Consider the following 66,162-nt stretch of genomic DNA (forward strand, 5'->3'; position numbering starts at 1 on the left):
ACCCTGATGTTGGGAAAGATGGAGGGCACAAGGAGAAGGGGACGACAGAGGACGAGATGGTTGGATAGTGTTCTTGAAGCTACCAGCATGAGTTTGACCAAACTGCGGGAGGCAGTGGAAGACAGAAGTGCCTGGTGTGCTCTGGTCCATGGGGTCACGAAGAGTCGAACACGACTAAAAGACTAAACAACAACAAAAGGACCCCTGGACGGTTAAGTCCAGTCAAAAGCGACTATGGGGTTGTGGCACTCATCTCGCTTTCAGGCTGAGGGAGCCAGCATTTGTCCACAGACAGCTTTCCGTGTCATGTGGCCAGCATGACTAAACAGAACAACAGAACACTGTGATGGAAAACAGACCCCACGGAAACACTGTTTCCCTTCCCGCCACAGCGGTACCTGTTTATTTGCACTGATGTGCTTTTGACCTGCTAGGTTGGCAGGAGCTGGGACAGAGCAATGGGAGCTCTCTCCATCATGCAGATTCAAACCACCAACCTTGGCAAGCCCAAGAGGCTCGGTGGTTTAGACCACAGAGCTACCCACGTCCACCCTACCACCAAGAGCCTTATCCTCCATGAATTTGGCTCATCCTCTGTTAAGGCTATCCCAGGTGCCCTATCCGTGTCACTGATTTATGCCTCCAGCCTGCTTTCCCAATTCTCTTAATTCTTATTCAGAAATTACAGTATTAATTGTGTGGAGGCGTCAACTGAACAGTCTTAGAATTATCCCTTGAGATTTCCCACTCAACTTGGGAAGGCTGGGAATGGAACCACTGAAAGATGGAATGGGGGTGAAGGTGAATTGAAGAAGAGAAGAAGCAGAATAGAAGAGCAAAGGAGCTTCAGAAACAGTGGTGAGACTCAACCTTAGTCGTTGCATGAAGTGGAAAAGGGAAGCTCTAGGGGAGAAAGGCAGAGAGAGCAGGGGCCTAGCCATAGCTGTTAACTTTTCCCTTTTCTTGCGAGGAATCCTATTCGGAATAAGGGAATTTCCCATTAAAAAATGGGAAACGTTGACAGCTATGGGCCTAGTCTCTAGTAATGATAACAATAATATTCTTGAAATTATTATTCTTGAAATGCATCTCTCTAAACTGGGTGATGGCTGCACTGCTTTCCAGCACAGGGCTCAACATAAAACAAGAATTCTCTCTCTTTTTTTAAGTGCCCCCTCCTTCCAAACTATTTTGAAAAGGCTAATTTGAGAACAGGAAAGGATTCGTTTTAGTCCCCAACGAATCCCTTTTGGCATTTGAATCCAGCAGCTCAAGCACTTCCTCTAATTAAGTCCCCAAAAATACTTATTTGGGGCTTAAATAAATCCCTTTAGAGTTGTCACTGAATGCTAAGTTCTTTGGACACGGGAATGGGGGTGGTGAGGCTCAGTGATTTCTCTTAAATGGCTCATTACTCATTAGCCTGCAAAAGCAGATTTATTTTGAAAACTTGTAATGCGATATTGGGTGGCTGTGTGGGTGCCTTTGGAGAATATTGCACAGAATCCAGCAGGAAATCCCCTTGTATAATCCAGAATGAAATCCAGTAAGAATCCAACTTCTTTCCTGACATCGTAACAAGTAAGCTATCGTTAAGTGATGTTCTGGCAGGCAGAGGATGGTGGAGTTAATTTATTTTAAGAGAACCCTTTCCTAACCCTACTTCTGAGATTCTGCTGTCCCCAAAGTGTCTAATTACTGGTTGAAAAGTCTATTCACAGCCCAGGTGTTACAAGTACCAGCTTCTATATAAAGAAGTAGTTCTGCAGGGTAAAAGCTTGCCAGTGGAAATTCTCTTGAATGCTACATGGCCTTGGTTCACAATCTCTCCAAATTTGACTTTCCCCTCTATGTGGCCCATAAGAAATCCCAGTTGCGTGTCTTTGTTTGCTCTTCTTATTACTTATTTCTTTACTTCATTGGTTACAGGGAAACTGCCGACCTATAATAAAGATAGTCTCAGCTGGAGAGAGATGAAGCAATGTATCTTGGACGCGGGTCAATCACTTTCAGGTTTTTAATTCACGGAGGCATGTTCAGACAAAGATGATGAAGATTATTCTAAACAGGAAATGCATTTCTTCAGCAATATACTTCATACCTGACTCACAGTCACAGTGGTCACTTGGAGGCAATGTCTTTCAAATATTCCTTTTTCTCTTTTTTCACATCTCTTCACTGATAGGATAACATTGAGAGAGAGGAGACTGCTGCTGATATAAACACACATTCAGAAGCAGAGGAACAATGGGGTTTTCTGGGGCTTAGAAATAATAATAATAATAATAATAATAATAATAATAATAATAATAATAATAATAATAATAATTTTTATTTATTTATACCCCACCCTCCCCAGCCAAGGCCGGGCTCAGGGCAGCTAACAAGCAATAAAAAAACAAGTTGAATGATTACAACTTAAAGCAAAATTAAAGTACAACATTAAAATATTGAGACATTAAAATATTAAAATGCCTCATTAAAATGCCTCATCACATTTTATTTTATTATTATTTTATTATTGTTGTTGACAAAATAATGCTGTTTTGTCATATTAGCTAGGGCTGCCATAAGTCCGAATCAGTGCCAGATTTATGCTAAACAAGCTATAGCTTAGGGCCCCACTCTCATGGGGGCCCCAGAAAAATTAAAAGAAAAAAACCTGGATGTACATGTCCAAAATATAAGATAAAAAACAAATGACATAAAATACATATTTTGTTATGCAAAAATGGCTTTAGATACCTATTAGTTCCATAAATTACCATATAGCATATATTCAACACAAAAAACAGAGACAATTTGTTGTTGAGAAAGGACAGCTGGAAATATAAAGGGCCCCATTACCTTCAGTAGCTTAGGGCCTCATCAAACCCGAATGCAGCCCTGATCCGCATTTTCCCAGACACATCCAGGAATTGGGCAGCAGAATGTTGTCCAGGTGGATTTTCCCACTGGACTTCCACTTTTGGAAATATGGCAACCCTGTGTTAGCTGACTGAAACTGACTGAAGTGAAGACTTGCATTTCATACTTCTTCCTGGCCTGGACAACGACCAGCTTTGTGTTTACATGACCTCCCTGTTGACTTGCTCCTGGCCTGGACAACCACCAGCTTCGACTGTGTTTGCATGACCTCTTGCTCAGGCTTAGGAATGGGGAACAATAGGGGAAATTGCTTCAGGCCTCACAAACAATGGGGACCCCACCAATACTGAAAACAGTGCAATCCAGCCTAGAAAAATGTGACTGACACCAGCGGCTCTGAGGGTCATCCTATAGACCTACACCAATTTTACTTAGAGGCAAGCCCCTTTGAACTCAGTGGGACTGATTTTGGGTTAGAGATATATAAGATTGCACTATCAAAAAAACCACACCATGGGCTTCCCTATATTGCCCAACTATTTCCACACCCACCTATGATGTCCTTGAGGTCCCATTCTCAGAAACTCACATCTTCTGCTTCCTTCCTAAGAACCGTTTCACCGTAAGGCTGTTAAGATATGGCTTAATTGAATATATGAGCTACAGGGCTTCATTATCGTCCATGACAGGACTTCTAGAATGGGCAAATATTCTCACCAATGCCTAGAAGTTTGCTAAATATAACTGCAACCATTAAAAAAATTAAAAAGAGACTCAAGAGACTCAAGAAAGGGAGTCATTAGTGGGTAGATGTTGTAAATTGGTCACTGTTTACCCTAAGGAGTTTAATATGCTTCAGTTATTATGTTATTATAAATTTAATTACTGTTTATTCTGTTTTCTTTTTTATGTTGTTCTCCTCCTAAGGAACTGTTTATGTAGAAATATGGGAAACAAATTTCAATAACAATGACTTCTGCCACTGCTAACTTTTTCCTCAAAATGTGCCCCTCTCCTAATAACTTAGTCTTAGTTATATATACCGTATTTTTCGCTCTATAACACGCACCCGACCGAAACACGCACGTAGTTTTTAGGGGAGGAAAATCCGTAGGCATGCCACCCGTAGGCATTTCCTCCATAACAGGCACAGACATTTCCCCTTACTTTCTAGGAGGAAAAAAGTGAGTGTTATGGTGCAAAAAATACGGTATGTTTCGTAGTGTCATGATCTGAAAAGCCAGATTTTAATCTGTCATGTTGCATCGTGACTCTTCTGGCCCTGACGCCATCTCTAACTCCAAACTGGTTCCATTGAAAGGAGGAGGAGGAGGAGGAAGAAGAAGACATTGCCTTCTGTTCTGTCCAACATTTGTCACATGCAACACTGTTTCCCTTCTATTGCAGGCCGGCTTCCAAAAAAATATTATTTGTTTCACTGTCTGCTGAAGTGGAAATTAGATAATTAGATATGTAATTAATGACATTGTAGTTACGTTATTCCACACTGTTCATTTCAATGCAAAGGATATATAATTGCTGGGGGGGGGGAGGGCACCATCAATTACATGTTGTTTCTGGACTGAAAAGAACAACAACAGCAAATACCAATTGTATTCTCTGGATTAATTTCCATTCCGGACATAGGATGAATATGCAAACATTGGCAATTTCCATCAGAATTCTCCAGTATCCTCTGTGTGTGTATGTTTCTGTGTGTGAGGACATTTAAACATCACCTTTCTTATTTCATACAGAACAATTCACACAGGAAAAAGCCCAAATTCATCTAGTCCCAAAGAAGACGAAGGGTGAATACTAAATATTAGTGCTTCTATGTTTACTGCGTCTCTCCACTTCTCGTTTATGTTGCTGACTTTACGTTTCTTTTCGTTCTTCTTCTTTTCTTTCTCCTTGCATTCCCAGGCTTCCACTTCCTGTGTGTGGAGCAGCTCTTCCAAATGCATTATCTCCCAAACTCCCTTGATAATAGCGAATCACTTTTGCAGTTCCTGGGGAAAGCTGCTGACATGATATGCTATTATCTCTTTTATTCTTTCCTCCTCCTCCATCCTCCCTGAGGGAGGAAAACATCTGTGCATCCATCACCAAATGAATGAGTAGTTCTGTTTCACTGCCCTTGCAGACCTCTGCTTTCCGCCCTGACGGTTCCTGTACAAGGGGGTGCGTTGGGATTCCCAGCACATGCTGTATAATTGTGAGTGACTACTTTACAGGCCATCACTGACTACTAAAGTCAATCTTATGTATCTGTTTGTCTCCCCACAGCAGAGTCCAAGACTCCACGCAGGTCATCAATACTGTTCCCCACTATTGGTAAACAGGGTATTGATTACCATACATTAAGCTAAGATTAATTTCGCTGGCTTGCAAATTTTTGCCATAAGGTAATTCTTTCCGTTGCTTGAGTTACAACAACTTTCAGCTAGCATATCCATTACCTCCCGCATCTGAGAAACAGTTTGCAATGGATCTAAATGTTAGACGATTAGTCTAGGGCTCTACATATATAATGTGATTGCTACATAATGGTTTTTGAAAAGTGTTACTTGGTTTTAAGTATCAGAGCGAGCTCTTCTCTTAACCCTCAACTTCCAGTTGTTATTTCTTATGTAATCTACCTCTTTTTTATTATTTAAATATTTACAAAGGGTGTTACAGATGTTATTCTGAGTGAATTTTTTAATTTTGCATCAAATTCATATGTAAAATATAAATGGCCTTAAATCCATAGAATACAAAGGTGTAGAAATATGTGTCAGTCCAAAAAGCTTAAAAATAGATAAACTCAATGCTTGTAAAGCTTAAAAATAGATAAACTCAATGCTTGTAAAACCCTATATGCATCCCAATAAGCAAATAAAGAGGCAGACACAAAAGCTGGGGTTGAACTGGCCCAATTTTCTTAAATTAAAATCATCAGCGGGGGGGATGGCTATGGGGCAAGGACTAACTTAACTGGGTACCTATAGCCATTGGGTAAACCACCTTTGCCTAAGGAATTAGGGCATAGCTCCCTAGCCCGCCCGATTGCAGGGCCACACCCTGAACGTGAAAAGGGAGGCCTTGCTTCGTCACACGCTCATCCAGGACCACAGAACCCCAGGTGGATGAGGGAGTTTGGCCTCAAAAGGGGCCCCTATCTCAGCCCCTGAACCACAGAGTCTGCAAAGTGAGCTTTGAGGACAACCCATCACCAAAGCACCTAAAGGGCATTGCCAGGCTAAACTAATGGGACCTTAAGCAAGCACAGCTTAAAGGTAAAGGGACCCCTGACCATTAGGTCCAGTCATGGATGACTCTGGGGTTGCAGCGCTCATCTCGCTTTATTGGCCGAGGGAGCCGGTGTACAGCTTCCGGGTCATGTGGCCAGCATGACAAAGCCGCTTCTGGTGAGCCAGAGCAGCACACAGAAATGCTGTTTACCTTCCCGCTGGAGCAGTACCTATTTATCTACTTGCACTTTGTGGTGCTTTTGAACTGCTAGGTTGGCAGGAGCAGGGACCAAGCAACGGGAGCTCACCCCGTCGCGGGGTTCGAACTGCCGATTTTCTGAACGGCAAGTCCTAGGCTCTGTGGTTTAACGCGCGTCCCTTTAAGCACAGCTTACGTCATGCCAAAAGAAGATATCTGAGCACTCCAAATCATTTGTCTATACAGTCATACCTCGGGTTGCAAATGTGATCCATGCGAGAGGCACGTTTGTAACCCTCAGCATTCGCAGCCTGAAGCGCTGTGTCTGCACACGCGCACGACGCGATTCGGCGCTTCTGCTCATGCACATGATGTCATTTTGTGCTTTTGCACATGATTGAGCACTGAAACCTGGAAGTAACCAGTTCCAATACTTCCGGGTTCGGCGCAGTCTTCAACCCGAAAACGCACAACCCGAAGCATTCATAACCCGAGGTATGACTATATACAGTAGGTGCACAGAAATTAGTAGCTCTAGCTGAAAGGAGATCTGCGTTGTTGCAATGCATCCCTATTTATAATTATTGCATAATTATAAAATTGATACATAATGTTAGAAGGCTTTCTAATCTTAGAAGGGGGTGGGGGTGTTGGGGGTATTATTATTATTCATGTCATTTCTATACTGCTTTATATTTTTAAGGTGGGCGGAATCTCAAAACAGTTTACAACCTACATTAAAACAGCAAATGAAACAATCCAGAATAAAAACTTACTGAAGAAAGTTGAATATAAAGTACACATTTAAATACAATTAACATTCATTCAAACATTCATTAACAGGAAACTAAAATATTATCCTAAACATTTTTTTTAAAGAAACACTACAGAGGAGGTCAACTGCAGAATGCACGTTTAGTAGAGCAAAGTTAACAAAAGAATTATCTTCAACCTTTCAAAGGAATGCATTACTAAGTGAAGTCAAATATAAAAGGCATCTTTGAAACAGCCTAACTAGCAAAAGAAGGGACACAGGTGGTGCTGTGGTCTAAACCACAGAGCCTAGGGCTTGCCGATTGGAAGGTCGGCGGTTTGAATCCCTGCGACGGGGTGAGCTCCCGTTGCTCGGTCCCTGCTCCTGTCCACCTAGCAGTTCAAAAGCACATCAAAGTGTAAGTAAATAAATAGGTACCACTCCAGCGGGAAGGTATACGGCATTTCCATGTGCTGCTCTGGTTCGCCAGGAGTGGCTTAGTCATGCTGGCCACATGACCCAGAAGCTGTCTGCAGACAAAAACCGGCTCCCTCGGCCTATAGAGCGAGATGAGCGCTGCAACCCCAGAGTCGTCCATGACTGGACCTAATGGTCAGCTGTACCTTTACCTTTTAACTAGCAAAAGAATAAAATATTCTCATAAGCATGGGTAGGCAAACTAAGGTCTGGGGGCCGGATCCGGCCCAATCGCCTTCCAAATCCAGTCTGTGAGCAGTCTGGGAATCAGCGTGTTTTTACATGAGTAGAATGTGTCCTTTTATTTTAAATGCATTTCTGGGTTATCTGTGTGGCATAGGAATTCATTCATTTTTTCCCTTCAAAATATAGCCTGGCCCCCACTAAGTCTGAGGGACAGTGGAAAGTTTGCTGACCCCTGCTCATAAGCATAGAACATATCTGCTGCTGTAGCTGCAAATCCTGCGAATGGTGGCTCATGGCAGGGGCTGTGGATCCTCAGAGCTCAATGAGCTGGGTCTGCACAGAAAGACAGCCAAGAGAGTCTCTGGCCTCTTCAGCAGCCTCAGCTTTTGTAGCTGGAGTCAGTCGGGGCCCTGCCCTCCCAGGCTAGGTAGAAAAGGGCCTTCCACGACTCATAGCCAACTTAGATGACCAGAAGCACTTTCCAGGCAAAGCCATCATTGGATACAACCATTGTATCCCATGCAAGGGTGCTGGCTCCTCGTGGCTGAAGCTCTGTGGGATCCCCTGATCTTTATTTTTTTCAAGGGGAGAGGGCCCCCCTCCCCCCAATGTCAGTATAGTATAGCTGTGATGGGACCCTGTGCTTCTGAATTTGAAATGCCAGGAACTGAACCTGGTACCTTTTTCATGTAAGATAGATGGTCTACCACTGACCTATGAGCCTTCCCTGAAAATAAATATGTTTAGGAGTATGGCATAATTTAAAAACACAGACTGGCTCTCTTTACACACAAACAGGGTTGCCAGATGTTGTGGTGTATAAGACTCCTGTACATATTTAATCATTGTGTAGAAAATGGAAATCTCAGTTGGATCAGATATGCTCATCCCTCTATAACGAACTGTACCTGCTATATTGCTCTTCAATATAATTATAGATTGATTGATTGATTGATTGATTATTGATTGATGATAGATATATATAATTATGAAAATGTCACTGCTCTGTCCTGCTTTAGATCTGGTTGCCCTTTATCCAAATATGGATAGATTAGGCATTGATTTTTGGATAAAGATATAGCTCATTGCTGAAGATGTAAACATTTGTTGCAAATAGCATTATTTCATAGAAGGACAGGTAATGCAATGAGTAGCACTTTTGTTCCCAGTTATGGCGATAATAGTCCTTGAATCACGGGAATAAAAGGGCATGTCTCTGAAATTTAATTGCATGTTTTAAAGTGAAATACATTGCTAGAACACTTCCCTGAAAATTATATATATAATCATTCATAGAAGAAGTAGTAGACAAGTGAATGGATTTTAAGTGGTTCCATTTGTATTGATTTTAATGTTAAGTGTTTTAAGAGCAGGAAGATGGGGAAAATATTAAATATCTGACGCTTTTTCTGAACTGCCAGACATTAATCTGGCCCATTGTGTGACTCATTCTGAAAGTAAGAAGGGAAGGTGAACCAGTAAGAATGGCGGAAACTATCATTTAGGTCAGGGACAGCAAATCGCTGACCCTTTAGATGTTGTCAAACATCAGCCCTGACCGTTGGCCATGTTGGGTAGCGGCAGCTGAGAGTGGGAGTCTGACAACCACTGGAAGACCACTGGTTTCCCATCCCTGGTTTAGACAATTGGTCTTCAACTGGTGGCTCACAATGTACAGCAGGACTGCAAGTTTCCCTAAGGAAGGTTGCTCCACAGCTATCTTTCAGAATGAGAAAAGGAGAACGAAAACACATGGAACAAAATAGATCAGACCCTCCAAGTGTCCCTACTTTCCAGGGACAGTCCAGGATTTAGAGAAGCCGTCCCAGTTTCTGATTTGATCCTGGAATGTGCTGCTTTTCTTAGGACATCCTTATTTCCATCAGAGAAATGCTGGAGGGTATGGTAGACATCCCTGTTTTCAACAGAGAAATGTTGGAGGTTATGGTAGAATGTCCCTATTTTCACCAGAGAACAGTTGGGATGTCCCTATTTTCATCGGAGAAATGTTGGAGGGTATGAATAGATTGGTCGTATATGAGTCATGACCCTAGTTATAAACAATTTCCATTAGGTTTAACTGATTTTTTTCTGGATGGATGGGTATAGCAGCATAATATATAAGAAAACAGCAAGAGAACCTCTATTTCAGATTCAGGTTAACAGTAGACCCTGGGTTTGAAAATGTCAAAGGCTTCATAAGCCTCTAAATTTAGAAATCAGATACTATTAGGGACTTACTATAATCTCAGTGGCTGAGGCTCATTAGATTGCACCACCATCTTTTAGCATATTGCAGCAGTGTGTTACTGGACATACAAATCCTTTTGACAGCAAGGAATCTATTTTTTTCCAGTAGATTTTATTAAATCTAGACCAGTATTCCATTACTCAAAGTGGACAGCCAGATGCGTCTTGGAAGCTGACTATGGAAGGTCCCTCCCCTATGGCTTATCCCCAGAATTATCTGTGGAACACAGACATTCCACTTAGCGATCATAGCAAATAGAAATTAATAAGATGTCTCCCATAAATCTGTCTAATCTGCTTAATGAGCTGTATTTTCATAACAGCAATCTACATGGATTCCAAGTAACTTTCCTAAGAGGATCAAGCTGCATTTGTTATTGACAAAGGACACATCTGTCAACTCCATGTTGACAGCAATTGCTGTTTAAGGACACAGTTGCCTTTGGGATCCGATTCACAAAACATATAAACCTAGAGTTCGAAGATTCACACATTTGGTTCTGCATACCCCAGGGGATTTAGGACCTGTGCTTCTTTCATCAGCATCCCACCTCAGTCATGCTGAAACAATTTTGCAATCAGTTTTTTTAAATAGGAAAACATCTGCTGTCCCTAGGTGCACAGAAGATCATGGTAACATCTAAAGTAATCCTTTGGCTCTCTGCTTTAGGAAAGCACCATTAATATTACTGCTACTAATATTGAAACACCAGTAAGTATAAAATATATTTGTTATTATATGTGGAAGACCCATAAACAGATGAAAGGTGACAGTGAGATCTAGTATGGGTTAACAGTACTTCCACTTATTTGAAAAAGACATGGTTTCTCCACTCTTTGTAGACAGTACATTTTCAATTTCTATTTGGAGAGCTATTATATTCATATAAAATCCTGCAGAACTCTTAAACCCACTGGCAGTCCCAGTGGCAGTACTTCGCTTGGCCTTGGTCTCCATTCTAGGGCTGTTGAGGACTTAAAGAGTACCTTTTGTTCTGAACAGTGTTTGCACATATGTTACAAAGCAGAGTCAAACGCTACTCAGATTACAGCAGAAGTTTGTGGCAAAGTCTGACCTGCTAGCTCCTTCATTCCGATGAGTTTCTATCAATGCAAACCAATGGCTTTACGAAGATGCAGCGTTTTACATCTACCTCAAAAGACAACAACAACAACAACAATAATAGTAATTTATACCTACCTCACCAGCCAGAGCCAAGCTCAGGGCGGCTAACACTAGTAAAATTACAATAAAAACATAATTTGGGGGGGGGGGACCAATTTGAAAGATGGGTTAAAATACAATTTAAAATGCAGCTCATTTTAATAGTAGCCCATAGATCAAAACCATAAGGGGAGGGAAACATAAGGGTCAGACTGAGTCCAAACCAAAGGCCAGGCGGAACAGTTCTGTCTTGCAGGTCCTGTGGAAAGATGTCAGGTCCCACAGGGCCCTAGTCTCTTGTGACAGAGTGTTCCACCAAGTCGGGGCCAGTACTGAAAAGGCCCTGGCCCTAGTTGAGACCAACCTAACCACCTTACAACATGGGACCTCCAAAGTGTTGTCATTTGTGGACCTTAAGGTCCTCCACGGGGCATACCAGGAGAGGCGATCCCATAGAGGCACTCTTTCAAATGCCATTAGACACCCACTGCCCTGCACCTTCAGCCCAAATATTATACCCTTTTCCTGCATCCCCGTGAATTGTAAACCATCACTGACCAACCATGTGGCAGACTTGAGGGAGAAAGCAGGAAGCTTCAGAGCAGAGTGTCCTAGTATCTTACTTCACAGAGAACAGTTTTCTATTTGAAGCATCTTCTCTTAAAAAGGGCTGTTTTAAAGCTTAAAGTAACCAGGGGACTTGAAACTGCCCAGCAGCAGTTAGCATCTGGCAGCAAAGTGAAGAGGAACACAGGACTCAGCTACACTCAGTCAGTTATATTGTTGTAACTCCATTGCACAGATGCAACACCAGATGGCACTGTAGAGCACAAAATTTGTCTACGCAATTTTACACAGGGTTTTTTCCCCCTTTTGTTATAACAATCTAATTTATGACTTATTTATAGTGGGTTTTTCCCCTGTGTGTAGATCCAGCCACAGTCACAGTCTTCCACAGCAAGATTAGCCGAGGAAACCTTGGCTGGATCTACATTGACCTGTTTAACGTTATTAGAACAATATTAGAGATATCATTCTAAAACGTAACAGGGCATAAATAAATAATTTTATTATTATTATTATTTAGCTTTGTTTCTTTTGTCATAACGCTGTTTCCCTCCTGCCGGTTGCTGATTTCTCTGCCGTGCCCTCTAGTGTCACATTTTAATAACACATTATGAATGTTAAAAGTAATCGCATGTTCATATAGTTATCAAAACCATTCCTTAACCCTTCCTTAACGTTAAAAACCATGAGTGCAGATCCACCCCTTAAAATTGAGGCATTGTGATCCAGCAAAAAGGAACATATCTGATGCAGATGTAGGCTTTGAATGGGTTCCTACTGACCTTCATGGATGTATTTCAGGAGAGTGTCTGTGTTACCTTTTTACAAGCCAAGCTGGATCATGGTTTGTAAAAAGGTGCCCCCAAAACGATGAATTAATCAGGAAGGCTTCTGGTGTTATGATGAACTAAATCATCACTATCCAGACTAATACCAGCAACATTAAAGAGCATGCCGTGAGAAGTTAGCTGAGATGATCATTAACTTCCAAGTTATTTTTACATTTCACTTCTTAAGACTATGGTGGTTTGAAAACAATTTGGATTAAAGGATTCTGCTCCAGGCCATTAGAAACTGACTCACTGCAGAGAGATGCCCAATGGGACTTTGTGAATCTACCTTGGTAATATCTGCAGGAACAATTTCCAAGTACTGGCTAAAGTGCATTCCTGTGTATTTCCACTTAAACCATCTGCCAATCTTAATGCTTATTCCTGAGGGAGGAAACCTTCCAGAGCTGTTTTTCATTTAATTTACAAGGACATCCTGTTTAGGTACTTATCAAAAGAACAGAAGAAATGATGCCAAATACCACAGCCTCAAAAACTTAAAAAAAAAACTTAATGGGTTAGGCTGAAGTAGTAACCTACATTTCAAGGGAGTTGCAACATCCCAGCTTTTTCCTCATTAAATCCAAAATACTTTTTTTTTTTACTTCACTTGGTAATAATTGTGCATTGTTGAGATAATTCTGTCACTAAGGAGTGTTTGTGTCTCTACAAACATGGGAATTAAGCATTGTGAAGTATTTAAGTGAAGGCTCACGCAACACTCTCTGGTGCTAGATCTAAACCACATTGGTTGGGAAAAGGCATCCTGTGGCTTTTGGGTCAAAATGGCATATAAGATCACTGCAGACAGACAGACAGACAGACAGACAGACAGACAGACAGATGAGGTGCAATGGAGCAGATTTTGAGTATGGCCCAGGAAGACACTCATCCATGAAGCTCTTTGAGTGGCTTTGACCAAACTTTCCACCAATTTCTGTTTCTCTCTTTCATTTTTCAAATGCTAAATGAAGCCATTGGTTTGAGTCCTGCCCTTCAGAGCAGGAGAAAACAACATTGAGATATTTGAGGTTGGCTATTATATCTCCCTGTTGTCTTTGTCCATGGAGAAAGCTAGAGAGTTCCAGAAAGACATCTACTTCTGCTTCATTGACTATGCAAAAGCCTTTGACTGTGTCGGCCACAGCAAATTATGGCAAGTTCTTAAAGAAATGGGAGTGCCTGGTCACCTCATCTGTCTCCTGAGAAATCTCTATGTGGGACAAGAAGCTACAGTTAGAACTGGATATGGAACAACTGATTGGTTCAAAATTGGGAAAGGAGTACGGCAAGGCTGTATATTGTCTCCCTGCTTATTTAACTTATATGCAGAATTCATCATGCGGAAGGCTGAACTGGATGAATCCCTAGCCAAAATTAAGATCGCCGGAAGAAATATCAACAATCTCAGATATGCAGATGACACAACCTTGATGGCAGAAAGTGAGGAGGAATTAAAGAACCTTTTAATGAGGGTGAAAGAGGAGAGCGCAAAATATGGTCTGAAGCTCAACATCAAAAAAAAAAGAAGATCATGGCCACTGGTCCCATCACCTCCTGGCAAATAGAAGGGGAATAAATGGAGGCAGTGAGAGATTTTACTTTCTTGGGCTCCATGATCACTGCAGATGGTGACAGCAGTCACGAAATTAAAAGACGCCTGCTCCTTGGGAGAAAGGCAATGGCAAACCTAGACAGAATCTTAAAAAGCAGAGACATCACCTTGCCAACAAAGGTCCGTATAGTTAAAGCCATGGTTTTCCCAGTAGTGACGTATGGAAGTGAGAGCTGGACCATAAAGAAGGCTGATCGCCGAAGAATTGATGCTTTTGAATTATGGTGCTGGAGGAGACTCTTGAGAGTCCCATGGACTGCAAGAAGATCAAACCTATCCATTCTTAAGGAAATCAGCCCTGAGTGCTCACTGGAAGGACAGATCCTGAAGCTGAGGCTCCAATATTTTGGCCACCTCATGAGAAGACTCCCTGGAAAAGACCCTGATGTCTGGAAAGATTGAGGGCACAAGGAGAAGGGGACGATAGAGGACGAGATGGTTGGACAGTGTTGTTGAAGCTACAAACATGAGTCTGACCACACTGCGGGAGGCAGTGGAAGACAGGAGTACCTGGCGTGCTCTGGTCCATGGGGTCACGAAGAGTCGGACACGACTAAATGACTAAACAACAACAACAACAGCAACAACAACAACAACAACAACAACAACAACAACAACAACAACATTATATCTCCGCTCAGTCTCCTCTTTTTCAGGCTAAATATACCCAGCTCCTTCAGCTGTTCCTCATAAGGTTTAGTTTCCAGATCATCTTGATTGCCCTCCTCTGCACACGTTCCAGCTCACCAGCATCCTCCTTTAATTGTGGTGCCAAGGATTGGACATTGTATTCCAGGTGTGGTCTGACCAAGGTAGAAGAGAATGGTACTATTATTTCCCTTGATCTGGACACTACACTTGTGTTGATGTAGCCTAGAATAGCATTTGTCGTTTATAAAGACGTTGAACAACAATGGGCCCAGGACAGAACCCGGAAGCAGTTACTGTCTGTACGGAGCAATAGCATCTCTCCTAAATTTCAGGTCAAAGTCTCTCTTATCCCTACGTGGAGTTGCCAGAGAAGGAGTTTTGCATGCAGAGTCTGTGCTCTTCCCCTGACCTACAGTCCCAACAGTCCTGTTCATATGGGTGGTCAACTTACCCCCTTTTTTCTGTTTCTGCTAGAACTATTATACCCTTAAGAATGACACTGTAATTGTGGATGCATTCCTCTGCATTCTGAAGCTTGCGCCTGTCAATTGGCCCTTTATGGCACTCAGTAGAAGCCGGATGTTTTCTGTGGATGGCAGCTGTTGTTCAATATCCAGCGAACAGCTGATAGACTGGCCGTGTTACATGGTGGCAGGGGGGGGAGTGCAAGTCAGAGCCTGGGAAAGGTCCTATTGCTGAATGCTCTTGACTCTGACTAGTAATTAGCTGACTACATGCAAGATTATGAAAAAGACCAGAGCTGGAGAAACCGCTTTTCAGAAGTCATTCGGAATTAGAAACGGCCATTCCATCACACGCACACGAAACACTGCAAAAGAATTTATGAATGGCTTTCCTTTCCTAAAAGGGAGGGGATGGATCATGCCAGACAAAGTCTGAAAATGTCATAACTAACGGCGCTAATCATACTCTTTCAATTTCTGTGGAAGGGAATCGGAGAACTATACTATCAAGTACTTTTCCACGTTGTCCTGCCGAGATTCAGCCATTGCCAAATCAAAACCTTGTTTTCTTGTGGCGGAGAATTAAGCTACAAGCTAAAACGAGATAATTTTTATTGAAAGGGCTGCTTCTTTTCTGTTCCTATCCTCCCTTCTTCAGAACAGCACTCTTCATGTTCATGTTTACAGCAAAATCGACAAACTTCACACCTACTTCTCCCCCGCAAATAATGTATTTAATAATCTACTTATTGCCCTTTCGGTGGTGAAAAAATACTTTGGGCTTGGCCAGTTTCAGTCTGGAAGTGTTGTAAACTGAGGGGTCTACTTCCTCAGCAAAATTAAAGGGAATGACCCGTGTCTCAACAGGAGGGGGAACAAAAACAACCAATAATGGTGACATTAGATGCTATAGCAAATGTTTGCCTACTGCAAGTATGTAGTTGTCTTCCCTGGAGCAGCTGGAAACGATGCATGCAGCATAAGAGTATTGGGAATATTTTTCAGACAGAGGGCATTATTCATTTTTTTGGCAACTTTACGAGGGTCAGATGACAGAAGGAAAAGTGGGTGAAGCGAGGAGCCCGTAGTTCACCTTTGTGCTCTCGCGCATTCCTTTCTATCTTCCGTTCAGATGAGCCAGAAACATTATCAGAGGTCAAGAATACATTCCAGCCAGTCAAAATAAAATAAAATAAAATAAAACCTCAATGAAAATATAAAGCAGGACTAGCAGGGGTGTGGCTTGAGGAGAGTGCCATGCGCCAAATAGAGAAACCTGGAGGACAGCCAATGAATTATAGGAAGGCAAACCTGACAGTACAATGTCAGTTTGTGCTTTGAGTCCCCCTAGATGTTTGCAGGGGAAAGACGACAGCGATAGAAGGGGCAACAGATTTTCATCTGCCATAATATTTAGCTCTAGCTGTTTCCAGCACTTCGTAACCGGAGACAAAATAAAATGGCAAGTGATACTGAGTTCTCTTCTGTTTTTCTATTTTGACTGAAATGGCAATTTTTTTATTTTATTTTATCCTCATAACTTTTTTAACAAATGTTCTATTTCTTGCCTTGAGGATTATCTGGTGGAAAAAGGTACAGGCTCGCATACGATAAATGAAGGAGTGTGTGTTCCCTTTTGTGCCTTTCCTTGTACTTTTATGTGCACTTAGTAGCTGCAGATTAACATCTTATCTAACATCTGCATGGGGAAGATGGAAACAGGCACAACTGCTCAACACCTACTTTTCCTCTATCTTCACCCAGAAGAAAAGCAGTGCCCAAACTGGTGATAACAGAGAAAAAGAAAGAGGGGAAGCAAAAGACCCTACCAAACGCCCCTATTTTCAAGTCCTGGATTTACAGAAGCCATCTTGGTTTCTGATTTGATCCCGGAATGTCCCGCTTTTCCTTAGGACATCTCTATTTTCATTGGATAAATGTTGTAGTGTATGGAGTTATGCAACTCCCAAGCCAAGATACAACTTTTAGAAGACATCTACAGTATACAGGCAGCCCTGTATAGGGAAGGTTTTTTTGTTTAAGTGCTTAATCTTTTACAGTGGTACCTCAGGTTACATACGCTTCAGGTTACACACGCTTCAGGTTACACACTCCGCTAACCCAGAAACAGTGCTTCGGGTTAAGAACTTTGCTTCAGGATAAGAACAGAAATCGGGCTCCAGCAGCATGGCAGCAGCAGGAGGCCCCATTAGCTAAAGTGGTGCTTCAGGTTAAGAACAGTTTCAGGATAAGAAAGGACCTCTGGAACGAATTAAGTACTTAACCTGAGGTACCACTGAACTATGCTTTTATATATATTGGAAGCCACCCAGAGTGGCTGGGGCAGCACAGTCAGATGGGCAGGGCATAAATAATAAAATTATTCTTTTTCTTAGTCTTATAGAATAGGAACGCCCTAGTTTCATTGGATAAATGTTGGAGGGTATGACAGAAGCCTTTAAAATCGTGTTCTATGACAGAGGACGAATGGTGGAGACCACTTCCCTAGCCAGGCCCTTCCAGAGAAGAAGAAGACAGTTTAGAATTACAACAAGGGTCTGAGGGAGGTCACAGCTCAGAGGAAGATGAGGGGGAAAGCTGGGAAATAATGGGAGAGGAGGAGCAGTCAGAGCTGTAGCAGGTGGCTGACACGTTATCACTGGAAAGCATTCAGACCCACCATCTCCCAGAACCCAGCTTGCCTTAAAAGTAGGTGAGCAAAGAACTCAAAGACAGAAGGCATGTAGCAGCAACCATAGAGGTGGTGGTGCTGTTGATGATTGAAGCGGGGGGGGGGGGTATAAATTTACTCAGGACGCCATTATTCGAAGAGGCTGCATTTCCAAGCCTCTCTCTGTGAATATTGAATAAAAAGCAGATGGTAAGGACCTTTCCTTGTCTTATCCGTTCCTGGCAACCTGCCTTGGGGAATGGTTCCTCTGCCACCTGACAGGTTGCCAGGTCATGTGACAAAGCTGAAAGGGCTTAGGATCAAGCCTAAGCCCCACCCCACCCTGGTCCTCATCTCACAATGCACATTTTTGAAGACTTACACTGGCTTTGGCTTAGCCAGCATCTATGCAGCCAGCTAAGCTGGCATATATGCAGCTGAACAGGAGTTGGGGACCTAACACCTGCTAAACTGGGAATCAACCAACTGAGCCAGAAATCCTCTGCTTCCTAAACTGCTTATCCCAGCAGATCTTGCCGTCGGTTTGCCCCCTTATGGTGGAATTTATATTGCTGCTTAGAGCAAATGTACTTCCTACCCATTCTTAACAACTGTACAATTATTTATATTGCTTTCTACTATCTACAGGAAATCGCCATCAGTTTTATTACAGTCAACAGACCAGAAATGCAACAGACAATAAAGCCAATCAGAGGCCATTTTGGTAAAGCGTGTTCTCCAATAAATGAGAGCACGTGTTGCGGTGTGGGCCGCCGGGCCAGGCCTCTTGTTGCCAGGCAGGTTAAGAGTTGTTGCCTGGCATTATGATTAGGTAACCGGATTGCTGGGGCAAATTGTATGTTGCAAATTGGGTGGGTGGGACCATAGTCTTTAAATATTGGTGCACACTGGTTTCTCTTTCTCTTTGCAGAGTGCATCGGATCACCCGCCCGCCCTCTTTTCCGGTTGACCTTGCTTTGCCTGTCATGGGGTCGTCTGCTTTGGAGCAGGGGCCAAGTAGGAATTTTGCCATTTGGTGATTGGCTGTGCCATTTGGTTTTTGCCTACTACTCAGCAGTTCGTCACAACTTGTAAGGTTGCAGTTAGGCATTGGTTATAATATGCTGGTGGTGGAGGGGTCAGGATAGGCTGTGCCTGCCCCTCCTATTGCGCTGAAGGGAATTCCGTTAAAGGAATCCTGGGGCTTGCCACGATTTCATCCAATCTCTGTCATGGGAATCCCTGTCATGGGACCAGGGCCGGCAAGCTTTCGGGGAGCTGCTGGGGTGAGCGGCGTGGGTCTGACGCTTAGCTCAAATGACCCCCAAGTTTGACTTTCCCTTCTACTGGCTACCGATCGGACCTCAGGATGTCAGTTCTGTCCCAGGCGGGGGGACAGATAGTCATAACCAATGTCTAAACAACCACTCACTGATTTTGTATTTTAATAAAGTTGTGGCCAAAATAGTGCCCAAAAACCAAAACTAAAATTACGTGTTATGTGTGAAGTTATTTGAGGGGTGGCCTGGGGACCTACACACACAATACCAAAACCTCAATTAAGCACAGTGGAGTGATTAGCTGAGCAAAAGCATCATCTGGAAATATTAGAAAGCCATGAGAAAAATGAACTAGCAGGGTGGCTGAATCCACTATCAAAATCTACAGCATACACATTCATTTTCTTTGGTTGGGCATTTTAAATGTGTAAAATGAAGAAGGAACAAAATTAAGGCAGTTCTAGGAATAGGTAATCTTCCTAAGACTTATATGGTTTGATAAAACGTGTTCTCCCTAGCAGAGAGTGCGTGTTGCGGTGGGGGATACAAGCCACCCCATTGTTGCTGGGCAGATTTGTGGAGGGACCCAGGCAGTGTATTGGTTAATCGGGTTGCTGGGTAGAACTGCTTGTTGCCAATTTTGAAGGAGGGGTTTTAAATACTGGTCGCCCAACTTTCAGTGTTCTCTTGGCTGCTTGCACCGGATCACCCGCCCACCCTCCCTGTATTGGGGGGGTTTGTTCGCTTGACCTTGCTACGCGTGTCATAGGGTCGTCTGCCTTTGGTGCAGGGGCCTGGTAGGAATCTGTCTGATTGGCTGGTGCCATTTGGTTTTGCCTACTGCGTAGCAAATCATCACAACTTGTAAGGTTGGCGGTTAGGCATTGGTTCAAATTGGTTGGTGGAGGGGTAAATGCCTACCCCTCCAATGGTGGTGCGGAAAGGGAATTCCATTAAAGGAATTCAGGGGCTTGCCATCCCTTTCGTCCTAGTCCCTGGCATCGGACTTGGGCCGTGCAAGCCACCAGGAACATGAGGGTGAGAAGTGAGGGACTGAGGCCCAGCTTCATTTTCTCCCCAAAAGTTGTTTCCCTTACTGACTTTCGCTGGAATCCAGAAGTCAGTTCTGTCCCCTGGGCAAGGACAGATAGTCAGAACCAATGCCTAAGCAACCACTCACTTGGATGTATTTAAGTAAAGTTGTGGTCAAAATAGTGCCAAAAACCCAAACCAAAATTGATGTGTGATGTGTGAGTTATTGGTGGGGGGGTGGTTTGGGGACATTGACATGCAAGAGCTCTTTAGAAGAAACAATGTTGATATATATTTTGTGTTCAAAAATATTATTGGTGTGAAAAGAGCAGCTCTCAACATTCTGCTGAATAAAGGATAATGTAACAGTTGATAGTGATCTTTTTTTAAGCCAGAAAGATGATTTCAGATACGTCTTGAACTGGGGTTGCATTCTTATGGACTGAAATATGCCTCTGCGTGGACCTGGGGAATTCTATTTTCAACTATTTCTCTTGGATTCTTTGGAAACTGTTGGTGTACAATGCTTATGGGACGGTTATATAATGTGGACTGTTGAACTTGGTCATCCAATTATTTCAGAGTATTCACTCCATTAAAATTCAGTTTTGCTTACAAATAATGACAGTTGATAATGGAGTAAATTTGTTTCTGGAGTAGATGGCTTTTCAAACTAGTTGCAGACATCTTATGACAGACTTTTGGGGGTGCGGGGAGCCTGACAGCGTTTTTCACAATAATGAACCTGATTCTTGCTCTCTCGGCTATAGCTATTCATTTAGGATTCCAACTCAACAAATTATTATTACTACAACAACTGTATGACCACGTTCAGAACATATATTCTAGGGTTGCCATTTCCCCCAAGTGAAAATCCAGTTGCTGAGCTTTTGGCGGGAACATCTCACCCCAAAATTTAAGTTTTGGGTCTTTGGGGGGAATTTTGAAGCTTTTTAAAATTATTTAATTGCCCTATTTGCTATATGCCTAGGTTTTCAGCAAAAATCCGCCTGGACACCAGTTTGCAGCCTGATTCCCGGAAGTGTCCACGAAAACCCAGACATATGGCTTCCCCAAAAAATCTTGGTATCTGTAGTTTAAGGGTGCTAAGTGTTGCTAAAAGGTAAAGGGTAAAGGGACCCCTGACCATTAGGTCCAGTGATGACTGACTCTGGGGTTGCGGGGACTTCCGGGTTGGTGCCTCTGGCAATGGCGGATTTCCTCTGATCGGGAGGAATCTGCTCTGTGGAAATTTGGGTCTGGCCGCCACAGCGAAGGCGGAGACCCGTATAAATCACAGGCGGGAGAAGCCTGTGAACGTGGGATTCGGCGGGCACCTTTTGCGCCTCCCCTTCTCGCGGGGAAACCTGGTTTCGGGGATCCGGAGCGACGTGGTGCTTTGAATTGTCTGCTTCTTCCATGGAGTGAAGCCGCATAGCTGTTGCTGGAGAGCATTGACTTTTTCCTGTGGACAATTTGACTCCAAAGTAATTACCCGTGAGTAGAGCTGAGACGGGAGAATTGGATTTTAAACGTTTAATTTGGCATCGAAACAGGGAGGTTCAAAACAGGAAGTCCGCCTTCCATATTTGTAAACAGACTGAGGCAAGGAGGCTGTAGGCTGAAGTCTTGGAAAGCCTTTTGTAAAAGCCTAAATTTCCATCGGTAAAGAGCATAAAACCCCCTTGGAGGCAGGAGAAGAGGGGGGGAAGTTGTGGACTGAGTATGCCTGCAGGAGAGAGTGAAGGGAGTTAAAATACCGCCACTCTGACCCTGGAAACGGGCTGCCAGTAGGACTGACGTTTTGGAATGTTCATTGACAGCACTTAGAACGTTCCTTGACAGCTAGCAAAGTAAGAGGAATACATTGTTTCTATTGTCTCCGGCTGCTTCTAAAAAGGAGTAAAAAGTAACTGAAATCTGAAATTAACTTTGGATTGTATGAGTTGCATTTAAAGGGGACATGGTTGACTATTATAAATAGAAACTGTTTCCCCCTAGTGGAAGTCTCTTAAATTGGTTACTTTATAAGAGCTGGGCTAGGGGGACTTCCAGCTGCAAGATAAAAACTGTGAGACTCTGAGATTGACCTTGAATCTCTCAAGTGTTATGGTAAATGGAAAGGAAAAAAACAGATGAAATGTCAACAGAAGAGGCCTTAGTGGTCGCATTAGTGAAAATAAACGATTCGCTGGAACAGCTTCACAGGAAAACAGACAGTCTGGGACAAAAGGTGAACACCAACACAGAAACCATTCAGAGATTGATACAGGAATTTACCTTGACACGGCAAACTGCGGATGAAGTCAGGGAGAAAACCCTTGCTGCTGAATGTAAAACAATACAACTGGAGTGTGAAAGAGCCCCATCCATTCAAAGGCAACTCGATGTGACATCTGTTATGATGGAACTTAAAGAAAAACAGATGAATTTGAGGACCAGAGCCCTACCTGAATTGGGAAAGGAAAGCTTGACAGAGTTTCAGGAGGAGACAGGACTAACATCGGTTGAGAAAGAGAGGCTTTTGGGGGTCAGTATGACCGCCAAAAATGTGAATTTATTTAAGGGTAACTGTGAAGGACGTTGGATTGAAGAGAAGGGGGATTGGGAAATATGGACAAATCTGAAGTTGCTATTGTTGGGCCGAGCTGTTGTGGTGGGGATGAGGGTTGCTGTGTTGCCGGGATGTTGCTTTTGTTCCAAATAGTGCAAGTTTTGGATGGGATTGATTGTTTCAGGAGGTGGCAGTGGGATGTTTTTGGATTAGTTTGGCAGGGCAGGAAGCCTCGAGTAAAACTTAAGATATTGATGGATGCTAAAGAAGGAGGTGGACCTGCCCTGCCAGACCCCTAAACTTTGTTGTGAACCATCTGCTTTTTGCTGGCTGAGAGAATGGTTGTTTATGGTTGTTTCTTGGAAGCACTGAAGTGTTGGATAATGGCAGATGAAGTTGATAGACTAGATGGAATTGGCGGGAAAGACTGGCAAGATCCAAGACCAGGGAGAAGAGTCGGTGGAAGAAGACTGGGGAAAGTTTAAAGATTATTTATAGAAATGTTGTAAAATTAATGAATGTTAGAAGAATGTTGGAATGAAGTTATATGCCTTCAATAGAAATGTTATAAGGAATTAAGTATAAATAGATTAATAAAAATAAGGTTAAAATGTGTTAAGATAATTATAGGATAGAAAACAGGGGAAGATGGAAAGGAATTGGAATTAAGTATAAATAGATTAATAGAGCTTTAAAAGGAAAAAAATGGTTAGAATGTGTTAAGACAATTATAGGATAGAAAACAGAGGAAGATGGAAAGGAATTGCTGAAACAATTAACAGAAGTGGAATACAAAAAGGGAGGTGTGAGGAGATCGAGGAAATAAGGGAAAGAAAGATAAGATGTTGAAATTGGATTGTGTTTTAAATAGTTTTTGTTTTGTTTTGTTTTGTTTGTTTCTTTTCTTTTGTATTGTATTGTATTGTATTGTATTGTATTGTATGTTTTTTCTTTTTTGGTTTTTTGTAGTGTTGTGTTTAATTTGTTGGAAATTTAATAATTTTTTTGTTGTTTTTTTTAAAAGACTCTGGGGTTGTGGTGCTCATCTCGCTTTATTGGCCGAGGGAGCCAGTGTACAGCTTCTGGGTCACGTGGCCAGCATGACTAAGCCACTTCTGGCAAACCAGAGCAGAGCACGGAAACGCCGTTTACCTTCTCACTGGAGCGGTACCTATTTATCTACTTGCACTTTGATGTGCTTTCGAACTGCTAGGTTGGCAGGAGCAGGGACCGAGCAATGGGAGCTCACCCCGTCACTGGGATTTGAACTGCCAACCTTCTGATCGGCAAGTCCAAGGCTCTGTGATTTAACCCACAGCGCCACCCACGTCCCTGCTAAGTGTTGCTAGTAGACCCCTATTCCTGTCCCAGCGCTGCAGCTCCCAGATTGGTTGAACAGTTCATCCTTCTTTACAGGGAACTCTGGGAATGGTAGTTCTGTGACAACTAAGAAACCTACAGGGATACTAAATCACTAGCAAAATGGCAATGATTCCATTACTGTATAAAAATTGCCAGGTATTCTGCCATTTTGAGCAAGCCTCATCAGTTGCCTTTGCAGGTCACAGCCTGCCATCTGCTGGAACTGCCCAAGGTGGTTACATACCCCATATATTGGTCATCCGACATTCTGTGTGTGGGATACAGAGCATCTAGTGCCAGCCTCAAAGCGTCTCTCATTACTACTCCCAAGGTCTTTATTAATACAAAGTTAAAGAGAGTGATATACATCATATGCACTATTTTGAAATGTGGCTTGAGTTAACTTCATTCTAGTCCCAAACACTGCAGATTATTTTTCTTTTAAAAGCTCTATTTGTAGGAAAGGCATTTTTTCAATAATCTCATATATCCATTTTAAATGTTTGCAGATTTCCTGTTTCCATTAATTCTTCCCAGAGGAAAGTGAGGGAGGGCGAGATAAATCTGGTCCAAGTGTTTGGAGAGAGCGCTTCACATTGTGCGTGCAAACACACTTTCAGGTTATCTCGACCCCTCGATCAATGCAGAATGACCCAACACTGACAAATGGGACAGGAAGAATATAAACATTATCTTGATGAATGGGAGAACTTGGCTCTTGTGTAAAAGCGAAACTGAATAATGCCACGTGAAGTATTATAAGAAGGAAGGGTAAGAGACAAACAGTTGTGTGTAAGGTGTGGAGGCAGCCTCAGTTCTTTTTATATTTTCTTAGTTGTTACCTTTTAAAAAGTTTTACATTTCAAAAACAAAGGTGCAAGTGTTAAATCATATCTAGGGCAACAAACAAATAAGATCTAATCATTATCAGTAACAGATTAGAAATATCAAGATCCGAGAAATATACAAAGTGTTACAAAGTAGAAAAAGATAGAGATATTGGTTATGAGTTCGAAATGTAATAGGGAAGATAAGAAATGCATACTGAGAGATTAGACTGGAAAATTTTCAGACAGGATTGATGGAAGTCAAAAATTTGAATAAGATGTAAAAGTATGTTTAATTATTGTTGAAAATGATATGCTAAAAAAACTAATAAAATTATATTTATATATATATATATATAAATATATATATATATAAATACACACACACACACACACACACACACACACACACACACACACACATATATATATATATATATATATATGAAATATCAAGATCCAAGATTTTCAATGATTTCAACAATGATACCCTCCACAAACATAGTAAGCCATTCTCATTTATCGACTTTTGGCTTGGAATCCTATGTCTCAGAATACAAATTCAACAGAAAATCAATGGATGGATCTTTTCTTTCATCCATACATTCGGCCACCCAATTTTCTGGATCAATATATTCAACTCATTATCATAATACTGGATGAGAATATTGTAAGGACCTTATTGGACCCATGATATTAAGACAACAATTTCTATTGCCGAAAACTACAGTGGTACCTTGGTTCTCAAAATTAATCCATTCTGGAAGTCCGTTCCAAAACCAAAGCGTTCCAAAACCAAGGTGTGCTTTCCCATAGAAAGTAATGCAAAATGAATTAATCCATTCCAGACTTCTAAAAACAACCCCTAAAACAGCAATTTAACATGAATTTTACTCTCAAATGAGGCCATCGATCCATAAAATTAAAGCAATAAGCAATGTACTGTACTATAAAATACCGTATTTTTCGCTCTATAACACGCACCCAACCATAACACGCACGTAGTTTTTAGAGGAGGAAAATCTGTAGGCATGCCACCCGTAGGCATTCCCTCCATAACACGCACAGACATTTCCCCTTACTTTCTAGGAGGAAAAAAAGTGAGTGTTATGGTGCAAGAAATATGGTAAATAAGACAGTATTGTAGATGATAAAAATGAAAATTTAATTTTTTTCTTCCCTGCACTGGTGGTAGTCATCGTTTGGATGGGAGGCTTTTATCCATTTCCACAGTCACACAATCAATCAATCAATCAATCAATCAGTAGCTGAGCTGGGTTCCACACAGTCACAAAAACAAATTACCCGAAAAAGCCTCCCCCCCAACACACACACACAATAAATAGCAAAAACAAAAGTGCCAAACTTAATCCAATGCGGAAGTCTGTTTGACTTCCGAAATGTTCGAAAACTAAGGCGCCCCGGAAACAATAGCTGACAGCTGCATCGGACATTCAGCTTCCAAAAATTGTTCGAAAACCGGAACACTTACTTCTGGGTTTTCGGAGTTTGAGAACCAAAGTGTTTGAGAACCAAGGTACCACGGTATACATTTCAGGTGATACTGGGGTTGCAGAAAACACAAGATGAGGGCCAGTTTAGGTGCTCCAGTGTCTTAGACTTCCCTTGCCCTGCACAGTGCAATAAATTGAACCTGGAGGCAGGCAAAACCAGAGGCATCAGAGGGCATGTTGCAAAGTAGGTTTCTTTGAGAATTCGTACCGAACATTCAGAAAAGGCTCAAGGCTTTGGAAGCATTTGAGTGGAAGGTTCTCAAAGGTCCAGCCCCTATAGCTGAGGTGAGTGGGACAACCCAACTGTCAAACGCTTGTTGGGTGCTTGGAAACTGCAAGATTTGAGAAGCACTGAGCATAGGTCTGGCAAGATGCGTCTTTCCCTCACCCATCAGCTGATGGAAATCATCCACTGGCAACCATTTATGTAGATCCAAATTCTTCTTTGGGCTCCAAGAATTAGTATGTTAATTTGAGAGCTCATGCAATAATATATATATACTCTGTGTAATTAGCTGCCTTTGAAGTTTCAAATATATTTGTAACCCTCATAATAAACAACTCCCACCTGGAAACCTATGTCTCCACTGTGGAAGGACGTGTGGATCCAGAATTGGCCTCCACAGTCACTTATGGACTGATGGTTAAAACTGTGTTTATGGAAGACAAACTTACTCAGCTACGAGTGATCACCAAAGAAGAAGAATACCTGCAGGTCTCAGGACGGTTGCAACATAAAATCAGAATATAAAAATACAAAATGCATAATAAAAAAACACACAAAAACAACCCAATAAATCCCCCCTCTCCAACACATTTTAAAAGGGCATTGGATGCCAATCAGTCAAAGGCCTGGTTAAAGAGTAACTCTTTTGCCTGGCACCTAAAGGTGTACAATGAAGGCACCAGGTGAACCTTCCTGGGGAGAGCATTCCACAAACAGTGTTCTACTGCATAAAAGACGCGTTCCAGACCTCTTGAGGAGGAGGCACACGAAGGAGGGCCTCAGAAGATGATCTCAGTGTCCAGGTAGGTTCATATGGGAAGAGGTAGTCCTGAGCAATAATGTTTCAAGTTAATCAAGCACTAGCTAATATGTTAAAATGGTGAGCAAACACAGTGATGCAGCAAGAAGGGACCTCAAATACCTGCTCCCATATCAATCTTAGGGTTAGTGTCAATCTTTTGAGAGCCAGTGTGGTGTAGTGGTTAAGAGCGGTAGTCTCGTAATCTGGGGAACTGGGTTCGCGTCTCCGCTCCTCCACATGCAGCTGCTGGGTGACCTTGGGCCAGTCACACTTCTTTGAAGTCTCTCAGCCCCACTCACCTCACAGAGTGTTTGTTGTGGGGGAGGAAGGGAGAGGAGAATGTTAGCCGCTTTGAGACTCCTGAAGGGGAGTGAAAGGTGGGATATCAAATCCAAACTACTACTACTACTACTACTACTACTCTTCTTCTTCTTCTTCTTCTTCTTCTTCTTCTTCTTCTTCTTCTTCAGACTGGACACCAGTTTGGTAGAAGAAGAGGTCTACTTTTTCAATGGAGATGGTGCCAACATCAAAATACAGTGTGTGTGTGTGTGTGTGTGTGTGTGAGAGAGAGAGAGAGAGAGAGAGAGAGAGAGAGAGAGACTACGTTGATGATTTGAAAGGCAAAACAGCAATATTCTTTCTATTGGAGCCACGCAGGGTGAGTTGTATTTACACAGCCTCTGTTAGTTTCCTTTTACCACGAACAAGGCGAAAGTCCAAATGTTCCAGCCTCCCGGCTCTTATTGTACATCTGCTGCTGTATTATTCTTTAGCACACTAAGAACTCATTGACCAGAGGGCAAGTTAACATATTGGTTCCCCCGCAAGACATCAGCTGCAGCAGATGTTTTAAAAAATGCATATTATGTTATTTTGAGATTTCTCCCCCAAAAATATCTTGGAAGCCATCGAATGCAGAGTCTACATATGTAGCCGTAAGGTAAACGCTTTTGAAGAAAGGGAAATGGCACCAAATAAGGAACAGGCTTTCCTGTTTTGATATATTATTTATGATATTTGAGGAAGTATTTTCCAAATGGCAAACTGCCACAGAATAAAGGACTGGCTTAAAGCGTATAGGGTACGAGTTAGTCAAAATAAAGCATGTTTGAGTCCCACAGATTTCAGTAGCATGGAATGAAGCATGTGCTTTAGTCTACCGTGGAAGTGAATGGAAGTTAACAGGGTTCTACTTTGGCTGACCCCTTCATGGATCACTGCCTTGCCGTGGCGAAGGGGCTTGAAGAACTCAGAGAAGCTATGAACTACGCCGAGCAGGGCACCCAAGATGAACAGGTCATAGTGGAGAGTTTTGACCAAATGTGATCCACCTGGAGTAGGAACCGGCAAGCCACTCCAGTATCCCTGCCAAGAAAACTCCATGGACAAAGACAACAGGCATATAAAAGTTATGACGCTGGAAGATGAGCCCCTCAGGTCGGAAGGTGTCCAACATGCTACTGGGGAAGAGCGGAGGACAAGTACAAGTAGATCCAGAGCTGATGAAGCGGCTGGGCCAAAGCCGAAAGGACGCTCAGTTGTGGATATGCATGGAAGCGAAAGGAAAGTCCAATGCTGTAAAGAAAAATATTGCATAGGAACCTGGAATGTAAGAACCATGAACCTGGGTAAGTTGGATGTGGTCAAAAATGAGATGGCAAGAATAAATATTGACATCCTGGGCATCAGTGAGCTAAAATGGACGGGAATGGGCGAATTCAGTTCGGATGACTATCATATCTACTACTGTGGGCAAGAAACCCGTAAGAGAAATGGAGTGGCCCTCATAGTCAACAAAAGAGTGGCGAAAGCTGTACTGGGATGCAGTCTCAAAAATGATAGAATGATCTCGATACGAATCCAAGGCAGACCTTTTAACATCACAGTAATCCAAGTTTATGCACCAACTACTGGTGCTGAAGAAACTGAAATTGACCAATTCTATGAAGACTTACAAGACCTTATAGAAGTGACACCAAAGAAGGATGTTCTGCTCATTATAGGGGATTGGAATGCTAAAGTAGGGAATCAAGAGATAAAAGGAACAACTGGCAAGTTTGGCCTTGGAGATCAAAACGAAGCAGGGCAAAGGCTAATAGAGTTCTGTCAAGAGAACAAGCTGGTCATCACAAACACGCTTTCCCAACAACACAAGAGACGACTCTACACATGGACATCCCCAGATGGGCAACATCGAAATCAGATTGATTATATTCTCTGCAGCCAAAGATGGAGAAGCTCTATACAGTCAGCAAAAACAAGACCTGGAGCTGACTGTGGCTCAGATCATCAGCTCCTTATAGCAAAATTCAAACTTAAACTGAAGAAAGTAGGAAAAACCACTGGACAGGTAAGATACAATCTAAACCAAATCCCTTATGAATACACAGTGGAAGTGAGGAACAGGTTTAAGCATTTAGATTTGCTGGACAGAGTGCCTGAAGAACTATGGGTGGAGGCTCGCAACATTATACAGGAGGCAGCAACTAAAACCATCCCAATGAAAAAGAAATGCAAGAAAGCAAAGTGGCTGTCCAACGAGGCCTTACAAATAGCGGGGGAGAGAAGGCAAGCAAAATGCGAGGGAAATAGTGAAAGATACAGGAAATTGAATGCAGATTTCCAAAGAATAGCAAGGAGAGACAAGAAGGCCTTCTTAAACGAGCAATGCAAAGAAATAGAGGAAAGCAACAGAATGGGAAGAACCAGAGATCTGTTCAAGAAAATCAGAAATATGAAAGGAACATTTCGTACAAAGATTACCATAATAAAGGACAAAAGTGGTAAAGATCTAACTGAAGCAAAAGACATCAAGAAGAGGTGGCAAGAATACACAGAGGAATTATACCAGAAAGATATGGATGTCTCGTACACCCCAGGTAGTGTGGTTGCTGACCTTGAGCCAGACATCCTGGAGAGTGAAGTCAAATGGGCCTTAGAAAGCACTGCAAATAACAAGGCCAGTGGAAGTGATGGTATTCCAGCTGAACTGTTTAAAATTTTAAAAGATGATGCTGTTAAGGTGCTACACTCAATATGCCAGCAAGTTTGGAAAACTCAGCAGTGGCCAGAGGATTGGAGAAGATCAGTCTACATCCCAATCCCAAAGAAAGGCAGTGCCAAAGAATGCTCCAACTACCGCACAATTTCACTCATTTCACATGCTAGCAAGGTTATGCTTAAAATTCTACAAGGAAGGCTCAAGCAGTATGTGGACCGAGAACTCCCAGAAGTGCAAGCTGGATTTAGAAGAGGCAGAGGAACCAGAGACCAAATTGCAAACATGCGCTGGATTATGGAGAAAGCTAGAGAGTTCCAGAAAGACATCTACTTCTGCTTCATTGACTATGCAAAAGCCTTTGACTGTGTTGACCACAGCAAACTATGGCAAGTTCGTAAAGAAATGGGAGTGCCTGATCACCTCATCTGTCTCCTGCGAAATCTCTATGTGGGACAAGAAGCTACAGTTAGAACTGGATATGGAACAACTGATTGGTTCCAAATTGGGAAAGGAGTACGGCAAGGCTGTATATTGTCTCCCTGCTTATTTAACTTATATGCAGAATTCATCATGCGAAAGGCTGGGCTGGATGAATCCCAAGCCGGAATTAAGATTGCCGGAAGAAATATCAACAACCTCAGATATGCAGATGACACAACCTTGATGGCAGAAAGTGAAGAGGAATTAAAGAACCTTTTAATGAGGGTGAAAGAGGAGAGCGCAAAATATGGTCTGAAGCTCAACATCAAAAAAACAAAGATCATGGTCACTGGGCCCATCACCTCCTGGCAAATAGATGGGGAAGAAATGGAGGCAGTGAGAGATTTTACTTTCTTGGGCTCCATGATCAGTGCAGATGGTGACAGCAGTCACGAAATTAAAAGACGCCTGCTCCTTGGGAGAAAGGCGATGGCAAACCTAGACAACATCTTAAAAAGCAGAGACATCACCTTGCCAACAAAGGTACGTATAGTAAAAGCCATGGTTTTCCCAGTAGTGATGTATGGAAGTGAGAGCTGGACCATAAAGAAGGCTGATCGCCGAAGAATTGATGCTTTTGAATTATGGTGCTGGAGGAGACTCTTGAAAGTCCCATGGACTGCAAGAAGATCAAACCTATCCATTCTTAAGGAAATCAGCCCTGAGTGCTCACTGGAAGGACAGATCGTGAAGCTGAGGCTCCAATACTTTGGCCACCTCATGAGAAGAGAAGACTCCCTGGAAAAGACCCTGATGTTGGGAAAGATGGAGGGCACAAGGAGAAGGGGACGACAGAGAATGAGATGGTTGGATGGTGTTCTTGAAGCTACTAGCATGAGTTTGATCAAACTGCGGGAGGCAGTGGAGGACAGAAGTGCCTGGCGTGCTCTGGTCCATGGGGTCACGAAGAGTCGGACACGACTAAACGACTAAACAACAACAACAACAACAACTTTGGCTGAATTTCTGAGAGAAAGAGAAGATATAGAAGGGAATCCTACAGAAATTTAAAGTGGACCAATTTGGCTAGCATACACCAGTCTCTCATTCTTGAACCTTAAGAAACAGTGAGTAACCAAATGGCAGATTTACTCTTTAGTCCCACTCTCTCACATTTTATTAAATACAGGACAGTCTTCAAGAAGGGAAAGTGTTTGCCCTGACAGGAGTAATATGTGACCCAGAAGAACAGCAAATGAACTGGCAGAACACCAGGAGTTGGAATGAAATCTTTATTGACCGCAGCAGGTAGGGTAGGAGTTGGCATGGCTCCAGCATCAGTACATCATTCCATTCACCTGATGCTGGTGGAATGGAATCCACTGGGCTGGACAGAGGCAAAAAAGCTTTCCCACGAGCCCTTGCAAAGGGATGAGGTCAAGGCCATTTTGCCTTGAAAGATTCCTGCCCACCAACTCTCGGGTTAGAGACTTTACTGAGAAATTATGGGGCGCTGGCTAATAGGGCCAGAAATAATTTTTTCCTCTCTCAACCTGATTGGCTCTTTTCCCACCTTTCCCTCAGTGACATTATGGCCTTACTTTGTTAGGCAGAAGAAGGTAGTTTGTATGAGGGCAGAAATGGCATTGGGCAGACCAACATAGTATAGGGCAGGGGTGTCCAACTAGTCGACCGCAGTTGACAGGTCAATCCCCAGGTGATAGCGGTTGATGATGGTTGATTGCATGCTGACTTTCCTCCGCAGGGGGAAAAGAGTATCCGGCCCGGCCCCCTCACTCTGTCCGTCACTCATGCACAATTGCTGATTCGGAAGACGGAGTTATTGCTGCTGGGTTTACTACCTGGTAAGTGATTTATGGCACATCCCCCCCCAAAAAAGCATCAGAAGTATGCCCCCCCAAAAAAGCTCAAGAGGTTTTGCTTGCCCCCCTAAAAAGGCTGCTCAAGAAGTTTGGCTCCCCCCCCCGCCCGATATATCACTGCTAGTTTTTCCCCCGGGAGTAGATCGCAGTCTCTTGGGAATTGAATGTCCCTAGTATAGAGGAGCCTCCATAAGGTGCCTAAAGGGAGGATTGACTGAAGCTCAATGCTGGGGTATCTGCCTGGTAGGAATCTGCACCCTGGTCACGCAGTGAGACTTTGCTTGCTAAGTTTGCACCACAGCAAGGTTCAACACTGGCCGACTCCCATGGAACAGGTTTGGGGCAGATCCATTCCATCAACGTGGGGCTTGTGGAATGATGAACTGATCTTGGGACCCCATGCCATGCCAACCCTTGTCCTGCCTGCTGCTGTCAATAAAGATTTGGCCTGGATTTTATCCCATCAGCATTGTACAGTCTGGTTCTTTTGCTGTTCTCATGGGTCACATAATGTGCCTCCCTGGGCAATACATGCATCAGAAAACTGGTTGGACAAACATGCTCATTCTGAGTATAAATTGAGAGATCATGTTACATGGGGCTATAGCTAATAAAGAGGCACTAGTGCAGAATTTTTGGTTTGAGCATCTATTTGGAGGAGGGCGGGGATGTTGCAAGAACAAAGCTTGAAGGCCAAGAAAACAATATAGCCAGAAACCCAAGCATTCTTGGCCAAAGCAAGTGGCCTTTGGCCGTCTTTGTTTATAGCTCATTCTTTCATAGACTAAACTCTGGTAAATTGCAAACTTGTAGATGGCCTCTTCCTCTCTCCATATACACAAACTACACGCACACACAGTTTACACTGCATTCTCTGTAAACACAATGAGGGAGGTAAGGAAATGGAAGCCTGTATTCGCATGTTAGTGGAACTGACCCACAGATATTTAAAAGTATTTTGATAAGTTAAGAGCAAGGTTTTTAAAGACTTCATGAATTAGAACAGAAAATTTTAGTTCACTCCAGTAGATCTGAAAACCTACAAAGATTTCATTTTCAACTAGACACAGAAGCTCATTTAGAAGCCTGTTTCAGTGGAAAACATTTTCTGTTTGCATATGTAATTGATAAGTGCCCCTCCAGTACGAAGCGGAGCGGTTTGAGTTTTAGCTTAGTTTTCAATGTTTACAAGGCATTGACAGCATTTCCGTTGAACTGAAAATCTTTTAAAAAGCCTATTTTCCAGGGTTTTTGACTGCACACTCTTTGCATCCTGGCATAAGCGTAGTACACGTGTCGAATCCCTCCCATTTCCCTGATCCAGTTATGTCCATATGTGCTCAGATCCCTAACTGCACCAGGAACTGCAGACTCAAATGGATACCATGTGTGCATTTTGCAAGGCCCAAAAGAGGAAATCCCCATGGAGGGATTGGTCTGTATAACACATGCTCAGTCTGGTGGCCTATCACGCATATAGGGGAGTTGGGACTGAGCCCTTCACCCCATCCTATTCCTGAATGGATCATCTCTCTTTGGTGGCTGCTGACTTGTTTTACACACACACACACACACACACACACACACACACCAATGACAGATTTTGGGGTCTCACATTTAACCAACGCCCTGCACAACCTAAGGTTGCCATACCTCGAAGAGCAAACAAGAGGACAGCCTGAGCCGCTGCCAGGCCAAGCTGGGGAATGAGGTGTGTGGGTGAAGGCATGCAGGGCTGCTGCTGTCGTGCCCATATGCCTCTTTCCCCGGCTTGGGCTGGCAGAGGCCATGGCATGAACAGCAGCGCGTGCCCACACCCGAGCCGCTTGCGTCTCAGCCCAAGCCCAAGCCCAAGGCACTGTCAGGCTTCGGAGGAATTCTATCCCTCCCCCGGTAGCAGCAAGAAGCAGAGAAAAACAAAGAAGAGTTCTTACTAATAAGTTTATTCAATCATCATCATGAGAGACAAAGGAATGGAGTTTATCTGCCGTTAATGGCGTTGTTCCAACTGAGCTCCTCCTGCCTCTCTTCCTAGCTACAGCAGTTCCCCTTATGGTGGCCACCAGAGGCTAATTGTCTCTGAGTCCTTTGCTCTTGCACTCTTGATGAACGCCGGGTTCTGGGAGAAGCGGGGTCAGAAATACTCTCCAGTGATAACGTGTCTCCCCCTTCTCTTCTCCCAACACCTCCCAACTCTTCTTTTCAGCTGTCTCTGAGCTGTGACCTCCCTCAAACCATGCTGTAATTCAGGCTTCCTCAACCTCAGCCCTCCAGATGTTTTTGGCCTAGAACTCCCATGATCCCTAGCTAGCAGGACCAGTGGTCAGGAATGATGGGAATTGTAGTCTCAAAACATCTGGAGGGCTGAAGTTGAGAAAGCCTGCTGTAATTCAATACTGCCTTCCTCTTCTTTGGAAGCTTCAGGAGAAGGGGGGATGATCTCCACCATTCCTCCTCAATCTCGTCCCCTTCAGTCCAGTCCCTGACAGCCACCCAAGCCATACGCCCCAAACCCCAAACATTTCCTTTAATATGTAAAAATCCACTCAAATGGGCATGTTGGCCCCCCAAAAGAGGGCATGTCTGGGTTTTCCTGGACATATGTTGACCCTAAGGTAAAGGGACCCCTGACCATTAGGTCCAGTTGTGACCGACTCTGGGGTTGCGGCGCTCATCTTGCTTTATTGGCCGAGGGAGCTGGTGTACAGCTTCCGGGTCATGTGGACAGCATGACTAAGCCGCTTCTGGCGAACCAGAGCAGTGCACGGAAACACCGTTTACCTTCCCGCTGGAGCTGTACCTATTTATCTACTTGCACTTTGACGTGCTTTTGAACTGCTAGGTTGGCAGGAGCAGGGACTGAGCAACGGGAGCTCACCCCGTCGCGGGGATTTGAACCGCCAACCTTCTGATCGGCAAGGCCTAGGCTCTGTGGTTTAACCCACAGCACCACTGCAACACCAAAATTTGGCACCCCTTTGCTACTCCATTCTAAATCATAGTTGTGGCCTTCCCAGTAGCACCCCAGAGACTCCACACCCAGTGCAACTGAACCAGTCCCACTATGCACAATTTGCCTCCGCACAAACACACCACCCAAATGTAGGATTACCCTGAGAAGGACATGTGAGAAGAAGGTAAATTGCTGGGAGGGACGTCGTGCAGGGAGGCTGGCATAATGAAACGCCCTGGCAGAGTCAATCTTGTTGGTGCAACTGCACTATATTGACCTTCCCACCATCTCACCCCTGTCTCCCAGTGAATAATAGCTACCCACCTGCCTGGAAGCTAACAATCTGGCAAGCTACTTCTGACCTAATCCTCAAGCAGCAGTGTAACCTTGTCCAGAACAGGTCAAATACCACTTCCAAGCAATTCACCAACAGTACCTGTATTGATCTTGATTATTTTGTTAGCCTCAATCCCACCCAAGTTAGCTGACTCCAGGCACCCATTTTGGGCTCCACCACTACTCATGGTTCAGATGAAAAAGAGAGAGAGAGAGCTGGGTGTTCTCTGCATATCAGTGTCACCCAACTCCAAACCGCAAGTTAAGCCAGTATTAATACATTAACAGGGAATGGAAGGTGATGCTAGGCTATCCCATCTTCATTGTTGGCTGTTGCTAGTCCAACAGTTACAGTGATCTCTGCAGGCCTATACAGCCTTGTTTTTAAACAGCTGAAACCCCACTGATTTGCACGTTGGATGGAATAGGAGATGTAGGCGATGCTGACTCCAGTTCCCACACTCTCCCATTACCAGCTGACCTGTGGAATTTCAAGTATGTTGATTGTTGTATTGCAAAGGAGAAACATGTGTGGACATGTGCGTCATTCCAGCTAGGAATACATGCGCCAATTCCTGCATTTGCATCCCGGTGGTTTTGGGGTGTTGCCTTATGTTTAAAGATGGGAACAGAGGGCGTTTCTTTGGCACCACAAATGCGAATGTGACCTGAGATGGTTTTCTTGACACCCGTCCTGATTTATTTCATCCCTGCTTACAAGATAGATTCGTAACTGACAGAGACAGGCATTTCAGTTGAAGTCAGGACTCAAAAGCATCCGGGCTTCGCAGGCTAGTCTCTGATGAACAAATACGACATAATTTATTGATGGACAACATGATAGCATCAGATCTGTCTATGGGTAGAACTGTGCTCAGATTACTCACTGTTTTGCACAAATGTCTGATTGTATTGAAAACTACCTGGAGTAAATCCATTGGGAGAAAGTTGGAAGACTATGCAGTTCTTCATCTTTCTTTCCATGTGTTTGCAAGTGACACTGAGATATATATATATATTCCCTCAGGCACTTATGTTTACTTCACTATAGAAACACAACTGTTAATATAGTCAAGCACCTGGTCAAAGATGAACTGCAGAGCCCTCAGCAAAACAATAGAAGGTATTGTTGGTGCACTGTACAGAAATTGCACACAACAGTTGTAGCCATTTGCATACCTTATAAACTGGCCATAAAGCTGAGCCTGTCACATAGGCAATCTCTTATTTATTCCTATTTTCTTCCAACTGAAAACATGGAGGAAGGACTCAATTGATAGCCATTGGGTTACAAGTTGTGTAGACTCAGTCTAAACTGATTCTGAAATTCCTCTACTGAGGCGAATTGGTAGATTTCTATTAACGGAGTTTTACAAGTAAATCAAACTTTAATTTCATACCCTCCAACATTTCTCCACTGAAAATAGGGATGTCTCATTCCATAATGGTAATTTACTTTTTATACCCCACACACCTTACTGGGCTGCCCCAGACACTCATTAAAAAGAAACCTTCCCTATACAGGATTGCTTTCAGGTGGCTCGGGAATCGGATAACTCCATACCCTCCAACAGTTCTCCAATGAAAATAGCCACATCCTAAGGAAAAGTGGGACATTCTGGGATCAAATCTGAAACTGGGTTGGCTTCTCTAAATCAAGGACATTCCTGGAAAATAGGGACACTTGGAGGATATGTAATTTTTTCTTGGGCATAATTATGATTACCAATGGAAGTGTGTTTTCCATGTTAATTTTGTCTCAAGTTAATGTGAGGCCTCTTCTAATACCTGGCAAGTTACCTGTTCTGGGTGGGGTTGAATTCCCTCTACAGGAGCAAGTTTGGGGTTACATCTCTTTCACTGGAAGCCCAAGTGTCTCATTATCCAAATATATAATAAGCAGACTAGTTTTCCACACTTGCAGTTAAGGACGGAAGCAGCATATTCAGAGCTATGCAATTTCAAAGTGTTTGTGAATTTTGACTTTGACATATGCCCTTTGGATATACGCAGCAAACCACTTTACCAGATGAATGGCAGCATGATGTTGAATTGCTTTGGAGGTGACCTACCTTTTCTTCACATATTTACCACAAATTTATCCAGCTATAGACGTTCTCTGATGGCTTTAGCATGAGGGTTGGCTTGGAGTTCAAGGCAGAAGTTGTGGTTGACCACATCCTAGCAGACAAAATATAATTGCTATATTAGGATCTTATACATATTTCAGTAGATTCCCTATAAATAATCCCCAAAGCTCAACTCCTTTACATGAAATATATTCAGATTTTGCCCTTGGGGAAAAAAGGGGGAAAGATGGGGCTGGAATCCCTGATTCAGCATTTACTGACCACATTGCCATATTGTAACTTTTATTTGACTCGAGCACGTCCAGTGATCAAACAAAACACTTTGAGGCTTAAGCAGGGATTGTTACGCAATGCCCTGAGGATTTACTATTTATTTATTTTAAAAATATCCATGTCACCCTTCTGTAAGATCTGGAGCAAAATATAACCAACCAGGACACTCTATATTAAAACCTCTCTCTGCCCTGATTTTCCATCTCCCCACCCCACCCCACAATCCAATTCTCAGCCAGCATCTTGTAGAACAACTCTGAATGTTCATCCTTATTGGGCTGTTTGGGTGTCCCCCTCCCCCTGCTAAGGGTTCTCTTTGTCTCTTTTGGTAATTAACCTTTGGGTTTACTCAGCCCTACAGATGCGGATGGTGGCACTGATCCACACTCAGGGAATCAGCACTAGAGAATTAGCATTTACCAGCCTTCCCCAACCTTTTGCCCAGTGGCATAGCGTGGGTTACCAGTGCCCAGGGCTGCACAGAGGGGTGGGAGGGAGGGAATGCATGGTTAATGGTCAAGGATGATAGGAACTGTATTCTAAAAGCATCTGACAGCACAAGGTTTGGGAAGGCTAGCGTACATAGGCTATACTGAGCAGATGCTACTTCGTATATCCTTAATTAGTGTAAAATTTACTTTTTTAAAAAAACAACCCAAACCCAACAGGGAATTTGTGACACGTCTGGGCAGCAGCAGGAAATCCTGTGGCCATAGAGTCTATTCTGCAGGGATCCCTTGCCTCAGCAGAACAGGCCAAATGACAGATTTTATGTACTTTATCATGCACTAGAAAGACATTTGCTTCTGTTTTGAACATTATTTGGGGGTGGGGGTGGGGAACCATGACCATCACTGTTTCTGGAATATAGTATTCTTGATATGGCATGCACATTTAAAAATGCATGTTTGCTGGCTGACATCTTGGAGTAAACCCCTGAATCTCAGATGATCGGACAAGCTATGTAACAGCATACATACATTCAGGTCTATTAAAGGGCAGGAACATTGTCTATGGATAAGATGGCTCAGTCCATGAGGTCTATACAGACTAGCTAAGAGTCATATTTGGTGACAACACTGATATTTAAGCATCTTGACCATTTGGGAAGACCCTTCGAGGGTTGAAACATCTTTGGTCTATAGCAATATCGTTGGCCACATTTTGCTGGCCATATAAGATGATGTTCTGATGTAATTTTATATTGCCATGATTATAACACTGAGATTTTAGATTGTATTTGATATATATCTTCTAAATTTGTGTGCGCACATGCTAAATGTGGATTTAAACTTCTTTGTTTTTTATACATTGGGAAAGTAATTTGCAGGTTTAGACACTCAGGCCCAATTTTGTACTTTTGTTCCCTTACAAACGGCAGCCATGAATATGATGATGATGATGATGATGATGATGATGATAATAATAATAATAATAATAATAATAATAATAATAATAATAATAATAATAATTTATTATTTGTACCCCGCCCATCTGGCTGGGTTTCCCCAGCCACTCTGGGCGGTTTCCATAGAAACCAAAAATACAGTAAAATATCACAGATTAAAAACTTCCCTGAACAGGGCTGCCTTAAGATGTCTTCTAAATGTCAGGTAGTTATTTATCGCTTTGACATCTGATGGGAGGGCGTTCCACAGGGCGGGCGCCACTACTGAGAAGGCCCGCTGCCTGGTTCCCTGTAGCTTTGCTTCTCACAATGAGGGAACTGCCAGAAGGCCCTCGGCACTGGACCTCAGCGTCCGGGCAGAACGATGGGGGTGGAGACGCTCCTTCAGGTATACTGGGCCGAGGCCGTTTAGGGCTTTAAAGGTCAACACCAGCACTTTGAATTGTGCTCGGAAATGTACTGGCAGCCAATGTAGGTCTTTCAAGACCGGTGTTATGTGGTCTCGGCGGCTGCCCCCAGTCACCAGTCTAGCTGCTGCATTCTGGATTAGTTGTAGTTTCCGAGTCACCTTCAAAGGTAGCCCCACGTAGAGCGCATTGCAGTAGTCCAAGCGGGAGATAACCAGAGCATGCACCACTCTGGCGAGACAGTCCACGGGCAGGTAGGGTCTCAGCCTGCGTACCAGGTGGAGTTGGTAGACAGCTGCCCTGGATACAGAATTGACCTGCACCTCCATGGACAGCTGTGAGTCCAAAATGACTCCCAGGCTGTGCACCTGGTCCTTCAGTGGCACAGTTACCCTATTCAGGACCAGGGAGTCCTCCACACCAGCCCGCCCCCTGTCCCCCAAAAACAGTACTTCTGTCTTGTCAGGATTCAACTTCAATCCATTAGCCGCCATCGCATTTGTGAAAACATGTGTAACAGACAAGTACACTCACCCAGGTGGCTATTCAGTTACTGTTCCCTGATGGGAATAAACTTGGTGTGGCAACTTGAACTGTCTACCATGTAATTTGTGAAACAGCCTTGAGCAAAGTAGAATGCATTTTCTTCCTAGTGCATAAACTTAGGATCACAGCCTTAGTGATCTGAGCAACTTAAGATTATGACATGCTGCCTACCTTGTGGGGCATAAAGAATCGCAGGAGAAATTTCTCCTGAACGATCTACTGATAAGGTGATGAAAGTATGAATATCCCTGCTGGAAAACAAGCATGCAATGACATTCCGAGATTGCATAAACTGTGTTTCAAAAGCGAGGTATTGGCATTTTTACAAAACCGTATGTACTCTGAAAGAAGGGTTAGCTCAAACAATGCCAAATATGTACCACAGTAGAAAACAAATATTTGCCTAAGGTGCTGAGCAAGCAGCAATAAGCAAGTTCAGGTAAGATCCATTCATAGGCATTTTTCTCTCTCTCTTGTAAAGAGCTTTCCCTGAGCTGCAGCATTAACACTGGAGTTCAGTGTCATGGCTTTTTTCTTTTTAACTAGCAAGATGTCATTGTCGGTACGTGTGTTTTGAGAAAAGCCTTCAATTCATAAAGAGCCCTGAGGGTGCAGTGCATTCTGCACAGAGACAAATTTACACACACACACACGCACACACGCACACACACACACACACCCTCAAAAGAACAGTATCCCCAAGGACATCACTTTACCTATTTCAGATAAGAAAGAATGGGAACCATTTATTTATATGGGAAAAACACCATTGGCTTTATGGCAAGCAAGATCTGCTTCTAGCTTCCTACAGTGAGCTCAGTCACCAGCAAGAATGAACAAACTTCTCTCTGTCTTTCAAAAGAAAATACGAGAGTTTCTGTTGTATGTGTGTTCATTCTAGAAGGGGACCTGAAATGTTCAATACATTTTTTATTTTTTTGCTCTGACCTTATTCTTTATGGTTAGCTCCAGCAAATCTTGCAAGGTTGAGCAGCTTGTGTACAGCTCTGGGGAAACAGATTTGCATAAATATTTTCAAACCTGATTAGGAATATAGCCTCACCATTTCCCCCGTGGGAACTGACTTGTAATCATTGCAATGCCATGAGCGCAGGAATGCTGCACATCCAAAGCTAAAGGGTAAGGGAAAGAACCGAAATCATTCCAATGAGGGCTGGGTATACTCAGTGGTGACTAAATACTGACTGTTTATAGAAACAAAACCTAGAAATGAGGGAATGGAATGGAGTATCCTGGAGTGGAACGACTAGGGCTGACTGGCACTCTGAACAGCCATCCACACATTTTGTTGTGTGCTGAGGTCCCCAAGCCACCCCAAATAAAACACAATTCACACAGAATTTTTGTTTAAGGTTTTTGGTATAATTTTGGCCACAACGTTATTAAAATACAAAAAATGTGAGTGGTTGCTGAGGCATTGGTTGCGACTATCTGACCCCACACGGGGACTGGCATTCACACACCCATGAAAGTCAGAAAGGGAAAACATTTTGGGGAGAAAGATGGAGCTGGGTACCATGCCCTCACCTCTCCCCAAATGCTCCCAGGGGCTCTTGCATGGCCCTAGCCCCTTGACAGGATTCGGACAAAAGCATGGCAAGCATGGCAATACTCTTGCAGCAGCAGTATGGGAGGGGCAGGCACAGCCAATCCATGCCCCTCCACCAACCAACTCATAAAACCAATGCCTAACCGCAACTTTACAAGTTGTGACGATTTGCTACGCAGTAGGCAAAAACCAAATGGCACCAGCCAATCAGCCAAACGAACAAAATTCCTACCAGGCCCCTGCCCCAAGAGCAGACGACCCCATGACAGGCATAGTAAGGTCAAGCGAACAACCCTAAATATAGGGAGGGTGGGAGGGTGATCCGATGTGTGCAGCGATAAGAGGAAGCTCAATGCTGCGCACAGGGAATATAAAGCTTATGGCTGTCAGTCACAAAATGGCAACATCAAATTCTCCCCAATGACAAGAGGAGCCCAATCGCAATGGTGGCCAACTTATCTTTCCTGCCCAGCAACAGTGGGATGTCTTGTTAGACCCCACCACAACACGTGCTCTCCATGAAGGAGAACACGCTTTGTAGTTCTCACTTCTTTGCTTACATGTGAGAAAGCAAAAGAGTACTCAGCTGAGGAGTGGGATAAACCTGTTACCTGCCTCCAATGACCCCATCCAAATAAGAACCAAGCTTGGAGAAGGAGAGGCAGGCTGACAAATCTAAAAAGAGAAAACGCAGAAGGGGAGGGGAATAGAAGGGGGGAAAGGAGAACAGTTTGACAGAGCCAGAAACAAAGTGGTGAACTAAAAACAGGGATTTATATACAGTTTGGGACCAGGCTGATCTTCCAGCCCTGGTGGTCTTGCTTGGATGGAGGGACTGAAAATGACCCAGCAGTCTTTCGTCCCCTGGCTGATGGATGGGGCCATAGTGTACTTCCCTTCTGCTCTGCAACTGGAGCCAAGTGTTCTTTCTGGCAGGCAAGGAGGAAACAAACTCATTGCTTCCTGATGGATGGGGACAGACTTGTCTTCCTCCGGCCATAATGTTCTTCCTGGGAGGCAGGGGCTGTGGCCTCCTTCGGTCCCTTGGGTCCCTGGCCAATGGCAGAGGCCAGAGTGTACTTCCCTCAAGGTCTGATGTCTGAGGGCAACAGGCAGATTATGAACACATGGAGAACATCTCTGGTACTATTAAATATGTCAGCATTCAAATACTTCATAATGCTTAAATGGAGTTTTGTAACAAACCACACACACACACACACACACACTCAAAATTCCAGATGTCTGCATTGGTTCAGCAGAAGAATTATCTCCAAGCAAAAGTAGAGTACCTTCATCAGGACCAAGCAAACTGCCACAATAAATCCTTATGCATTGAGGGCTGACCCATACATTGAGGATTGCTAAAGGGCATTGTCAGGGACATTGAGGGCATTGTCAGGGACTGACTAGGTGAGGTGGAGTGGTAGAAACCGCCTGACTGAGAGCCCTCTCAGGGAAAGTGCAAAGAAAGAGAATTTGGATCTGGGATCCTGGTGGTGGGCAACCGGACGCACCCCAGAGGAGGGGAAGAGCTGGGATGGACTGGGAGCTTGGAGGATGAGGAAAAGGGGGGAACAGGCAGGTGCCCCTGCACAGAGCAAAGAGAGGAGTCAGACTTAGCACCTTTACAGAGCCCGCCGGAACAGTGTTTTCTGTTCTGATTCATTAATAAAGGGACTAGGTAAAGGTAAAGGTAAGGTAAAGGACCCTTGGGTGGTTAAGTCCAGCCAAAGGCGACTATGGGGTTGCGGCGCTCATCTCGCTTTCAGGCCGAGGGAGCCGGCGTTTGTCCACAGACAGCTTTTGGGGCATGTGGCCAGCATGACTAAACTGTTTCTGGTGCAACAGAACATCATGATGGAAACCAGAGAGCACAGAAGCACCATTTACCTTCCCACCATAGTGGCACCTATTCATCTACTTGCACTGGCATGCTTTTGATCTGCTAGGTTGGCAGGTGCTGGGACCGAGCAACGGGAGCTCATTCCATTGCAGGGATTCGAACTGCCAACCTTCCAATTGGCAAGCCCAAGAGGCTCAGTGGTTTAGACCACAGTGCCACCTGCGTCCCTTAAAAGGACTAATTGCAAGTTAGCAGGGGTTGCCTTCTCTCTCTGCTCTGCAAAGTGTGCTACGTGTCAGTTCCCTTGACAGGCATGGGGGATGCTGGGGATGTCAATCCCATGTGCAAAAGTTTGGCACAAAGCAAGCTAGTGTAAAGTTACACCACATTGTAACACATTCAGCAGCAGGGCTTCTGCTGTTGCTCTGCCTAAGCACGGCAGAGGGGAAAGAAACCTTTAAAATAGTGTTTTATGTTGGGTTGCCCGATCACATGACTGAGCAGAACAGGCTTGGGATCCAGCCTAAATCTCCTTTCACTGCTCACACACCGCTCCTCCCTTCCAAATGTCATTTTTGGGGAACTTACACACAGTGGCATAGCGTGGGTTATCAGAGCCCGGGACCACATGGAGGGTGATTGGGAGGGTGGGAAACAGGCAGAGTATGCATGTGCATTTAACTTTCTAATGGCTTCCGCATCATCCAGGAGCTTGCAGCCACCTAGATAAGAAAAGAAGAGTTGTTCCATTGTCTGGAGAGGTCACTTCCTGGTTCGCATGGAGAAGCCATTTTCAACAGAGCCCAGCGACAGAAGCATGCGGCTGCATTCAGGTAGCGCCAGGTGTTGAAATTTTGTGCCCCCTAGCAATTTTGGGCCCGGTGCAACCTCTCCTGAGGCTCTCCCCCCCCCCCATTGCACCACTGCTTACACCAGGGGTCAGCAAACGTTTTCAGCAGGGGGCCAGTCCATTGTCCCTCAGACCTTGTGGGGGCCAGGCTATATTTTGAAGAAGAAAAAAATGAACAAATTCCTATGCCCCACAAATAACCCAGAGATGCATTTTAAAGAAAAGGACACATTTTACTCATGTAAAAACACGCTGATTCCCGGACTGCCTGCAGCACAGGTTTCGAAGGTGATTGGGCCTGATCCGGCCCCTGTGCCTTAGTTTGCCTACCCATGGCTTACACCATAAATGGCTCCATCAGTTTCAACTCACCAGCTGAGCTATGGCTGAGCTGGGATGAGCAAGTTATGCTGGCATATCTTCAGCTGAGCTGGAAATCAGCCCACTGAGATCCACAACATCATAAACTGCTCATCCCAGCAGGTCTTCCCACAGAGCTGTCCCTTCTGATTTTTGCAGGAAGTGGCTTTGTTTTATTCGGCATTCTAAATGAGGACGTGGATTGGACTTCGATTTAACAGCTTTTCAAAGACTTTGAACATGAGACTATGTAAGGAAAGAGAAAATCACATCTGAGCATGTAGGGATTACCTTCAACCAAGGACATCAAAGCGTTAGTCATGTTCAATTTCTGACTCAAAAGTTGAAATGTCAAAAGGAGGACTGGTTAGTAATTCTGAAAGTATATGGTCACCTTTGTATGGGTATAATAAACTGTCTCAGTCAGTGGCGGAGGAAGGGGGTGTGGGGGTGTGGGTTGCCCCAGGTGTCATCACTGAGGAGGGTGAAAAAAACATGAGGTTTTCTTTTCTTTCCTTTTTTTGAAAAAAAAATGGGCTCACGAAACTTTTTAGTTCAGTCAAGAAACGTAACAAAATGGGGCTGGTACTGGATGTCACACTGCAGAGGCCGGAACTTACCGCAGGGCCTGCAGTGTGCCCAAGCCACGCGTCTCTCCTGGGAGTGACATTGTGGCTTGGGGGCCTGCAGGCTCCGTGCTGCCTGAAACGGCAGCATGGGACTTGCACCTGCCCTCCGCCTCTCCCTCAGCTGCCCTACAGCCGATAAGGAGGCGGCAGAGAGGCTCCACACAGCGCTCCCTGGCCCCATGGGTGGCTTGCCCTGCCCCCATTGGGCTGCTTGTCCCACCCCCGACTGCAGGATGCGAGCACCACACCCGGCACCCGAGCGGCTAGCTATGCCACTGAGAAGAGCCCTGCTGAATCCTATCTGGAACAGAATCCTGTTCTCACAGTGGCCAGCTAGATGTCTATAGGAAACCCTCAAGCATATACCTTCCAATACGTATTTACCCACCAGCAGGATCTTGCACCTTTGCTAGTTCTATGTACAAACATTTGAAGTGCACAATATGATTGCATCCTGCCCTATCCCCACCCCAGTTGTGCGGCAACTGAAATGTCTGTGGGTGCTTCCAGCTGGGGACTTAATATTGTAAACTGGCCATTCAGAAATTGCAAATGGGACGTTGGCAGCAGGGTTATTGTTTTTGTTTGTTTTTTACTTGTCTGGTTTTCTGGGAAAACTGTGAAACTGAATATAAAAGGAATGAAACACAGCCTAGCATTTTGATGCTGATGTCATGGGGGTGTATGCGAGAACAGTGCCAATCCCACAATAAACACCAGTCTGGAAGCAACCTATAATATACCAGGATGTGGCAAAATAGGGAAACGTACCTTTTAACTCTTCAAAACTGCAGCGACAGCACATCTCACCTTGCTCCCTCTTGTAGCCCTCAGATATTGGAAGATGGCTCTCCTCTCGCCTCTTCTCCAGGCTAAACATACCCAGCTGCCTCAACTGTTCCTCATCAGGCTTGGTTTCCAGACCCTTCATCATCCTGGTCGCCCTCCTCTGCTCACCTTCCAGCTGCTCAATATCCTTCTTCAACTAGCCTGCGCTGACTGGCAGCAGCTATCCAGGGTTTCGAATTGGGGGGGGGGGACATTCCCAGGACAGAAGGCCTGCATGCAAAGCAGATGGTTCAATCCTGCACTATGGAGACCTCTAGCCTGCCTTGTAGGATGTGGGGGTGGTCTCCCTTTGGAAATGGGGCTGCAGAAAGAAGGATGTGAAATGCCGATGGGAATCTGTGGATGGAAGATACAGCCCAGCTGCAGTCGGAACAGAAGGTGCCTCCAAGATCTGACAGAGAAGCATCACCTCTCAGGAGGGGCCTGGTCCAGGTGAAGGGGTTGCCATGGTAACAAGGACCTGCCCTCCTTTGTGACATCTCTTGCTCTTCCCTTAAAAGCCTCTGACTTGCAGGCGGCCATTGTGGGTTAGTGAGGAGAGTCAGGAGAGAGAGGTAGTGGTGGTGGTGGTGGTGGTGGTTGTAGAAGAGGAGAGGTTTGCTTGCTATTTTTCTTTTTATTTTATTTATTACTTTTATTTGATTCATTTTATTTTATTTATTTTTATTTTATTTCTTATTTTACCTTTTTTATTTTAACACTTTTATTTTTTACTTTTTATTTTTATTTTATTATTATTATTTGTTTGTTTTTATTTTTTATTTTTTATTTCTTTTATTTCTTATTTTTTTGCATATTTGTGCGCATTTGTGCATATTTGTGTGCATTTGCACACATTTGTGCATATTTGTGTGCATTTGCACATATTTGCACGCATTTGTGCATATTTGCGCGCATTTGTGCGTATTTGCGCATATTTGTGTGTATTTGTGCGCTTTTGTGTGTGTTTGCATGCATTTGTGCATATTTGCGCATATTTGTGCGCATTTGCGAGCATTTGTGCACATTTTTGAATATATTTCTTTTGTTTATAGAAGAATAGTTAGGGGTAAGTGTAAGGTTAGGGTGGGGGTTAGGTTTAGCGTTAGGGCTGGGTCTGGGGGTGGGATCAGAGTTTGGGGTCAGGCTTGGGTGGGAATTTTAGCTAGGTAGGTAGCTTAGACAGGAGGGGCGGATTTTTCATCAAGAAGATGTGCAGGCTGTAAGTACCATTCCTTTGCTTTCTCTTGGTCTCCTGGGGGCGGGGTGTGAGTCCTGGGTCCCCTCCACAGCTTTAGCTCTCTGGTCCACCAGAGAGCTTCATGGCTGAGTGGAGATTTGAACCCTGCTCTCCCAGCTCCTCCCAGTCCAGCCCTCCAACCACTACACCTCTGCCTGGCTCCATTTTGCATCTCTCCAGCTGCCCTACAACATTGGCCTTCTTCCCCTTCCTGGGGTGGTCTCCCTGGCTCCAAGGAAGACTCCACCTCCTTCCTCATGTTCTGCTCCTCTTCTGGGACACCTTGATGCTTGGAGGACCCTCCATGGGGTCTCCTCCCTCACCAAGGAAGGGCAGGGCTGTCCTAAGAAGACGAGGCAGAGCAGCCCTTTAACAGCTGGCAATGCTTGTCTTTCCTTTGGGTTGGAGCTCTTGAACCCATAGCACTTGGGGCCTCCTTTCTCTCTCTGCCAGCCATTTGTGCTCTGGGCTGCCTGTTTCCAGCTCTGCCGATGCCCTTTCAGGTCGCAGAACTGCAGAGAGATGGCAGGAATTGGGCCAGATGCCCCTCCTCACACACACGAATTGGGGCTGCCAGCTTCTGAGTCGCTCTCTCTGCTCGTCTCTTCTAGGTTCAGGCGCTTAAGGCGGCTGATCAGCTGCAAGAAGGTGGCCCCCCTAGAAGTCCTGGAGCAGCCTGCGGTGTCGGGTGAGCAAGTGGCCCTCCTTTTGGGGATGGAGGAGGGCAGGAGTGGGCTGAGGGGGGCATCTAGTAAAAAGATGCACAGAGCCAGACGGCTGGATCCAACCCGCCTATCTGCGACAGAATCTGGAACCCCCTCCCCCCCAGCAACCACCCCTTTTTGTGGAGTCTGATGGGAGAATCAGGGGGCTGGGCTGTGGGGTAAGGCAGGGGGGCAGTTGTCAGCGGGAGGGGCACCTTCCCTGGGGAGCCATGTTCTGGGGGCAGGAGGTCAGGATTGGCCCCCAAGGCCTGGGGTGTCCCTCTCCTGTAGTAGGACTTGAATCCAGGAGAAAACTCTTGGAAAAGCCTTGCAAGGGGCTCAGGGGGGAACTCACCAATCCCCATGTCCTTCACTTTGCAGATGTGCTGGGAATCCACATCCCTTCCGTTGCGGTGAGTATTGGATAAAACAAGAGCAGGGAGGGGATCCCTCAGACCTGCCCCCCTCTTGCACTCCACTCTGCACTCTCAGATGTGGAGGAGCCCTCCCCCCACAAGGAACTGACAGTCTGACTTTTGCCTTTCAGCTGCTTGACAGCTTCTGGGCATCATCCAGGACTGCCAGGCAGCTCGGCTCAGGGGGCTCCGAACCCTGAAGTACTCCAAGGAGGAGACTGCCAAAGCCATTCTGGTGAGTGATGGGTGGTGTGAGGGACCCCCATGGGGAGGGAGGAGCAGAGAGGGGCTGGCGTTTGGGGTTGGAGCCGTCCTCTGGAGACTCCTGGAAGGAGCTGACTTTCCTCCTCTGCTCTCTTCTAGAACATCCTTGGCCACTTGGAGTACTTCAGGGATCGCCCCCTGAGCCTGGCCCTGGCCTTCGAGGCCCTCCAGCAGTTGAGGTGAGTGGGGTCTTTGAGGTGAGTGGGGTCTTTGGACTGGGCAGTGCTGCAGGGGGCAGAACTCCAGGGGGAGCTTTGGGTGGGCAAGTCAAGCAGGAGGGAGAAGGGGACAAGGGAGACTTGGAGGAGGCAGTGTCTAACCCCTTCCCTTTCTCTCTCCAGTTTTATGAGACCGCACTTCAGCCCCTCTATGGTGAGTGCAATCCTCCATAGAACAACAGAGGCAGTTCTGGGGAGCGCAGAGGAGGACAAAGAGGTATGTCCTCTGCTTTAACTTCTCTTTGCACAGCTCTTTCTTCTTTTTACACTCTTACAAAATTTAACCCAGTAGCACTCAACCTCTCTTCTCTCTTTTCCCACAGGAACTGAAGAGGCCATTCCAGAGCCTGCTGGGGGGTCTCCTCCTAGAAGCCCCCAATAGTAGCACCCTTCTCCAGTTGCTTACCGTAAGTATCCTGATAGCACCAGGAGTGGTTTTAGGGTTGCCCCCCTGTCCCTTACCCAACTAACTGTCCCATTTCTTTCATCCCGCAGGACCTCCGATATTACGCCCTTTTGGGGAGTGAAGACCAAAGGAAATTAGGGGCCAGCAGTATATCCCTGCTGCTGGCCCTTTCACGAAGATTCCCGAACCTCAGAATAAGTATTTTGCCTTCCTGTATTCAGTTCTTTGGTTGTTTCCATCCTTCCTGGGTGGGGCTGCTTCTCTTACACCCATCCAGGGTGGGGTAATAGTGTCAACTGACTCATATTTGTCTTTCCTCTGCAGAACACAGTAATTCGTCCGGAGCTGGCTTGTTTCAAGAATAATCTGAAAGAAGGTAAGCCCCACACCTTGGGGACAGTGAACTCCCTTGTCCCTTGTTTGCCCAAGACACACCTCCCAGGTCTTCCTGCTGGGAGTCCTGCAGGACCTGGCAGGCCTTTCCCACCTGGCCTGGGAGGGCAGCACCCAGACTGACTCCAGCTACAAGAAGCGGAGAGGACTGAACTGATTTTCTCTCTTTTTCATGCTTTTCCACCCAGATGACATCATCATTGAGGAGCTGTGATTTTCCTCCTTGAATAAATTGCTGATCTATTTGGACATCTCAACTGGCCAAAGACTGGCAGAAGAAGAGGCACTCACTGAGAATCAGGAGGGGGACAGATGATTTAAGCAGCCATGAAATATGGACTGAGATTGGGCAGAACAAGAAAGAAAGAAAGAAAGAAAGAAAGAAAGAAAGAAAGAAAGAAAGAAAGAAAGTTAGTTTTTAATGGATTTTGAATAAACGTGCAATAAATTGTTACTATTTCGAATTTCATTGTATTATTGTCTTCTTTCCTGTTGTTGAAATAGCATGAGCATTTTTTGCTGCTGCATCACTCTTGGGTTGACTCATGTTAAGCTTGTGGGCCACTAAGACCCCTTGATCCTTTTCCCATGTACTACTAGCAAACCAGGTATCCCTCATCTTATATTGGTGCAGCTGGTTCTTCCTGCCAAAGTGAAGAACCTTAGATTAGTCCCTATTGGATTTCTTTTTGGTTTTGGTTATTTATGATTAAGTTATTAGGGGGGAAATGGAATTAGGAGTCATTTTCCTCAAAGGAATTAAGGCAATTTATACAGATCAAACTGCAAACCTGATTGTAAATAATGCCGTTACAGGAAAAATGTAAGGTGTAGAAGGGGACAAGGCAAGGATGCCCCCTATCACTGCTTCAATCTATATCAGCCCTAGAGGTGTTGGTGCGGAGGATAAGAAATAATTCTGACATAAAGGGGATATCGGTGGGCCAAGGGAATTATAAGATAAAAGCCTTTGTGGGTGATATGGTGTTTTCTGTAGAAGAACCATTGAGAAGTGTACCTAAGTTATTACCATTTTCAGAGTTGGTTACATTATTGGCAACTACATGAAATATACAAAGAAGATAACAAGAAAGGATTTAGCTATACGACATGCAGATTCCAAAAGGAAATTGTAGAAGGGAAGGTGAAGCTGCTGAAAGGTGGATGTAGTAGTCTGTTAGAATGGGAAAGAAAAGATGAAGAGGTGAAATCAGTAATGATTAAATGGGCACAGGATATAGGTCACAATATATTGTTTGAAGACTGGGAATGATTATGGAAAACTGATTTAAAATTTACAGATTGCTCTCTGTTGAAAGAAAATCACCGTATTTTTCGCTCTATAACACGCACCCGACCATAGCACGCACGTAGTTTTTAGAGGAGGAAAATCCGTAGGCATGCCACCCGTAGGCATTTCCTCCATAACACGCACAGACATTTCCCCTTACTTTCTAGGAGGAAAAAAGTGAGTGTTATGGTGCAAAAAATACGGTATATGAAAATGATGTATAGATGGTATGCAACACCAGTATAGATAGGAAGAATGTATAAAACCAGTTCAAACATGTATTGGAAATGTAAGGAAAAAGAAGGGACTTTTTACCATATGTGGTGGGATTGCAGTAAAATTAGACAACTTTGGGAAATGATATATAATGAGTTGAAGAAAATGTTCCAATTAACATTTGTCAAAAAACCTGAAGCATTTTTGTTAGGGATTTTAGGGAAAGACCTGCCAAGGAAATTTAAGAATATCTTTATGTACGTGAGAACGGCAAGAGTCTTAATAGCACAAGGATGGAAGAATGAAGAAACCCCGACTGAAGAACTGTAGCAAGAGAAACTGATGGACTATACGGAATTGGTGAAATTAACATACAGACTACGTGATAAGGACAATTGTGACTTTAAAGAAGAATGGGAACCTTTTACAAAGTATTTAAATAAACAACAAAATGAACTGGACTCCTTGGCAGGTTTTGAATAAACATTCACAAATTTATTATTAATAACATATAGACAGATAGGTTAAGGATTTTTACAATTTTATAATATGCAGAAAATTCTAAGTATGGAAAAACCAGAGAGAGGAGCTGAGGGAAGTTTGGGGGGTGGCGGGAGGGGGGGTTTCTATTTTGGGGAAGGGGAAAATAGAGGGGGGAAATGAGGATGATATGTTTTATTGATAAAATGTTATGTTACAATTCCTAATAAAAAATCTTATTAAAAAAAGTGTAGATCTTAAAACAACCCAAACTAAGGTTTTGGTGAAAAATATGGATGCACAGGCAAAAAAAGATTGGCAGATGGCCAGTGGGCTGACAACTGAGAAAAAGGTGAAGTATCTGGAAATATGGTTAACAGTGAAAAACTCCAATATATTTCAAGACAATTATGTAAAGACATGAAAAGATGTAAGAAAAAACCTTGAGTTATGGGGAAGAATGAAACTCTCTCTAATGGGAAGAATTTTAGTTATAAAAATGAATATATTTTGCCCCAAATTCTATTTTTCTTTCAAACCACTCCAATAGTAGGCAGAACAAGATGCTTCAAAGAATGGCAAAAATATGTTTCTAGGTTTAAATAACAACAACAACAACAACTTTTTATTTATACCCCGCCCTCCCCAGCCAAAGCCAGGCTCAGAGCAGCCTTGTCTGGCAAGGGAAGAAACTGAGAATTAAATATAAAATTTTAATAGATATAAAATAAAGAGGTGGATTTTCGTTGCCAGACATATGGTTGTATGATGTGGCGGCTTGTCTCCCCTTCTCTCCCAAACTGTCCTGCAGTGAATCCAGCTTGCCACCCAGTTTACCAGGTGCTGCCGCCTGCCTTTTCCCAAGGCAAGGAGAGACTCCCCAGGGAAGGCATCTGTATTTGTTCAGGTTGGGGGGGGATGAACCAGAGACTGGAGGGAACTGAAGCCCCAAATTCTCTTTCTCAGAGGCCTGAGGCAAGGGGGTGCTGCTGGGAAAAGAGGCAAGGAGAAGGGCTGGCTTTGCACTCAGAGCCTAACTGAAGAGCTGAGGGGCAGTGGCATAGCAAGGTCAGGTGGTACTCGGCGTGGAAAACTTATTGTCACCCATCCCACATATTAAAATTATTAAAAGATGGAAAAATAAGATACTTACAGCTGCAAGTGTTATTTTCTAGTTTATTTGCTTAACACTGTGAGCATAAGCACTTAAAACCTTTTTTTCACGGTGGGAATTTCTTATGAATGAAATTGTTTACTTCATTTCGCTATTTTGCACCCTACTGTTGATGTGGAGTGCAGGAAGCTGAGGTGCTGTGTGAGTACAACTGCAAGAAACAAGCTCCTGTGCTGATAAGTGATACCCCACTTACCTAGCATACAAGAAGAGCCAGTGGCGGAGGAAGGGGAGTGCAGGTGGTGCGGGACACCCCAGGTGTCATCACGGAGGGGAGTGACAAAAATATGAGTTTTGGTTGGTTTGTTTATTTGTGTTTGTTTAAAAAAATGGGTTCACTAAACTTTTTAGTTCAGTCAACAAGTGTAACAAAATGTGGCTGGCACTGGATGCCACACTGCAGGGGCTGGCACTTACCATGGGGCCTGAAGGTGCCCGAGCCATGCGTCTCTCCTGGGAGTGACATGGTGGCTTGGGGGCCTGTAGGCTCCGTGCTGCCTGAAACGGCAGCATGGGACTTGCATCTGCCCTCCGCCTCTCCTTCAGCTGCCCTACAGATGAGAGGAGGTGGCAGAGAGGTGCCACGCAATTCACCCTGCCCCCATGGGCTAGCTACGCTGCTGGTCTCAGTCACTGGAAACAGGCCTTTTTAGTTTACTATGTTTGCATGAGATGTAAAATATTACACACACACACACACACACACACACACACACACACACACACACAAATATTTCTAATAAAGCTTTTGCCCCACTGTTCCTTTTACGAAGTGAGAGCTACTGCAAATCTAGCTAACATTGCATGCAATCCTTTTGTGTGAGCTTGATCATGAAAGAAAAAGTTCGTGCTTTACATGGATTTCAGGCTACAATGTCTTCCCATCGCCAGGACAGGGCTCTGCAAACAGCTGGGGGGTTATTGACACTGTAAAATCCTGCTCATTCTAAATCAAGCGGGATGAAAACCTCCAGAGAAAGGTCTCTTTGCAAGAATTTGCTAGCACATCCCACACATGCCGCTAAAGAATTTACAACACAATAGCTACAGTTGAGTTCTTAAAAGCTATTAAAACCTCAAAAAGTTTTAAACCAGCTTGCTGGTGAAAACGCTATTTTGTCAGTGCCTGGCAAGGGGGAAGCATACAGCGAGTAATTTTTGGAATATGCACTGACAAAAGAAAAAAGAAAAATCTGATCTCCCAGATGAAGTGAACCTGTCCTTTGTGATCATCTTAGCTATAGATTCAGAGGCAGTTTGCTACTGAATACTAGCTGTTTTGGGACTGGGGTGAGATGAGTAATGAAACAGGGCTATTGCTGGTGGGCTTCTCAGAAGCACATTCTGGACCATTGAGCCAGGTTAGTGTTTGGTCTGTTTCAGAGCAGCTTTTCTTACTTTTTTAGGGTTCCTAGAGAAATCTACTCTTGGCATTTTGGGAAATTAATTTTTTCTAACATTCTATATTATAGTGCCATCACTGGCAGCAAAATGAAGTTATTCAAAATCAAAACAAAGGTTAACAAATATTAGGTGACTTTATAGAGTGAAGTGTGGCCGCGGGTGGCACTGTGGGTTAAACCACAGAGCCTAGAACTTGCTGATCAGAAGGTCAGCAGTTCGAATCCCCATGCTGGGGTGCGCTCCCATTGCTTGGTCCCTGCTCCTGCCAACCTAGCAGTTCGAAAGCACATCAAAGTGCAAGTAGATAAATAGGGAAGGTAAATGGCATTTCCGTGCGCTGCTCTGGTTCGCCAGAAGTGGCTTAGTCATGCTGGCCACATGACCCGGAAGCTGTATGCCAGCTCCCTCGGCCAATAAAGCGCCACAACCCCAGAGTCGGTCACGACTGGACCTAATGGTCAGGGGTCCCTTTACCTTTACCTTACAGAGTGAAATTATAGACTGAGTAATCCCCTTTTCCCTTTTCGCTTGACTAGTGTTTATTGGTTTGTGTGTTGTGGATGATATATTTGTGGGAGGTTTTCTGTTGCCTGCTCGTTTTGCTCTTATGTTCACTGCAACCAAATATATATGTGTAGATGCTCCAAGTTTTGATTGCCTGCTTGCTTCTCATTGATAAGTAAGTCTTAAAAACAGCTAGAGCTATGGGAATTATGCAGCAAAGAGTTTGGGGAATGGCTTCTGCTTTGCATATACTGTAGACAGTCTCCAGTTTAAACCTAGGCATCTCCAGATTCCCCATCCCTGTTTGGAGGTGAATGAGAGGGCCGGTGGAGTTCAGAAAAGTTGCTGGTTTCCTAAGCCAGCCACAGAGGAAAGAAAGTCAATTTCTCTGCAACCAGCACAGAAACACTGGATCCTCTGCCCCCTCTTTTAAGAAACAAACCTGCCAAGGAGTCAAAAGCTCGCATTTCCTGTGAGCTGCGGAGGATGGGATTGCCCTCACCTGCACTCAACACGGAAGCCTTGTTGCAAGCTAGTAAAGATTTCTGCAGGCTAGTAAGTTCTGTTGGCATATATACAAGTCTGGCCAACTGCCTTCCCCTGTAGTAAACTATAGAGAGAAAGCAATATAATTTGCTTCCATATGCACTTGGCCTCTATACCAGCTTCCAATTAGGTAGATCACTGTTGCTTGCCAGGAGGGCAGAACGAAGGGCGGGGCAGTTGAGAGACCAACACAGTGCAAAGACACCAGCGAAAATGACAGGTTGCCTTCATCAGTGCATTGGCACCACCAACGGTGTGTGGTCAGTGGACACGGGGAACTAGGCTAGCCCCCTAAATGTTCCTGGTAAATTAGAGTATTAAAGTATTAAAGCTGGGCACCTCCTTCCCAAAGCCCGGGAAGCTTCTGCCCAGCTTAGGGAGGGAGACATGATGCTCTGACGGGTCCAAGAGCTCTCTTGCCAACTTCCTAAAGCCCACCTGGTTTTGGGAAGGAGGCAGAAGGGCTGCAGCATCCTGTCGGAGCCCTGGCACCTCCTTCCCAAAATCCGGGAAGTTTCTGTCCAGCTTAGGGAAGAAGGCACCATGCTCACGAGCATGACATCAGGAAGTCGCACGTGCGTTGTGCCCCACCCAATTTCCCTCACAAGCTGGAACCTCTGGCCCAAACTCTTCCCCTAAAATTTCCTTTTTTATAATATTTTATTATTATTTTTAACATATAAATTACAAAATGTACCACAAAACTTATCACTTATACAATCTTTTTGGACTTCCATCAGCACCTCTGATGATCCACCATTTTAACCACTTCTTAACTTTATATTGGCTTTACATCTCTTAACAAATCATCCTCCCCCTTATCCATTTTTACAATACTTCTAATAATACTCCTCACAAAACTTCTTGCAACCCTACAAACGTCATCTGTTCTTCACAATTACTTTTCAAATAGTCCATAAATTTACTCCAGTCTTCCATGAATTTCTGGTCTCGCCGGTTTCAAATCCCTCCTGTTAGTTTATCTAATTCTGCATAGTCCATTAACTTCATTCTCCATTCTTCAATCGACGATAACTCTTCTTGCTTCCATTTTTGGGACAATAATATTCTTGCTGCTGTTATTGCATATAAAAAGAACTTACATTCCTTTCTATTTATATCACTCCCCACAATGCCCAATAGAAATGCTTCTGGTTTCTTTAGAAATGTATATTTCAACATTTTTTTCCAACTCATTACAGTGGTACCCCGCAAGACGAATGCCTCGCGAGACGAAAAACTCGCAAAACGAAAGGTTTTTTCGTTTTCGAGTTGCCTCGCAAGACGAATTTCCCTATGGGCTTGCTTCGCAAAACGAAGCTTGCCCCGGGGACAGCGGGTCTTCTCTTTTGAAGCAAGGGGCTGGGGGGAGATAGCGATCTCCCTGCAGCCCCTTGCTGCAAAAGACGTCCGGGGGAAGCGGGGAAGCGAAGCCAGGACCTCTTCTGAAGGCTGGCGGGGGGCAAAAGTCTTTGTCCCCCCTGCCTGCCTTCCCAGGGGCTTTTAAATCGCCCCGGACAGCGGAGAAGTCCTCCGCTGTCCGGGGAGATTTTAAAATGCCGCCCGCCAGCATTTTAAGATCACCCGGACAGCGGAGAAGTCCTCCGCTGTCCCGGGGTTTTTTAAAATGCTGGGGGTGGGAAGAAAAGCCCTTGTCGCCCCCCCCAGCCTTCAGAAGAGGTCCGGGGACAGACTGTCCCCGGACCTGGTCTGAAGGCGGTTTCCCTAGGAACGCATTAATTGATTTTCAATGCATTCCTATGGGAAACCGTGCATCGCAAGACGGAAAAACCGCAAGACGAAGAGATTTGCGGAACGAATTAATTTCGTCTTGCGAGGCACCACTGTATATATCATCTCCCAGAAGCATTTCACCTTTTTACATTCCCACCACATCCCCTAAAACAAATTTCACCGCACGCCATTGAACACCACACTGACTTCTCTGCACAACAACACCACCCGACCCAGTGAGTTGCTTCTGATTCTCAACAGGGTGGAGCAGTTTTATTGTTATAAAATAATTCAGAGGGAATCCAGTTGCAATGCTTATATAATGCAGCTTAGGGTGTGGAAAAAGCCCCAGAAAGTCTTGCAGCTACAATTTTTACTAAGATTTCAACGACAGGACCTTTCAAGTGTAACTTTTAAAGTGTCATGCATACAGTATTTATTCAAACACACTGGCGTTTGAAAGGAGGCCATACAATGGCTCTAATTGTACAAATCATGTCCTACTAGAATTAGGTCAACTTGTAATGAGGATAAGCACTGAACAGTTGCAAGCTCCACAAAGAAACAGAAGGATATTGACAGAAGCCAGAGCTCACGGGGGCACACACTATCAGGAGAGGGTTTTTTTTGGGGGGGGGGTACCTAAACTCACTTACAGTAACTATACATATTCTTTAAATGTTGACCAGCAGCAAAAAAGGACATTTGCCCCATGCAAAAAAATCTGCACAGTATTGCATGAAACAAATTGAGCTTCCAACCATGAAGAGAAAGAAGGAAAGACATTGGAAGAGGCTTTGAGATGGAGAGAAACAGATATATATATATACCTGGGCCTTTAGGACAAGATTTCAATGGTGAGGAAAATGTTTGGCGTTTATTGGAGTGGGGGGATATTGTATCCTGGAATAGCATGGCTGGTTTCACACCATTTTTTTAAAAAATGGAGCTGTTTAAAGGCTTCTCTGATATCTTTCCTAACATTTCTACACAGATAAGGAGTCTGTCTCCCATTAAACACAGTGATCATGTGTCAGCGGCCCCATCCTCAACCACATGTAAAGGAAGACTGGCTCACTCAAGTCAGGGGGCTCCCATAAACAGCCCTTCAGGACTATCTAAACTCTTTCCCCCTGGGCCTTGTCGTCTTGAAGGCCAGCTCTGAAACTTCTCAGCCGAAGACAAGTCATTCTAGGTGACTGTGAAGCTCTGGGCTGGCCCAGCCCCAATCGACCAGCCTAAATCATGCCTGTATGTGTGCAGGCATAATCAATTGTCGCATAATTTGCCCAATGATTCAGCAAAAAGTTGTCAAAAGGTCAACATTTGAAGTGAAAATTTGGTGTGCACAGCCCTAGTTACAAGGTTTTTCGCCAAGATGGTGCTCTGTCAATCGAAGACAAGTCATTCTAGGTGACTGTGAAGCTCTGGGCTGGCCCAGCCCCAATCGACCAGCCTAAATCATGCCTGTATGTGTGCAGGCATAATCAATTGTCGCATAATTTGCCCAATGATTCAGCAAAAAGTTGTCAAAAGGTCAACATTTGAAGTGAAAATTTGGTGTGCACAGCCCTAGTTACAAGGTTTTTCGCCAAGATGGTGCTCTGTCAATCATATGCTGAATTGAAAGGATGGATTTCCTCACACAGATATCAAATTCAAGGTCACGATGCTTGGAGGGTTCTTCTATGGGTTTTGGTTGACTCAGTGGTAGTCATGCTACCACAAGTGTGTGAGGGAAAGATAGGGCCATCTGATTGCACTTTAGAGGCATGTCTCGTGAGTTTATTCTGGTGGTTAGGCCTTTATTTTGATCTTTGCCGTCTAGTCTGTTCAGCACATGAAATGTTCTTAAGAACGCTTATTCTGACTTCATCATAAATCCTTTGGTCCTTTCTTTTAAGTGGTGAGCAAGGGTTACACAGACGATGAAAGATGCATGAACTTTGAAAGACTTGCTTTTGATGGAAGTTTATACATATTTGGAGTAGTCGCTTGATGTTATGATTGGGCCCATATGAACCCACACTGTCATAAAAGGGCGGGGGGCTAAATAAGAAATAAAAACACTTTGAGCACTATTCAGTTCTCGCTTGGTGACACAAATAGACACTAATGGGGATGTCAGTGGGCTGTTCGGGTATCAACTACTGAAGTTTTAATATTTTATCAGGAATTTATAAAGGGCAGAACATTCCTCAAGTGATGGGTCTAAAATGGCTTCCTAAGCAACACTGAATGTATTAGGCAGAAGCAAACCACTAAGTGTAAACTCAAGGAGTTACAACAAATCAAAAACCCCTGATGAGCCCATACATATGGTCTACGTGTTTGCAGACAGGTATTTACAGTTAGGAACTGACTGGAATTTTTGAAAGGTTAGCACTGTTTTTTATCTTTTTCTGACTTTGTCCTTTCAAATTGTGAAGGAGCTTTTTCCAAGTGATTTTTCAGAAATAAATAGCAATCAATAATGCTGCAGTCAAGACCTGCCATCATTGCCTGTTCTCTCTACAGAGTGGGATCATCTGAGAGAAATTACTTCCGATACTCTCAACATTTGCTGCCAAGAAAAGTAGTAGAAAGATGAGATGATAACTTTCACAATATAGTTTATCATTATGTATTTATGTGTAAATATTTTCCTTAAATTTGTTTTTGATGTTTATGTTAGTTGACGAAAACTGAAAAGAGCCCATATGCAGAAGGACTTAAGGAGGGAAATACATGGTAAGTGAATCAAAAGCAGTATTTTATTTTAGTCTCTCAGTTTTGGAGACATAAAACCTTAACATGTTGCTTCTGATGTCAAATATAGATGGCTCTTTTTAAAGGGATCATAAGCATATTTAGGGGAGGTTTTTTTGCCAACCAAGAGAAGAGAAATGACATTGACACATGCTGCAGTGAGAAGGAAGTGAATTTCAGATGCTGGACCTCTCAGCATCTTAAAAGGAGTCTGGTTTAAATGTGATATGTGAAGCTGTTCTCCAAATGCTGATCTTCTGGCAAAATGAAGGAACTTAAAATTGATTTAACATAACCAGAACTGCTGCTCTTGAATCCAAGAAGGTGAAATACTGTTGCTTGAAAAGCCTTCCCTAGTAGGAGGACATCAGGAGCCTGCTCACACATATAGGATGTTGAGAAACTGTGTACGTGCAGCTACTCACACAGAGTCAATTAAGGTTTGGCAGACAGCCAGAAGGCAATCTGAAGGAGTAAGTCTGCCTGGTGATAACAGAGACATGGAGACCGCTCCCTGATTGGTCAAGCTCTCTCAAGGGAGTGATAATTAATGGCCTACTAACTGGTAGTTCAGAGTTTGGGTTCAGTTGTTCTGTGTCAGTGAGTGTAGGAATTGTGAGTCGTGTTAGAGAGAGCTAGCTAAAGATCTGTGTTCTCTTCCTGTAAATAGCCCACTGTATATAATAAACACCTAACTACAAGTTCCTGGTTCCTGGTTCATCTATCCTGTCTGCAGCCAAGTCGCCAATTGCTTCTGTGGATTCTGTGTGTACTATGCTAGGTCTGACTAAGGTCCTGCAACTAGTCAGAAAGTTGCAAAACACCAGATAGGTTTTGCCAATATAGAAGTCTTGGGGTTGGAGGGTGTGTTCAATCAATCAATCAGATACCTTTATTTGCATCACAGTATAAAACATTTCAAGTAACTGGAATAATTAAAAATACAAGGGTGAAGCTATCAAGGCCATAAGGTCACACTATGGTTGTGTGCATTTGGATATTCTGCTATGCCATGTCTATTTCCCGAAAGAATAGTTCATTGGGAACCCTTTCGGGTAAAACTGTGGCTAAAAGGGAAGCTTCTAAAGCAGTAATGTCTTTGTCCCGATCTGCCAGGAGAAACCTTATTTGGCTTCTTCTCGGAGTTGTGGGCCAGATGTCCAACATTTTGATCAGCATCAGCTGGTGAGGTCTGCTGTGTAAAGGACAATCTCAGAGAATGTGGTCCATTGAATCAGGTACTTCTTGATTGCAGGCACACAAATGGGCTTGAAATGGAATGTGTGAGAATCTGCTTTTGGTCACTGAGGAGGGGGAAATATTTAGTCTCGCAAGCATAAAAGCTCTTCAATGGGAAGGGAGTAGTAGATCATTTAGATATTTGGCACAGGTTCTGTGGGATGTTTTGATACCTAAGGCCTCTGGAGAACAAGATCTCGGAGTATGAGGTAACAAGTGCTGTCTTTCGTGGTCGTAGAGCCACTGCTTGATTTTCATCACATACGTTGAGGCTCTCGAGGGCAATGACCAAACTACAGATTTTGTCTTGAATTGCTCTATACCAGGAATGTCCACCAGGTCAATCACGATCTACTGGGAGATCCCCGGGTCGATCGCTGTGTCCCTTTCCTTAGCGTTGTTAAAATAGAATCCTGCCCCGCCCTCCATTGTTGCACGATCTGCAGAACGGAAGACGGAGTTTACTCACTGAGGCTGTTTGTTTCCCCAGCGATCTGTTGGTGAGTTGCTGTTCCCCATTCTCCCTTAAGCTTAGGTTTGAATTCTCAAAAATTGGGGCTTTCTACCTCCCTCAAAAGGGACGCGGCTGGCGCTGTGCGTTAAACCACAGAGCCTAGGACTTGCCTATCAGAAGGTCGGTGGTTCGAATCCTCATGACGGGGTGAGCTCCCATTGCTCGGTCCCTGCTCCTGCCAACCTAGCAGTTCGAAAGCATGTCAAAGTGCAAGTAGATAAATAGGTACTGCTCCGGGGGGGAGGTAAACAGCGTTTCCGTGCACTGCTCTGGTTCGCCAGAAGCAGCTTAGTCATGCTGGCCACATGACCCAGAAGCTGTACGCCGGCTCCCTTGGCCAGTAAAGCGAGATGAGCGCCACAACCCCAGAGTCGTCCGCGACTGGACCTAATGGTCAGGGGTCCCTTTACCTTACCTCCCTCAAAAAAGCTCAACCCCTAAGAAAAGGCCTCTTCTCCTTCCTTTAAAAGCTCAACAACTTTGACCTGAACCCCCCAAAAGGGAGTAAATCACTGCTAGTTTTTAATTCTGTGAGTAGATCGCAGTCTCTTGGGAGTTGGCCACCCCTGCTCTATACCATCTGGATAAAATACAGTCTTCAAACATAGAGGTTAAGAAGGAGTTAGATGTTGTTCTAAAATGGACTTTCAGCCAGGCCTTGATTGTGGAGAGCCATGCTTTGGTTTTCTGTCAGATGTTGACCGGATTCAGCACATAAGGTTAAATAACTTATGCATTTAGGGGCACCAAGAATCTTACGAAGAAAGGTCACTTGAATTTGTTCAACTTCTCTATTAAATGCTTGTATCCAAATTGGAATACCGTGTGTTTTAGTGCACACGTTTTAAAACACAAATATCACTAGCGTGCTGATGGAACTCGCACATGGCACACGGCGTCACCTCCCTCAATTGTGGGGGCCAGGCAATGCGCTTGTTGGTGGGAAATAATTGTTCTCTCCTTCCCTTACATATGAAAAGAAAGGAGTCCAGGTTTCAACAAAGGTATCTCTCTTGGTAACCCTTTTTGCTTCTCTTCTAAGTTGAACTGGTCACTCCGAGATAGCCACATTGCAATTTTATTGTTTTTCCTGGCTCATGCCTGTTTTATTTATTTTTTACAAAATCTTTTTTATTCAGTTTTACTCTATACATTTAAATTCAAACATTAATCATCATCAACAACATTCAGGATTCCTGAAACCTTGAACTTTCCTCCATCCCTCCATGATTTCTATTATCAAACTTTTTCCACTGCATCATATGTTTTCTCTGCTTTCTTGAAATAATCCCTTTCCTCCTTAGTTTTTAATACATTACAAGAGTTACTCAAATTCCACCAAAGCTTTTAGTTGTTTACACTATTCTCTTAAGTAAATTGTAAAATTTCCCCATTCCTTATTAAAGTTTCTATCTTCTTGGTTTCTGATTTTCCCGGTCATTTTCGCCATTTTGGCATAGTCCATCATCTTCACCAGCCATTCATCTCTGGTCGGGCCTTTATCTTCTTTCCATCTCTGGGCCATTAGTATCCATGCTGCTGTCATCGCATACATAAGCAATCATTTCTGCTCTTTTAGTATCTCTGCATCTAAAATTCCTAGTAAAAATAACTTCTGTTTTTCCCCACAAAAGTTATGTTAAACATTTTTTTATGTATATCATTTCCCAGAATGCACATTCAAAATACTTTTGAACCATATCTTGAGAGGTAGCTCATCCCGAGATTTCCAAAATCAACAGAATATTTATCGAGAAAAGTTACATGATTTGACATGACAGTGTTTACGAAGGAAGTCTAGCAGAATTTGGCAACAGTAAGGCTTCCGGTTTCAGCTGCAAACTTCCTACGTATTTTAGAGAAGCATTCTCCATTCTGTTGCTAAAACATGATGCTGTTTAAAAGGTCTGGGGGTGGTGGTAAGAAAATAGATGTCACGATGTTTTCTTGGTTTTGTTTTCTAAAAAAATGCAACCTCCCACGTTCCTTCACTTTGGTTTAAATCCTTCTTTTTGTGTGTCAAGCCTTTATTTAGTTTCACAGTTCTTGCCTTTCATGTTGTCGCAAACCTTTACTGAAGAAGGTGAGGCCCCTTCTTTTTCTTCCCCTCTGAACAACTCTTTCCTGCTGTTTTACATCACAGCTGCTACTTGCTGGTGGTCTCTGCTGCTCTTCCCTATATCTCTGCACCCATAGCTGCAGACAAAGTCAGAAGAAGAAGAGAGGAGAAAAATTAATGGCATTCCTTTTAGTAGCAGTTGCAACACTGCGAGAAGTTAGTTTGTAATTAGAGCACTGGAAAGAGAGGATCGACACTGGCTGTTCAGCAATATCTGGAAGAAACACAGACAGAACACAGGAAGAATTGGGGGAAAGGGGCATTCCTGACATTTCACCTACTTCTCAAAATGGTTAGTTGTTCCGTGCGTAGCACTTACCCAGTTATGGCTTCCTCATGGAATAGAAATCACAGGAAAGCAATGGTGTGGAGGGATAGCGGTGCTGTTTGTAATATTGGGTTTATTTAGGCACCACTAATAATAAAAAATAATAATATTTTTTTTTAATTTATACCCCACCCATCTGGCCAGCTTGCTCCAGCCACTCTGGGTGGCTTCCAACACTCACAAAAATAACAGTAAAACATCAGACATTAACAGTAACAATCAGCCCTGATTTACAGAGCTATAGGTAGGCAACAGTTCGAGGCAAAGAGTTTATTCATTCATCCATGCAGCAAAGCCCTTGCCCCGCATCAGAACCCTAGTTGTACCCTGAAATATGCTTCCAGCTCCAAATCTGTCTCTGGGGAGTGAATATTCTATCACAGGCACCATCTGGGGCACCGGGGAGACCAAGGGCCCCCCCAAAAAATTTCAAGCAGGGAGCCGCCCCCAAATGCAGAGGCTGTGTACGCACACTGCATGATGTATTTACCTTAATCGCACAACGCATGCAGCTTGCCTGTCTCACTCACACATGCATGTGATATGTTAGTATGTCATGTGACGTGTGCACAGTGTCAGCACGTCATGTGATGTGTGTGCATGACATCAGTTGTGGGGACAAGGCAGCACACTTGATCCCTATCCATTCCAAAAACTACATTTGCTTTTATAGACACAGATTAACTCCCTCCTCTTACATGGGGACTGGGGTGAGGATGCGTCTTCTCCCCATAGCCTCTCCTTGCATTCCAATTATTTCCAAGTTCTTCCAGGCCTTTGACCTGAAATTTCCCTAATGAAGCATGGCTGGTACAGTCTGGCCACAGACCTTTAAAGAACATTCACCAAGCCTTCTGGTCCATTCCTTTTTTGTCCAATTCCCAAATTCATTCATTGAATTCATTCATTGGCTTCTCTAAATCAGGGATGTCCCTGGAAAATAGGGACACTTGGAGGGTCTGTAATTCTTTGGACCTGCTTTGGTGTCCAGGTCCATTGTGAATTGGAAACTGTCATTCTCTCAAAAACTACATGAACTGCAGAGTGGAACTGGCAGGTTATATCCCATCCCTATTTTCAACCAAGGCAACAAAATGCAACCCGTAACATAACGAAAGAGGAACCATGATTTCTGGTCAGACTCCCTTAGAGCTGTTCTGACAACACAGCATTGGTTGACTTGTTGAAAAACACACGAGAGAGTTGCTTGCAAGAGTGTCAAAACATGGGAGTCGCAAACTCAAATAAGGTCATAGCTCCTCTTCTGTTAAAAGAAGAGCGAAAGAAATGC

General features: G+C 43.9%; 1 protein-coding gene and 1 long non-coding RNA gene across 2 annotated transcripts; one reads left to right on the forward strand and one right to left on the reverse strand.

Moving 5' to 3' along the window:
- Window positions 1-14,784: 14,784 nt before the first annotated feature.
- Window positions 14,785-47,318, reverse strand: LOC308589505. Its single transcript, XR_014009332.1, has 3 exons — window positions 46,877-47,318; window positions 38,199-38,307; window positions 14,785-14,950 (listed from the first exon to the last, which is right to left on the reverse strand). It is a non-coding gene; the product is annotated as an uncharacterized lncRNA (long non-coding RNA).
- Window positions 47,319-49,441: 2,123 nt separating this feature from the next.
- Window positions 49,442-51,892, forward strand: LOC308589748 (uncharacterized protein). Its single transcript, XM_081199158.1, has 7 exons — window positions 49,442-49,528; window positions 49,657-49,736; window positions 49,899-49,992; window positions 50,099-50,182; window positions 50,271-50,375; window positions 50,506-50,557; window positions 50,763-51,892. Exons 3-7 carry the CDS (start codon window positions 49,903-49,905, stop codon window positions 50,786-50,788), a joined length of 357 nt encoding a protein of 118 aa, XP_081055284.1. The 5' UTR covers window positions 49,442-49,528; window positions 49,657-49,736; window positions 49,899-49,902; the 3' UTR covers window positions 50,789-51,892.
- Window positions 51,893-66,162: the final 14,270 nt, after the last annotated feature.

The sequence above is a fragment of the Podarcis bocagei genome, assembly GCF_964188305.1.
Source record: "Podarcis bocagei genome assembly, chromosome: 6".
NCBI lineage: Eukaryota > Metazoa > Chordata > Lepidosauria > Squamata > Lacertidae > Podarcis > Podarcis bocagei.

Bases quoted from the DNA above. Each gene is read 5' to 3' on its own strand.
- LOC308589748 (XM_081199158.1), top strand. From the start codon at position 49,903: ATGAGACCGCACTTCAGCCCCTCTATGGTGAGTGCAATCCTCCATAGA. The intron at 49,993-50,098 runs GTATGTCCTCTG...CTTTTCCCACAG, and splicing joins GCGCAGAGGAGGACAAAGAG to GAACTGAAGAGGCCATTCCA. The intron at 50,183-50,270 runs GTAAGTATCCTG...TTCATCCCGCAG, and splicing joins CCCTTCTCCAGTTGCTTACC to GACCTCCGATATTACGCCCT.